Raw genomic sequence first — 70766 nt, 5'->3', positions numbered from 1 at the left:
AAGAGAAAGCCTCCAATGGATCGCGGTGCCCAGTGTGTCGCGACAGCAGTGCCACGAGGTAACTTAGAGAATTCCGAGATCGCAAAAGTGCATTCCGAAATGGCCAGCTGCGCTGCACAAAGTGACAGTCTGGAGTCCGCAGCATTACCGACAACGCAGTGGATATTCGAATATTCACTACGTTCCCTCCTAAAGTATAGTGCACCCACGCACTGAAACTTTGTCTGACCTCTTTACATTATAGGAACTATGCACTGGGGTACGCGCTAGAAAACACAAGCCATTGAGCAAAGCAAGAAACAATGCTCGCGAGCGTGTTGCCAGCATTTTTGGACTTGTTTCACAATATTAAAAGCCTAATTTCGCATCACACAAACGTGTTCTCCAAGATAACACGCAGCTTCGAAGGAAAAGCTGCCGCAATTGAAGTATTATTTTACTGCAGCCATATAGAGCGCAAACGCAGCTCGCCAAAACCTCATATGTGCCGGCCGCTCCTCGCTTCTGCGCTGCCTGTAGCAGACGACGCGCCTGGCAGGGAGCAAGACTCGACTACACCGCCGTTAGTTCCAGTGACCGCCGCTTGGGACACTCTCCTCTGCTGGGCGGTATGGGGAGCTGTGAAACTGAGTTGGTTCTAGTAACTGTGTGTGTGTGTGTGTGTGTGTGTGTGTGCGTGCGTGTGTGTGTGTGTGTTGTGTGTGTGTGTGCGTGTGCGTCTGTGTGTGTGTGTGTGTGTGTGTGTGTGTGTGTGAGTGTGTGTGTGTGTGTCTGTGGAGGCACGCTCAGCCGACGATTTCTGACGGTGCCCCGGGCGTTCTCAGTGCTGCTGCATTCTCCACGAAGGCAGCCCACATCATGCCCCTCAGTAGGGTTTTTGGGTTTAAAAGCGTGAATGTTTATACTCAAGTACGTCACTCAAGTACGTCAAGTACCTCTATGCTCTTCAGTGTTCTGACGCGTTGCCTGCTCGCGCGTGCCGCTTTGATGCGCAACACAGTCGCGTCCAGTGTGACCTGCAATGCAACAGTGGCTACCGCGTGGCCGAGAAGTAACTGGAAGCCGTAGCGTTTTGAACGCCACAGAGTGTCGTTGTCTGTAAAGATGCAGCGGATTGTATTGCCTCTTTGAAAAGTGTGACTGCATAAATTTCATTATTCGCCTTTTGTTTCTGTTTTGGTTTGTGTTTCCTTTCCCAATCCTGCTTGGATTCCAGGATGAGGAAGGCTAGGACTTGAGCTGAAAAATAAAAGTCATCTCTCTCTCTCTCTCCAGGATGAGTCTGCAGTATGGTATAGCCACGGCGAAGGCCGGGTATTCACTGTCAAGGGTTCGTGTCCGACAGAAATACTCTAAGACAGCAATACTTCCTAAGCAGCAATGATGGTTCACGTGCCCACACAAATAAGATGGTATGTTGGCCGCTGTCGCGTTGCACACAGTGGAAAGATTGGTTTTTGAGGAAAGGAAATGGCGCAGGAATTGTCTCACTTCTCGTTGGACACCCCAACCACGCCGTAAAGGAAAAAAGAGGTGCAGTTGTGGAGGGTTCCGGAATAACTTCGACCACCTGGCCATTTAGGTTACATTTTGGTTGTCGCAGGAACGATATATCTTGTATGTTAAACCGTTCGCAATATGGTGGCCAAGAAGGGAAAAATTAAAAAAGAGCCTGCCAGGACTCGAACCTGGAATCTTCTGATCCGAAGCCAGACGCGTTATCCGTTGCGCCACAGGCCCACAGAGACCTCCGGGTTCATCTATTTTATTTATTAATACAGGGGAAGAGTGTAACCAAAGATTAACTACCACGTTCCTTTTTTTGTCAGTGTGTTATTCTATATGTTCGTTTGTTGTTGTTTTATAAACGTTGGAAATAAACGCTGGAATAACTTTTCCTGACCTTCAGTAAACATTTAAACTTTGAAACGTTTAACCACGCAGTTAACAAGACGTTGCAGCCTGGGGCTACAAAGCGACACGATATACAACAGAGCACAATTAATACGTGCTACTTAAAAATTCCCCTTGAAACGGACAGCATCGACTCCAAGATTAAACAGCCTACCGTGAAGGGTGCCATAATTGATCACGGCGGATGGGTGACATTTAGAGTTTTCTCGTGACAATTCGGGACTGTACATGCGCTCTATGGCAATCACAATCTCTAAGGCATAAGTAAAGCAGGGCGAATGAAGAAGCCCGAAGTAGAAACGAAGAAGGGACGCCTTCGGGCACCTTCATTCGCGCTGCTGAACTTACGTCAGAATGGACCATCTATCCCAGCAAAAAGTTCTACTTGAATACCGTCTCATGAAACAGAAAAGTTCTGCTAATAGGAAAACCTCACTACGTGCCAAACAGAAATATTCCGAGATACGTCAAACCTTAGAAATAATGCAACGTTCCTTTATCGCTATGGTTTTACATTATACTAACATTAGTTTTATTCGAAGCTTTACCTGCCCAGCCATCGATGTCGACTGCAGTCGATTTTGGAGACTGTAAAGCAAATTGAACCTTTCAAGGAAATCATAACTTTTTACCACACATATAAAAACACGTCGTATACTATAACGCAAACCTTGTTTCAAAAAAGAAAAAGTTGTTTTTCTTTGTCAGCATATAACTCTGGCCACCACTCTTCTAACTTCGAAAATCTGCACACAATGTGCCTCACACACACACACACACATATAGAATCATAATCTACGCGTCGCCAAATTTGCGTCATCATTTTAAATGACGTTAAGTAATAATGGACTCGTAAAAGGTGTTAAAAAAAAGTCATTTAGCATAGAAGTCTGGCCACTATGCACTTTTAAAGCTCGAAAATCTAGACACAATGTGCGTATTACATAAACTCAAAATTATAACGTACGCGTTGCCAATTTTAAGTCATCATTTTTATTGCCGTGAAGTAATATGTGGTTCTTAAAGAATATTGTTTTGAAATAAATTACTAATTTACTTTCGAAATCTGGCCACAGTGTTTTTCACGAGAGTCTGGCAACAATATGCTATTTTTCAAATAAACGTAATATTGCTTCTTTTGCCACAATAATTTTTTTGTAAAATTTTTGAAGTATATTCAACGCATGATGCGCATTCGGAGCTGTTTTTAGTTGGAAGCAGAATGCATGGATTCGAAAATGCGCTCATAGACTACCCGGGTGCAGAGCTGTTTAGCGCTGGTTTGTCTCAGTGACTGTCACTTTTGCTGGGACAATAGCACTTAACACCGTGCTCTCAATGAAAGAGGGGAAAAGAGGCATTTTTCTCAATACAGTGTGGTTTCGCCGAGTGCGTGTAGATGAAGTTGAAACCTATTGTTAGACTGATATTAAAAAACAGCTCCGTGCAGCTGCATAGGACGGTGGCTCTTCTGCGAAACACTAACAAAGCAAAATGTTCACTTTGTCAGCTTTTATTTCATGACCAGAAGCTTGTGTTCAGAAGTATTTGATGGTGATATTCCCATATTACCAGGAAATACTTCACTTTCAAGCTGCTGGGGATTTGACTCTTACTGGCACACTGGAATGTGCTCCCCTGAAGTGAAAATAGAAACTAAATATTTATGCCCTCATGGAAAGACGTGTTTATTTTTATTAAATTAGTTTCTACCTATTTCTCTCTATACCCCTGTCAAGCGGGCAAGTTAAGTGCACTTACGGGGAGTGCGCTTTGGCATCCCGAGTGACACTTTGGGCTAAGCGGTGCTAAACGGGAAAGCAAAGTGCACTCATAGTAAAAAAATAATTGCTACAGAAAATGAGCGGAATTTCTGAACAGGCCGATGGAAAAGAAAAAGGACTAATAATATTTGATTGCTTAACGTGATAGTGGAAATAAAGCAAGGCTCAACAGTTTTTAACGATGAAAAAAAATTTAAATAGCAGAAAAGCCAAGACCAGCCAAGGCTATCCAGAATTTCGACAACAAACAAGATGGCGGCGGGCAGCGATGTTGCATGCAAGGAGGATATATAAAACTTGCTGGAGTGGAGGGGGCGCTTGTCAAGTGAAGCCGGCCGCCGCCATCTTGCCAGTGGCAGAAAGCGCGCTTGACGCCGGCTCGCGCTGCTGCTTTGGCGCGCTGTTTGAGTGCAAGCTGACGCGACGGGCATGCAAACACCAACGGTTTGATAATGGTTGCCTCTTGCGTTGCCTACGGATGTGCAAACAGGCTGAAGAAGGGTTGTGGCCTCACATTCCACCTGTAAGTACACGAAAACGTGTTCAATTGAGCCCTACGCGCGCGTTGTCGAGCGGCGCAAACTGATGTGGTAGATGTGTGGAACAAATAATAGTGCCTAAATTACTGGCAGGTTTCCAAAAGATCCCGAGCTGCGGAGCCTGTGGGAGCGGGCCGTTCGCCGTGAAAGATGGCATGCAAAAGATGGAGATCGCCTGTGCTCCGTACGCTTCGCGCCCGAGTGCTTTGACCGCACCGGACAGACGACGCGGCTGCGCGCGGGAAGTGTGCCTTCTGTGTTTCCTGCTTTTCCGCAGCACCTACAGAAGCCAGTGAGTATTACTGGAGAATGTTAAACCATGACACGCTAGGCAGAATTATTCGCCTTTCTCACGTGAGAAGTGTTCGTGGCATTAATACGGCTGCCGAAGTCGAGATTCGACGAAGGTTCTTGTCGGATAGTGGATGGAAGCAAATGGAAGGAAACGTCTGAGCTTCTTGTCGCTAGTGGTTTTTTTTAGTATCGTGCTGAAAAATTGTGTTCGTGGAAAAAAGGAGTGCCGTGCGCGCTATTTTTTTGCTTCGTTGTTGAAAAGAAGTTATTGTGATTGCGTGGTAACAGTTATTGTGATTGCGTGGTAATATGGAAGCGCCCTTCACCCTTCTGTAAAATCGTCTTATGAAGCACTAAGTTCATGGTAAGAAATGAAACCCATTTGCTTTCGCAGCTACACTTTTCTCTTACTTGAGAGTGAACAAAAATATGTGGTGCCCATTTCAGGTAAAAAGGAAGCGTTCAGAGCGCAAGCATCAAGACTGCGAAATGCCTGAAGTTGGAGAGCCATCAAATGCGTTTTCGCCGAGCAAACAATGGTACAAGGACAAAGTCAGTGCCTCTGAAGAAGAGATAACACAGTTGAAGAAGAAAATTAAGATGTTGCAGCAAACGAAGCGAAGGCTTGCGAAGAGAAATGAGACAGCACAAGAAATCATAAAAGAAATCAGAGAACGAAAACTCCTGTCCGAGGAAGGCTCGCACGTGTTTGCATCTGCCTTTTCAAGTGACATTCAACAACTTCTGTGCAGGGCAAGCAACGAACAAAAGGGCAAGTACCCACCTGAGCTCCGTGCGTTCGCGCTGACATTACATTTTTATTCTCCAGCCGCATACGAGTATGTCTGATCCAAATTCAATGGTGCCCTTCCGTCACAGCGAACACTTCGGGATTGGTATCGATCAGTCAGACCAGTTCTGTCAAGGGTGGTTATCTTCAATCACCAGTAGGTTGCCTCTCACCATTATTTTTACTGTGCGTCTCATTATTAAGCTTTTTTTCCTTAATATTTGTTCAGGTTAACTGCTTTCTACATGCCAGTTGGCTGCTGATGGATGAAAAATAAACGTTTACAACCCCAACCGCTTGCTTTCATTGTTTTGTAAGCGCGAGCAACTTCATAGGCAGCGCGAAGAAGCACGAGCGCGGTTGCGCACTGCTGCTTTTTGCCACTGGCAAGATGGCCGCCAAGGCTTCACTCTCCCGCATAGGCGCGTATAGGCGGCTTCCACTCCAGCAAGTTTTATATATCCTCCTTGGTTGCATCTGATCACGTTTACTTGTTTTGTTGCTTCGGTTGTAGCTATAACCAACGAACTTTTTTCTGAAAACAGTTTATAACACGTAAAATAAAGTTGTAAGTACTTTTTATGCATTATAAATTTTGTACCATTGGAACCGCTGGCGTCGAGGCTACGCACTCGGCCAGCAAAGTATGGTCCGTGAACGCACTCCTGGTGGAGCGCACTTTCCGCGAGTGACACTCCACTTGCGTCGTTTAGATGCGGCAAAGTGTACTTACAGCAAAGTACACTTTCCGTAAGTGCACTTAACTTGCCCGCTTGACAGGGGTATTATTACTTACGCTCCGCGTCGCTACTGTGACTCCTCCTTCTATGGCGGCTATCGCAACTGGTCTTGCGGCCAGCAGCAGCAAAACCAGGTTGTTTTAACCATTGGTTCCACCTGCGTGTGTGTGTATGCGTGATCGTGTGTGCGCTCGTGTGTGTGTGTTTACCGTCCCTAAGCAACTCAGGCTATGAGGGACGCCGTAGTGAAGGGCTCCGGAAATTTCGACCACCTGGGGTTCTTTAACGTGCAATGATATCGCTCAGCGCACGGGCATCTAGAATTTCTCCTCCAAAGAAATTCAACCGCCGCGGCCGGGATCGAACCCGCGTCTTTCGGGTCAGCAGCCGAGCACCATAACCACTGAGCCACCGCGGCGGCGTATGTGTGTGTGTGCAACGTTACTAGAACCAAGTCACTTTCACAGCGGTGCCCAGAGAGCTGTCCCAAGTGGCGGTCGCGCGAACTAGTGGCGCTGCGATCGAGTCTTGCTCCCTCGTACCCTCGTCGCCGCTCTGTGCGGCTCGCTGCCCTGCTGCGCCCTTTTTAAGGTGCACTCGCGACAGCCGCTTTGTGTTGTCCGCTTCTCAGTTAATTTTAAGGCGAAAGCCTTTAATGCCTCATACTGTCGTTTGCAGCCGTGTCGGCAGATGTGTCCGTGTTTCGGCGTCACTACTTAAAAAGCTGTGTCGAGGCTGAGCATCGAACCAGGGCCTTTGGCATTTGAAGTCATTAACTACTCATTTGGCATTTGAACCAGTCATTAACTCATGGCTAGTTAGTCATGATTGTTTAATGACTAACTAGTGATGATTAACCAGTCATGACTGGTTAGTCATTCGTTAGTCATTAATCACTCATCAGTAGTTAGTCATGATTGGTTAGTCGTGACTAGCTAGTCATTAACCAGATATGTCTAGTTCATCATTAACCAATGATGACTAGTTAGTCATCAACTAATAAGTCAAACTAGCTAGTCATTAACTAGTGATCAATTAACTAGTCATGACTATTTAGTCATTAAGCAATCATGACTAGTTAGTCATCAACAAATTAGTCATGACTTAAATAGCCATGACTAATTAGTCATTAACCGATCATGACTAGTTAGTCATCAACCAATTAATGATGACTACCTAGTTCATTGACCAGTCATCAATTAACTAGTCATGGCTAGTTAGTCATTAACCAATCATGTCTAGTTAGTCATTAACTAATAAGTCAAATTAGCTAGTCATTAACCAGTCATCAATTAACTAGTTAGTCATTAACCAATCATGACTAGTTAGTCATCAACTAATTAGTCATGACCTAAATAGTCCTGACCTATTAGTCATTAACCAATCATGACTAGTTAGTCATCAACTAATTAGTCATGACTAGCTAGTCATTCACCAGTCATCAATTAACTATTCATGGCTAGTTAGTCATTAACCAATCATGGCTAGTTAGTCATTAACCAATCATGACTAGTTAGTCATTAACTAATCATGACAAGTTAGTCAATAATCAATCATGACTAGTAAGTCAATAACCAATCATGACTAGTAAGTCATGACTAGCTAGCCACTAACCACTCATGGTTAGTCATGACTGGTTAGTCATTACTAACCATGACTAATTACTGATTAGTCATGACTGGTTAGTCATTAAGCAGTCATGATAAATTAGTCATTAAGTAGTCATGACTAGTTATATTGGTCAATGAATGGTTAGTCATGAGTAGTCAGTCATTAAGCAGACATGACTAGTTATTATTGCTTAATGACTGCTTAGTCATGACTAGTCATGACTGGTTTGTCATTGCTGGTTAGTCACGACTAGCTAGTCATTAACCAGACATGACTAGTTCATCATTAACGAATCATGACTAGTTAGTCATCAACTAATTAGTCATGACTAGCTAGTCATTAACCAGCCATCAATTAACTAGTCATGGCTAGTTAGTCATTAACCAATCATGACTAGTTAGTAACCAATCATGACTAGTAAGGCATGGGTCATGACCCAATTAGTCATGGCTAGCCAAACCAAGTCACCCCATTGCCTCCTCGCAAAATAACGTTGGTTCTGCCGCCTCGTGTGTGCCAACAGCCGTGAGGCCAAAGTTGCGTGGAAAGGCTTTCGTCTCGCGCACTTTAGATCCTCAAAGCGGCGCCTGAATTTTTTGTTTGTATGTTGTAACATCGGGCCTCTTCATGCTGACCTGTTTTGCACCGGGGTGCAATAGCGGGTATCGCAACGATGACACGACGGACAGTCATTTCTTCGGGCCACCGATATACAGCTGAGCCACCACCGCTGCCACGTGCAGACAGAAGAGAGTTGAAAGCAATACATGGTAAATGAAAGGAAAAAGATTGTTGCTAGCTCCGGCATCTGCCATCGCTGCTGAAAGCACCTCAGCTGGTTCAACAGAAATAAAGGATAGCAGGCAGTGTGTAAGAGTGAAATGAAAGAGGTGAGAGGATTGTAGAAAGGACAGGGGAAGAGGTACAATGGTAATAAAACTATTTACATATTAACGTAACAGCAACAGAGATAGAAAAGACGCGCGTCGCAGTAACCGCGTCCGCCGAAGCCAACGTTTCTAGTAAAGACAGTTGGCCAACTGCGCCGGCGAGCCAGGGAGCAGAGCGGCCCCACGCGATCACCGTCTAGGCGGTGGCGCTGCGGTCGCTTTAGGATGAGCGCGTCGTCTGCTACTCCCAGCTCAATGTTTTTATATAATATTATCAACATAAACCACGAGGAGGCAAGCGGTACGTCATGTTTCTCTAAACCGCGGAAAGAAGGGCTTCCAGTTTTTCCCGATATTTACAGCCAGAGGCTCAACCTCGAGCATCCTGCCCTGACGTACCCCAGACGTAGAGCGCACGCGGACTTCGCAATTCGTAGATGAGCGCGGCTAGAAGCAGCCGCCCCCTGCGCAGACGATGCGAGGCGCGAGCTAACAGTAATCATTCGCGCAGCAAACTGTGACCAAGCGGAGCCAATGGGCGCCGCGGCGGTGAAGAGAAATCGTGGCCTCTGAGATCAAGCGCGGTGTTAAAGTACCGATGCTTGAGCTGGTTACGGAGGCACGGAGGCCATGGAAGAACAAACGCGGTACTCCTACCAGCTGAAAGATGGCGCTCGTATCTCTTTGAGATGAAATCGGCGACAGAAAGGGGCCGCATACCCGGAGCATGTTTTCCAACTGTCTTCATCTAGAAACGTTGGCCGAAGCGGAGACGCTGGTTGCTGGCCCTGCTGCGCCCTTTGTAAAGCGCGCTTGCGACAGCCGCTTTGTGTCGTCTGCTTCTTAGTTAATTTTTGTTTGTATTTTTTTGACATCGGACTTGTTCATGCCGACCTGCTTTTCACCGGGGTGCAATAGCGGGTATCGCAACGATGACTCAACGGACCGTCATTGCTTCGGGCCGCCAAAAGACCACATCGAGTTTAAAAGATGGGAGCGTGCACTTCACAGAAAGGATCGCAAACTGACTTCGAAATGCAAAGTTTGTGATCTCCATTTCGAAGAAGAAGACCTTCTAAAGGACTATCCCCATGTAGTGCAAGGTACGGAAGTGCTTTTGGAGACAGGGAAATGGATGCTGGCACCAGGCTCTCTTCCGAAGCTGTTTCCTTTATTCCAGGCGCATATTTCAAAGCCAAAATGCACTACGCCGAAGAGAAAGCCTCCAATGGATCGCGGTGCCCAGTGTGTCGCGACAGCAGTGCCACGAGGTAACTTAGAGAATTCCGAGATCGCAAAAGTGCATTCCGAAATGCCCAGCTGCGCTGCACAAAGTGACAGTCTGGAGTCCGCAGCGTTACCGACAACGCAGTGGATATTCGAATATTCACTACGTTCCCTCCTAAAGTAGAGTGCACCCACGCACTGAAACTTTGTCTGACCTCTTTACATTTTAGGAACTATGCACTCGGGTACGCGCTAGAAAACACAAGCCATTGAGCAGAGCAAGAAACAAGGCTCGCGAGCGTGTTGCCAGCATTTTTGGACTTTTTTCACAATATTAAAAGCCTAATTTCGCATCACACAAACGTGTTCTCCAAGATAACACGCAACTTCGAAGGAAAAGCTGCCGCAATTGAAGTATTATTTTACTGCAGCCATGTAGAGCGCAAACGCAGCTCGCCAAAACCTCATAAGTGCCGGCCGCTCCTCGCTTCAGCGCTGCCTGTAGCCGACGACGCGCCCGGCAGGGAGCAAGGCTCGACTACACCGCCGTTAGTTCTCGTGACCGCCGCTTGGGACACTCTCCTCCGCTGGGCGGTATGGGGAGCTGTGAAACTGAGTTGGTTCTAGTAACTGTGTGTGTGTGTGTGTGCGTGCTTGCGTGCGTGCGTGTGTGTATGTTGTGTGTGTGTGTGTGTGTGCGTCTGTGTGTGTGTGTGTGTGTGTGTGTGTGTGTGAGTGTGTGTGTGTGTGTGTGTGTGTGTGTGTGTGTGTGTGTGTGTGTGGAGGCACGCTCAGCCGACAATTTCTGACGGTGCCCCGGGCGTTCTCAGTGCTGCTGCATTCTCCACGAAGGCTGCCCACATCATGCCCCTCAGTAGGGTTTTTGGGTTTAAAAGCGTGAATGTTTACACTCAAGTACGTCACTCAAGTACGTCAAGTACCTCTATGCTCTTCAGTGTTCTGATGCGTTGCCTGCTCGCGCGTGCCACTTTGATGCGCAACACAGTCGCGTCCAGTGTGACCTGGAATGCAACAGTGGCTACCGCGTGGCCGAGAAGTAACTGGAAGCCGTAGCGTTTTGAACGCCAGAGAGTGTCGTTGTCTGTAAAGATGCAGCGGATTTTATTGCCTCTTTGAAAAGTGTGACTGCATAAATTTCATTATTTGCCTTTTGTTTCTGTTTTGGTTTGTGTTTCCTTTCCCAATCCTGCTTGGATTCCAGGATGAGGAAGGCTCGGACTTGAGCTGAAAAATAAAAGTCATCTCTCTCTCTCTCTCCAGGATGAGTCTGCAGTATGGTATAGCCACGGCGAAGGCCGGGTATTCACTGTCAAGGGTTCGTGTCCGACAGAAATACTGTAAGACAGCAATACTTCCAAAGCAGCAATGATGGTTCACGTGCCCACACAAATAAGATGGTATGTTGGCCGCTGTCGCGTTGCACACAGTGGAAAGATTGGTTTTTGAGGAAAGGAAATGGCGCAGGAATTGTCTCACTTCTCGTTGGACAACCCAACCACGCCGTAAAGGAAAAAAAGAGGTACAGTTGTGGAGGGTTCCGGAATAACTTCGACCACCTGGCCATCTAGGTTACATTTTGGTTGTCGCAGGAACGATATATCTTGTATGTTAAACCGTTCGCAATATGGTGGCCAAGAAGGGAAAAATTAAAAAAGAGCCTGCCAGGACTCGAACCTGGAATCTTCTGATCCGAAGTCAGACGCGTTATCCGTTGCGCCACAGGCCCACAGAGACCTCCGGGTTCATCTATTTTATTTATTAATTCAGGGGAAGAGTGTAACCAAAGATTAACTACCACGTTCCTTTTTTTTGTCAGTGTGTTGTTCTATATGTTCGTTTGTTGTTGTTTTATAAACGTTGGAAATAAACGCTGGAATAACTTTTCCTGACCTTCAGTAAACATTTAAACTTTGAAACGTTTAACCACGCAGTTAATAAGACGTTGCAGCCTGGGGCTACAAAGCGACACGAAATACAACAGAGCACAATTAATACGTGCTACATAAAAATTCCCCTTGAAACGGACAGCATCGACTCCAAGATTAAACAGCCTACCGTGAAGGGTGCCATAATTGATCACGGCGGATGGGTGACATTTAGAGTTTTCTCGTGACAATTCGGGACTGTACATGCGCTCTATGGCAATCACAATCTCTAAGGCATAAGTAAAGCAGGGCGAATGAAGAAGCTCGAAGTAGAAACGAAGAAGGGACGCCTTCGGGCACCTTCATTCGCGCTGCCGAACTTACGTCAGAATGGACCATCTATCCCAGCAAAAAGTTCTACTTGAATACCGTCTCATGAAACAGAAAAGTTCTGCTAATAGGAAAACCTCACTAGGTGCCAAACACAGAAATATTCCGAGATACGTCAAACCTTAGAAATAATGCAACGTTCTTTTATCGCTATGGTTTTACATTATACTAACATTAGTTTTATTCGAAGCTTTACCTGCCCAGGCATCGATGTCGACTGCAGTCGATTTTGGAGACTGTAAAGCAAATTGAACCTTTCAAGGAAATCATAACTTTTTACCACACATATAAAAACACGTCGTATACTATAACGCAAACCTTGTTTCAAAAAAGAAAAAGTTGTTTTTCTTTGTCAGCATATAACTCTGGCCACCACTCTTCTAACTTCGAAAATCTGCACACAATGTGCCTCACACACACACACACATATAGAATCATAATCTACGCGTCGCCAAATTTGCGTCATCATTTTAATGACGTTAAGTAATAATGGACTCGTAAAAGGTGTTAAAAAAAAGTCATTTAGCATAGAAGTCTGGCCACTATGCACTTTTAAAGCTCGAAAATCTAGACACAATGTGCGTATTACATAAACTCAAAATTATAACGTACGCGTTGCCAATTTTAAGTCATCATTTTTATTGCCGTGAAGTAATATGTGGTTCTTAAAGAATATTGTTTTGAAATAAATTACTAATTTACTTTCGAAATCTGGCCACAGTGTTTTTCACGAGAGTCTGGCAACAATATGCTATTTTTCAAATAAACGTAATATTGCTTCTTTTGCCACAATAATTTTTTTGTAAAATTTTTGAAGTATATTCAACGCATGATGCGCATTCGGAGCTGTTTTTAGTTGGAAGCAGAATGCATGGATTCGAAAATGCGCTCATAGACTACCCGGGTGCAGAGCTGTTTAGCGCTGGTTTGTCTCAGTGACTGTCACTTTTGCTGGGACAATAGCACTTAACACCGTGCTCTCAATGAAAGAGGGGAAAAGAGGCATTTTTCTCAATACAGTGTGGTTTCGCCGAGTGCGTGTAGATGAAGTTGAAACCTATTGTTAGACTGATATTAAAAAACAGCTCCGTGCAGCTGCATAGGACGGTGGCTCTTCTGCGAAACACTAACAAAGCAAAATGTTCACTTTGTCAGCTTTTATTTCATGACCAGAAGCTTGTGTTCAGAAGTATTTGATGGTGATATTCCCATATTACCAGGAAATACTTCACTTTCAAGCTGCTGGGGATTTGACACTTACTGGCACAATGGAATGTGCTCCCCTGAAGTGAAAATAGAAACTAAATATTCATGCCCTCATAGAAAGACGTGTTTATTTTTATTAAATTAATTTCTACCTATTTCTCTCTATACCCCTGTCAAGCGGGCAAGTTAAGTGCACTTACGGGGAGTGCGCTTTGGCATCCCGAGTGACACTTTGGGCTACGCGGTGCTAAACGGGAAAGCAAAGTGCACTCATAGTAAAAAAATAATTGCTACAGAAAATGAGCGGAATTTCTGAACAGGCCGATGGAAAAGAAAAAGGACTAATAATATTTGATTGCTTAACGTGATAGTGCAAATAAAGCGAGGCTCAACAGTTTTTAACGATGAAAAAAAAATTTAAATAGCAGAAAAGCCAAGACCAGCCAAGGCTATCCAGAATTTCGACAACAAACAAGATGGCGGCGGGCAGCGATGTTGCATCTCTTCACGTTTACTTGTTTTGTTGCTTCGGTTGTAGCTATAACCAACGAACTTTTTTCTGAAAACAGTTTATAACGCGTAAAATAAAGTTGTAAGTACTTTTTATGCATTATAAATTTTGTACCATTGGAACCGCTGGCGTCGAGGCTACGCACCCTGCCAGCAAAGTATGGTCAGGGCTGTGGCATGTTGCAAGTTGCGCGTCCGCGCCGAGGGTGGCGCCACGGTCGAAACGTTTGCAGCGATCCTGGTATCGGCGGTAACCGCGGCTGCAGTTAAGCCTAATAAAGGTGAAATTTTTCGACCACTATCAAGAATAAAATCATGCTTATGAACTAAATTACAACCAACCATAGGTATTAAAAATAAGATATCAAAGAAATTAGTTGCGAAGATGACGCGGGTAACGCGGCAGCAGACGACAAGCAGACGACGCCCGGTCAGCCGCGCAAGCGAAAACGGCGACGTCGGCGACATTCGCACTGCAGCAGCGTCATTGGCGTCATGTCGAGTCACACAGTGAGCTTTTCTTGGAGTCTTTATGCTAAGAACTAGCACTGCAGCATATTATGTTGTCCCTAGCCCAACACACTGTGATTTCTTCTACACGAGTCAAAGGTTGAAAATTTTCGCTGCCTTTCTCTGCGTGTGTTTATTCATAGCCACAGACTGATGCGTTTCAATACATGTCAGATGTTTTACTTGCCTGCTATTTAATTTACCTAAATCTCTTACAAAGTCACGTACAAACCTATATTCAGTCATGTGGCATTTTATTATTGTACCTACCTTGATACCTTTTTTTATCCCCTATATATTCTCTGTGCGCTCATCTCTTCTAGGTTTACATAATAGCGTTTTTTTATTTTGATTTTTAGGACGCCTGTTGAAATGATACATCAATGTCACTTATGCCTAAAATCATTCTTGAACATCGATTGTCACTGCTGATGTTCTTTTAATAAATTGTTCTTTGTACAAAACCATTTACGCTTTTCGTTCTCGAGCGAGCGCAGCTGCTAGGCAGTCGCGCCGCTCGCCTTCATGCACCATTCGACATCAACAGACACGTCGAAATACAAACGCGAGTGAGTAGATTCCGTAAGTACTTAGGAAATCAAGCGTAAATGCAGCGCGGTATCAGTTAATCACCAGTATTTACAAAGCTTGGATAGAGCTAGCGGCCGCCAGCACCAGGAACGCGCGAGTACAGTGCACTGTAGCGCGAGCAACCGGCCACAACCAGCCGCCTAAACGCGCGCCGCCATATTGGATTTTTGATGCGTTTACCGCCTCTCCCAGGTGCCGCCACCATCGCCTTCTCAAAAAAACGTCCCCATTGGCTCTATGAGAGTGTCACTCCCTTGGTATGGTCCGTGAACGCACTCCTGGTGGAGCGCACTTTCCGCGAGTGACACTCCACTTGCGTCGTTTAGATGCGGCAAAGTGTACTTACAGCAAAGTACACTTTCCGTAAGTGCACTTAACTTGCCCGCTTGACAGGGGTATTACTTACGCTCCGCGTCGCTACTGTGACTCCTCCTTCTATGGCGACTATCGCAACTGGTCTTGCGGCCAGCAGCAGCAAAACCACGTTGTTTTAACCATTGGTTCCACCTGCGTGTGTGTGTGTGCGTGATCGTGTGTGCGCTCGTGTGTGTGTGTTTACCGTCCCTAAGCAACTCAGGCTATGAGGGACGCCGTAGTGAAGGGCTCCGGAAATTTCGACCACCTGGGGTTCTTTAACGTGCAATGATATCGCTCAGCGCACGGGCATCTAGAATTTCTCCTCCAAAGAAATTCAACCGCCGCGGCCGGGATCGAACCCGCGTCTTTCGGGTCAGCAGCTGAGCACCATAACCACTGAGCCACCGCGGCGGCGTATGTGTGTGTGTGCAACGTTACTAGAACCAAGTCAGTTTCACAGCGGTGCCCAGAGAGCTGTCCCAAGTGGTGGTCGCGCGAACTAGTGGCGCTGCGATCGAGTCTTGCTCCCTCGTACCCTCGTCGCCGCTCTGTGCGGCTCGCTGCCCTGCTGCGCCCTTTTTAAGGTGCACTCGCGACAGCCGCTTTGTGTTGTCCGCTTCTCAGTTAATTTTAAGGCGAAAGCCTTTAATGCCTCATACTGTCGTTTGCAGCCGTGTCGGCAGATGTGTCCGTGTTTCGGCGTCACTACTTAAAAAGCTGTGTCGAGGCTGAGCATCGAACCAGGGCCTTTGGCATTTGAAGTCATTAACTACTCATTTGGCATTTGAACCAGTCATTAACTCATGACTAGTTAGTCATGATTGTTTAATGACTAACTAGTGATGATTAACCAGTCATTACTGGTTAGTCATTCGTTAGTCATTAATCACTCATCAGTAGTTAGTCATGATTGGTTAGTCGTGACTAGCTAGTCATTAACCAGACATGTCTAGTTCATCATTAACCAATGATGACTAGTTAGTCATCAACTATTAAGTCAAACAAGCTAGTCATTAACTAGTGATCAATTAACTAGTCATGACTAGTTAGTCATTAAGCAATCATGACTAGTTAGTCATCAACAAATTAGTCATGACTTAAATAGCCATGACTAATTAGTCATTAACCGATCATGACTAGTTAGTCATCAACCAATTAGTGATGACTACCTAGTTCATTGACCCGTCATCAATTAACTAGTCATGGCTAGTTAGTCATTAACCAATCATGACTAGTTAGTCATTAACTAATAAGTCAAATTAGCTAGTCATTAACCAGTCATCAATTAACTAGTCATGACTAGTTAGTCATTAACTAATTAGTCATGACCTAAATAGTCCTGACCTATTAGCCATTAACCAATCATGACTAGTTAGTCATCAACTAATTAGTCATGACTAGCTAGTCATTGACCAGTCATCAATTAACTATTCATGGCTAGTTAGTCATTAACCAATCATGACTAGTTAGTCATTAACTAATCATGGCAAGTTAGTCAATAATCAATCATGACTAGTAAGTCAATAACCAATCATGACTAGTAAGTCATGACTAGCTAGACACTAACAACTCATGGTTAGTCATGACTGGTTAGCCATTACTAACCATGACTAATTACTGATTAGTCATGACTGGTTAGTCATTAAGCAGTCATGATAAATTAGTCATTAAGTAGTCATGACTAGTTATGATTGGTCAATGAATGGTTAGTCATGAGTAGTCAGTCATTAAGCAGACATGACTAGTTATTATTGCTTAATGACTGCTTAGTCATGACTAGTCATGACTGGTTTGTCATTGCTGGTTAGTCACGACAAGCTAGTCATTAACCAGACATGACTAGTTCATTAACGAATCATGACTAGTTAGTCATCAACTAATTATTCATGACTAGCTAGTCATTAACCAGCCATCAATTAACTAGTCATGGCTAGTTAGTCATTAACCAATCATGACTAGTTAGTAACCAATCATGACTAGTAAGGCATGGGTCATGACCCAATTAGTCATGGCTAGCCAAACCAAGTCACCCCATTGCCTCCTCGCAAAATAACGTTGGTTCTGCCGCCTCGTGTGTGCCAACAGCCGTGCGGCCAAAGTTGCGTGGAAAGGCTTTCGTCTCGCGCACTTTAGATCCTCAAAGCGGCGCCTGAATTTTTTGTTTGTATGTTGTAACATCGGGCCTCTTCATGCTGACCTGTTTTGCACCGGGGTGCAATAGCGGGTATCGCAACGATGACACGACGGACAGTCATTTCTTCGGGCCACCGATATACAGCTGAGCCACCACCGCTGCCACGTGCAGACAGAAGAGAGTTGAAAGCAATACATGGTAAATGAAAGGAAAAAGATTGTTGCTAGCTCCGGCATCTGCCATCGCTGCTGAAAGCACCTCAGCTGGTTCAACAGAAATAAAGGATAGCAGGCAGTGTGTAAGAGTGAAATGAAAGAGGTGAGAGGATTGTAGAAAGCACAGGGGAAGAGGTACAATGGTAATAAAACTATTTACATATTAACGTGTACAGCAACAGAGATAGAAAAGACGCGCGTCGCAGTAACCGCGTCCGCCGAAGCCAACGTTTCTAGTAAAGACAGTTGGCCAACTGCGCCGGCGAGCCAGGGAGCAGAGCGGCCCCACGCGATCACCGTCTAGGCGGTGGCGCTGCGGTCGCTTTAGGATGAGCGCGTCGTCTGCTACTCCCAGCTCAACGTTTTTATATAATATTATCAACATAAACCACGAGGAGGCAAGCGGTACGTCATGTTTCTCTAAACCGCGGAAAGAAGGGCTTCCAGTTTTTCCTGATATTTACAGCCAGAGGCTCAACCTCGAGCATCCTGCCCTGACGGACCCCAGACGTAGAGCGCACGCGGACTTCGCAATTCGTAGATGAGCGCGGCTAGAAGCAGCCGCCCCCTGCGCAGACGATGCGAGGCGCGAGCTAACAGTAATCATTCGCGCAGCAAACTGTGACCAAGCGGAGCCAATGGGCGCCGCGGCGGTGAAGAGAAATCGTGGCCTCTGAGATCAAGCGCGGTGTTAAAGTACCGATGCTTGTGCTGGTTACGGAGGCACGGAGGCCATGGAAGAACAAACGCGGTACTCCTACCAGCCGAAAGATGGCGCTCGTATCTCTTTGAGATGAAATCGGCGACAGAAAGGGGCCGCATACCCGGAGCATGTTTTCCAACTGTCTTTATCTAGAAACGTTGGCCGAAGCGGAGACGCTGGTTGCTGGCCCTGCTGCGCCCTTTGTAAAGCGCGCTTGCGACAGCCGCTTTGTGTCGTCTGCTTCTTAGTTAATTTTTGTTTGTATTTTTTTGACATCGGACTTGTTCATGCCGACCTGCTTTTCACCGGGGTGCAATAGCGGGTATCGCAACGATGACTCAACGGACCGTCATTGCTTCGGGCCGCCAAAAGACCACATCGAGTTTAAAAGATGGGAGCGTGCACTTCACAGAAAGGATCGCAAACTGACTTCGAAATGCAAAGTTTGTGATCTCCATTTCGAAGAAGAAGACCTTCTAAAGGACTATCCCCATGTAGTGCAAGGTACGGAAGTGCTTTTGGAGACAGGGAAATGGATGCTGGCACCAGGCTCTCTTCCGAAGCTGTTTCCTTTATTCCAGGCGCATATTTCAAAGGCAAAATGCACTACGCCGAAGAGAAAGCCTCCAATGGATCGCGGTGCCCAGTGTGTCGCGACAGCAGTGCCACGAGGTAACTTAGAGAATTCCGAGATCGCAAAAGTGCATTCCGAAATGCCCAGCTGCGCTGCACAAAGTGACAGTCTGAAGTCCGCAGCGTTACCGACAACGCAGTGGATATTCGAATATTCACTACGTTCCCTCCTAAAGTAGAGTGCACCCACGCACTGAAACTTTGTCTGACCTCTTTACATTATAGGAACTATGCACTCGGGTACGCGCTAGAAAACACAAGCCATTGAGCCATAGAGTTTCTTACTATTACGCATTGAGCAGAGCAAGAAACAAGGCTCGCGAGCGTGTTGCCAGCATTTTTGGACTTTTTTCACAATATTAAAAGCCTAATTTCGCATCACACAAACGTGTTCTCCAAGATAACACGCAACTTCGAAGGAAAAGCTGCCGCAATTGAAGTATTATTTTACTGCAGCCATGTAGAGCGCAAACGCAGCTCGCCAAAACCTCATAAGTGCCGGCCGCTCCTCGCTTCAGCGCTGCCTGTAGCCGACGACGCGCCCGGCAGGGAGCAAGGCTCGACTACACCGCCGTTAGTTCTCGTGACCGCCGCTTGGGACACTCTCCTCCGCTGGGCGGTATGGGGAGCTGTGAAACTGAGTTGGTTCTAGTAACTGTGTGTGTGTGTGTGTGTGTGCGTGCTTGCGTGCGTGCGTGTGTGTATGTTGTGTGTGTGTGTGTGTGTGTGTGTGCGTCTGTGTGTGTGTGAGTGTGTGTGTGTGTGTGTGTGTGTGTGTGTGTGTGTGTGTGTGTGTGTGTGTGTGTGTGTGGAGGCACGCTCAGCCGACAATTTCTGACGGTGCCCCGGGCGTTCTCAGTGCTGCTGCATTCTCCACGAAGGCTGCCCACATCATGCCCCTCAGTAGGGTTTTTGGGTTTAAAAGCGTGAATGTTTACACTCAAGTACGTCACTCAAGTACGTCAAGTACCTCTATGCTCTTCAGTGTTCTGATGCGTTGCCTGCTCGCGCGTGCCGCTTTGATGCGCAACACAGTCGCGTCCAGTGTGACCTGGAATGCAACAGTGGCTACCGCGTGGCCGAGAAGTAACTGGAAGCCGTAGCGTTTTGAACGCCAGAGAGTGTCGTTGTCTGTAAAGATGCAGCGGATTTTATTGCCTCTTTGAAAAGTGTGACTGCATAAATTTCATTATTTGCCTTTTGTTTCTGTTTTGGTTTGTGTTTCCTTTCCCAATCCTGCTTGGATTCCAGGATGAGGAAGGCTCGGACTTGAGCTGAAAAATAAAAGTCATCTCTCTCTCTCTCTCCAGGATGAGTCTGCAGTATGGTATAGCCACGGCGAAGGCCGGGTATTCACTGTCAAGGGTTCGTGTCCGACAGAAATAATGTAAGACAGCAATACTTCCAAAGCAGCAATGATGGTTCACGTGCCCACACAAATAAGATGGTATGTTGGCCGCTGTCGCGTTGCACACAGTGGAAAGATTGGTTTTTGAGGAAAGGAAATGGCGCAGGAATTGTCTCACTTCTCGTTGGACAACCCAACCACGCCGTAAAGGAAAAAAAGAGGTGCAGTTGTGGAGGGTTCCGGAATAACTTCGACCACCTGGCCATCTAGGTTACATTTTGGTTGTCGCAGGAACGATATATCTTGTATGTTAAACCGTTCGCAATATGGTGGCCAAGAAGGGAAAAATTAAAAAAGAGCCTGCCAGGACTCGAACCTGGAATCTTCTGATCCGAAGTCAGACGCGTTATCCGTTGCGCCACAGGCCCACAGAGACCTCCGGGTTCATCTTTTTTATTTATTAATACAGGGGAAGAGAGTAACCAAAGATTAACTACCACGTTCCTTTTTTTTGTCAGTGTGTTGTTCTATATGTTCGTTTGTTGTTGTTTTATAAACGTTGGAAATAAACGCTGGAATAACTTTTCCTGACCTTCAGTAAACATTTAAACTTTGAAACGTTTAACCACGCAGTTAATAAGACGTTGCAGCCTGGGGCTACAAAGCGACACGAAATACAACAGAGCACAATTAATACGTGCTACATAAAAATTCCCCTTGAAACGGACAGCATCGACTCCAAGATTAAACAGCCTACCGTGAAGGGTGCCATAATTGATCACGGCGGATGGGTGACATTTAGAGTTTTCTCGTGACAATTCGGGACTGTACATGCGCTCTATGGCAATGACAATCTCTAAGGCATAAGTAAAGCAGGGCGAATGAAGAAGCTCGAAGTAGAAACGAAGAAGGGACGCCTTCGGGCACCTTCATTCGCGCTGCCGAACTTACGTCAGAATGGACCATCTATCCCAGCAAAAAGTTCTACTTGAATACCGTCTCATGAAACAGAAAAGTTCTGCTAATAGGAAAACCTCACTAGGTGCCAAACACAGAAATATTCCGAGATACGTCAAACCTTAGAAATAATGCAACGTTCTTTTATCGCTATGGTTTTACATTATACTAACATTAGTTTTATTCGAAGCTTTACCTGCCCAGGCATCGATGTCGACTGCAGTCGATTTTGGAGACTGTAAAGCAAATTAAACCTTTCAAGCAAATCATAACTTTTTACCACACATATAAAAACACGTCGTATACTATAACGCAAACCTTGTTTCAAAAAAGAAAAAGTTGTTTTTCTTTGTCAGCATATAACTCTGGCCACCACTCTTCTAACTTCGAAAATCTGCACACAATGTGCCTCACACACACACACACATATAGAATCATAATCTACGCGTCGCCAAATTTGCGTCATCATTTTAAATGACGTTAAGTAATAATGGACTCGTAAAAGGTGTTAAAAAAAAGTCATTTAGCATAGAAGTCTGGCCACTATGCACTTTTAAAGCTCGAAAATCTAGACACAATGTGCGTATTACATAAACTCAAAATTATAACGTACGCGTTGCCAATTTTAAGTCATCATTTTTATTGCCGTGAAGTAATATGTGGTTCTTAAAGAATATTGTTTTGAAATAAATTACTAATTTACTTTCGAAATCTGGCCACAGTGTTTTTCACGAGAGTCTGGCAACAATATGCTATTTTTCAAATAAACGTAATATTGCGTCTTTTGCCACAATAATTTTTTTGTAAAATTTTTGAAGTATATTCAACGCATGATGCGCATTCGGAGCTGTTTTTAGTTGGAAGCAGAATGCATGGATTCGAAAATGCGCTCATAGACTACCCGGGTGCAGAGCTGTTTAGCGCTGGTTTGTCTCAGTGACTGTCACTTTTGCTGGGACAATAGCACTTAACACCGTGCTCTCAATGAAAGAGGGGAAAAGAGGCATTTTTCTCAATACAGTGTGGTTTCGCCGAGTGCGTGTAGATGAAGTTGAAACCTATTGTTAGACTGATATTAAAAAACAGCTCCGTGCAGCTGCATAGGACGGTGGCTCTTCTGCGAAACACTAACAAAGCAAAATGTTCACTTTGTCAGCTTTTATTTCATGACCAGAAGCTTGTGTTCAGAAGTATTTGATGGTGATATTCCCATATTACCGGGAAATACTTCACTTTCAAGCTGCTGGGGATTTGACTCTTACTGGCACAATGGAATGTGCTCCCCTGAAGTGAAAATAGAAACTAAATATTCATGCCCTCATAGAAAGACGTGTTTATTTTTATTAAATTAATTTCTACCTATTTCTCTCTATACCCCTGTCAAGCGGGCAAGTTAAGTGCACTTACGGGGAGTGCGCTTTGGCATCCCGAGTGACACTTTGGGCTACGCGGTGCTAAACGGGAAAGCAAAGTGCACTCATAGTAAAAAAATAATTGCTACAGAAAATGAGCGGAATTTCTGAACAGGCCGATGGAAAAGAAAAAGGACTAATAATATTTGATTGCTTAACGTGATAGTGCAAATAAAGCGAGGCTCAACAGTTTTTAACGATGAAAAAAAAATTTAAATAGCAGAAAAGCCAAGACCAGCCAAGGCTATCCAGAATTTCGACAACAAACAAGATGGCGGCGGGCAGCGATGTTGCATCTCTTCACGTTTACTTGTTTTGTTGCTTCGGTTGTAGCTATAACCAACGAACTTTTTTCTGAAAACAGTTTATAACGCGTAAAATAAAGTTGTAAGTACTTTTTATGCATTATAAATTTTGTACCATTGGAACCGCTGGCGTCGAGGCTACGCACCCTGCCAGCAAAGTATGGTCAGGGCTGTGGCATGTTGCAAGTTGCGCGTCCGCGCCGAGGGTGGCGCCACGGTCGAAACGTTTGCAGCGATCCTGGTATCGGCGGTAACCGCGGCTGCAGTTAAGCCTAATAAAGGTGAAATTTTTCGACCACTATCAAGAATAAAATCATGCTTATGAACTAAATTACAACCAACCATAGGTATTAAAAATAAGATATCAAAGAAATTAGTTGCGAAGATGACGCGGGTAACGCGGCAGCAGACGACAAGCAGACGACGCCCGGTCAGCCGCGCAAGCGAAAACGGCGACGTCGGCGACATTCGCACTGCAGCAGCGTCATTGGCGTCATGTCGAGTCACACAGTGAGCTTTTCTTGGAGTCTTTATGCTAAGAACTAGCACTGCAGCATATTATGTTGTCCCTAGCCCAACACACTGTGATTTCTTCTACACGAGTCAAAGGTTGAAAATTTTCGCTGCCTTTCTCTGCGTGTGTTTATTCATAGCCACAGACTGATGCGTTTCAATACATGTCAGATGTTTTACTTGCCTGCTATTTAATTTACCTAAATCTCTTACAAAGTCACGTACAAACCTATATTCAGTCATGTGGCATTTTATTATTGTACCTACCTTGATACCTTTTTTTATCCCCTATATATTCTCTGTGCGCTCATCTCTTCTAGGTTTACATAATAGCGTTTCTTTATTTTGATTTTTAGGACGCCTGTTGAAATGATACATCAATGTCACTTATGCCTAAAATCATTCTTGAACATCGATTGTCACTGCTGATGTTCTTTTAATAAATTGTTCTTTGTACAAAACCATTTACGCTTTTCGTTCTCGAGCGAGCGCAGCTGCTAGGCAGTCGCGCCGCTCGCCTTCATGCACCATTCGACATCAACAGACACATCGAAATACAAACGCGAGTGAGTAGATTCCGTAAGTACTTAGGAAATCAAGCGTAAATGCAGCGCGGTATCAGTTAATCACCAGTATTTACAAAGCTTGGATAGAGCTAGCGGCCGCCAGCACCAGGAACGCGCGAGTACAGTGCACTGTAGCGCGAGCAACCGGCCACAACCAGCCGCCTAAACGCGCGCCGCCATATTGGATTTTTGATGCGTTTACCGCCTCTCCCAGGTGCCGCCACCATCGCCTTCTCAAAAAAACGTCCCCATTGGCTCTATGAGAGTGTCACTCCCTTGGTATGGTCCGTGAACGCACTCCTGGTGGAGCGCACTTTCCGCGAGTGACACTCCACTTGCGTCGTTTAGATGCGGCAAAGTGTACTTACAGCAAAGTACACTTTCCGTAAGTGCACTTAACTTGCCCGCTTGACAGGGGTATTACTTACGCTCCGCGTCGCTACTGTGACTCCTCCTTCTATGGCGGCTATCGCAACTGGTCTTGCGGCCAGCAGCAGCAAAACCAGGTTGTTTTAACCATTGGTTCCACCTGCGTGTGTGTGTGTGCGTGATCGTGTGTGCGCTCGTGTGTGTGTGTTTACCGTCCCTAAGCAACTCAGGCTATGAGGGACGCCGTAGTGAAGGGCTCCGGAAATTTCGACCACCTGGGGTTCTTTAACGTGCAATGATATCGCTCAGCGCACGGGCATCTAGAATTTCTCCTCCAAAGAAATTCAACCGCCGCGGCCGGGATCGAACCCGCGTCTTTCGGGTCAGCAGCCGAGCACCATAACCACTGAGCCACCGCGGCGGCGTATGTGTGTGTGTGCAACGTTACTAGAACCAAGTCAGTTTCACAGCGGTGCCCAGAGAGCTGTCCCAAGTGGTGGTCGCGCGAACTAGTGGCGCTGCGATCGAGTCTTGCTCCCTCGTACCCTCGTCGCCGCTCTGTGCGGCTCGCTGCCCTGCTGCGCCCTTTTTAAGGTGCACTCGCGACAGCCGCTTTGTGTTGTCCGCTTCTCAGTTAATTTTAAGGCGAAAGCCTTTAATGCCTCATACTGTCGTTTGCAGCCGTGTCGGCAGATGTGTCCGTGTTTCGGCGTCACTACTTAAAAAGCTGTGTCGAGGCTGAGCATCGAACCAGGGCCTTTGGCATTTGAAGTCATTAACTACTCATTTGGCATTTGAACCAGTCATTAACTCATGACTAGTTAGTCATGATTGTTTAATGACTAACTAGTGATGATTAACCAGTCATTACTGGTTAGTCATTCGTTAGTCATTAATCACTCATCAGTAGTTAGTCATGATTGGTTAGTCGTGACTAGCTAGTCATTAACCAGACATGTCTAGTTCATCATTAACCAATGATGACTAGTTAGTCATCAACTATTAAGTCAAACAAGCTAGTCATTAACTAGTGATCAATTAACTAGTCATGACTAGTTAGTCATTAAGCAATCATGACTAGTTAGTCATCAACAAATTAGTCATGACTTAAATAGCCATGACTAATTAGTCATTAACCGATCATGACTAGTTAGTCATCAACCAATTAGTGATGACTACCTAGTTCATTGACCAGTCATCAATTAACTAGTCATGGCTAGTTAGTCATTAACCAATCATGACTAGTTAGTCATTAACTAATAAGTCAAATTAGCTAGTCATTAACCAGTCATCAATTAACTAGTCATGACTAGTTAGTCATTAACTAATTAGTCATGACCTAAATAGTCCTGACCTATTAGCCATTAACCAATCATGACTAGTTAGTCATCAACTAATTAGTCATGACTAGCTAGTCATTGACCAGTCATCAATTAACTATTCATGGCTAGTTAGTCATTAACCAATCATGGCTAGTTAGTCATTAACCAATCATGACTAGTTAGTCATTAACTAATCATGGCAAGTTAGTCAATAATCAATCATGACTAGTAAGTCAATAACCAATCATGACTAGTAAGTCATGACTAGCTAGACACTAACAACTCATGGTTAGTCATGACTGGTTAGCCATTACTAACCATGACTAATTACTGATTAGTCATGACTGGTTAGTCATTAAGCAGTCATGATAAATTAGTCATTAAGTAGTCATGACTAGTTATGATTGGTCAATGAATGGTTAGTCATGAGTAGTCAGTCATTAAGCAGACATGACTAGTTATTATTGCTTAATGACTGCTTAGTCATGACTAGTCATGACTGGTTTGTCATTGCTGGTTAGTCACGACAAGCTAGTCATTAACCAGACATGACTAGTTCATTAACGAATCATGACTAGTTAGTCATCAACTAATTATTCATGACTAGCTAGTCATTAACCAGCCATCAATTAACTAGTCATGGCTAGTTAGTCATTAACCAATCATGACTAGTTAGTAACCAATCATGACTAGTAAGGCATGGGTCATGACCCAATTAGTCATGGCTAGCCAAACCAAGTCACCCCATTGCCTCCTCGCAAAATAACGTTGGTTCTGCCGCCTCGTGTGTGCCAACAGCCGTGCGGCCAAAGTTGCGTGGAAAGGCTTTCGTCTCGCGCACTTTAGATCCTCAAAGCGGCGCCTGAATTTTTTGTTTGTATGTTGTAACATCGGGCCTCTTCATGCTGACCTGTTTTGCACCGGGGTGCAATAGCGGGTATCGCAACGATGACACGACGGACAGTCATTTCTTCGGGCCACCGATATACAGCTGAGCCACCACCGCTGCCACGTGCAGACAGAAGAGAGTTGAAAGCAATACATGGTAAATGAAAGGAAAAAGATTGTTGCTAGCTCCGGCATCTGCCATCGTTGCTGAAAGCACCTCAGCTGGTTCAACAGAAATAAAGGATAGCAGGCAGTGTGTAGGAGTGAAATGAAAGATTTGAGAGGATTGTAGAAAGGACAGGGGAAGAGGTACAATGGTAATAAAACTATTTACATATTAACGTAACAGCAACAGAGATAGAAAAGACGCGCGTCGCAGTAACCGCGTCCGCCGAAGCCAACGTTTCTAGTGAAGACAGTTGGGAAACTGCGCCGGCGAGCCAGGGAGCAGAGCGGCCCCACGCGATCACCGTCTAGGCGGTGGCGCTGCGGTCGCTTTAGGATGAGCGCGTCGTCTGCTGCTCCCAGCTCAACGTTTTTATATAATATTATCAACATAAACTACGAGGAGGCAAGCGGTACGTCATGTTTCTCTAAACTGCGGAAAGAAGGGCTTCCAGTTTTTTCCGATATTTACAGCCAGAGGCTCAACCTCGAGCATCCTGCCCTGACGTACCCCAGACGTAGAGCGCACGCGGACTTCGCAATTCGTAGATGAGCGCGGCTAGAAGCAGCCGCCCCCTGCGCAGACGATGCCAGGCGCGAGCTAACAGTAATCATTCGCGCAGCAAACTGTGACCAAGCGGAGCCAATGGGCGCCGCGGCGGTGAAGAGAAATCGTGGCCTCTGAGATCAAGCGCGGTGTTAAAGTACCGATGCTTGAGCTGGTTACGGAGGCAGGGAGGCCATGGAAGAACAAACGCGGTACTCCTACCAGCCGAAAGATGGCGCTCGTATCTCTTTGAGATGAAATCGGCGACAGAAAGGGGCCGCATACCCGGAGCATGTTTTCCAACTCTCTTTATCTAGAAACGTTGGCCGAAGCGGAGACGCTGGTTGCTGGCCCTGCTGCGCCCTTTGTAAAGCGCGCTTGCGACAGCCGCTTTGTGTCGTCTGCTTCTTAGTTAATTTTTGTTTGTATTTTGTGACATCGGACCTGTTCATGCCGACCTGCTTTTCACCGGGGTGCAATAGCGGGTATCGCAACGATGACTCAACGGACCGTCATTGCTTCGGGCCGCCAAAAGACCACATCGAGTTTAAAAGATGGGAGCGTGCACTTCACAGAAAGGATCGCAAACTGACCTCGAAATGCAAAGTTTGTGATCTCCATTTCGAAGAAGACCTTCTAAAGGACTATCCCCATGTAGTGCAAGGTACGGAAGTGCTTTTGGAGACAGGGAAATGGATGCTGGCACCAGGCTCTCTTCCGAAGCTGTTTCCTTTATTCCAGGCGCATATTTCAAAGCCAAAATGCACTACGCCGAAGAGAAAGCCTCCAATGGATCGCGGTGCCCAGTGTGTCGCGACAGCAGTGCCACGAGGTAACTTAGAGAATTCCGAGATCGCAAAAGTGCATTCCGAAATGCCCAGCTGCGCTGCACAAAGTGACAGTCTGGAGTCCGCAGCGTTACCGACAACGCAGTGGATATTCGAATATTCACTACGTTCCCTCCTAAAGTAGAGTGCACCCACGCACTGAAACTTTGTCTGACCTCTTTACATGATAGGAACTATGCACTCGGGTACGCGCTAGAAAACACAAGCTATTGAGCAAAGCAAGAAACAAGGCTCGCGAGCGTTTTGCCAGCATTTTTGGACTTTTTTCACAATATTAAAAGCCTAATTTCGCATCACACAAACGTGTTCTCCAAGATAACACGCAACTTCGAAGGAAAAGCTGCCGCAATTGAAGTATTATTTTACTGCAGCCATGTAGAGCGCAAACGCAGCTCGCCAAAACCTCATAAGTGCCGGCCGCTCCTCGCTTCAGCGCTGCCTGTAGCCGACGACGCGCCCGGCAGGGAGCAAGGCTCGACTACACCGACGTTAGTTCTCGTGACCGCCGCTTGGGACACTCTCCTCCGCTGGGCGGTATGGGGAGCTGTGAAACTGAGTTGGTTCTAGTAACTGTGTGTGTGTGTGCGTGCGTGCGTGCGTGTGTGTGTGTTGTGTGTGTGTGCGTCTGTGTGTGTGTGTGAGTGTGAGGGTGTGTGTGTGTGTGTGTGTGTGTGTGTGTGTGTGTGTGTGTGTGTGTGTGTGTGTGTGTGTGTGTGTGTGGAGGCACGCTCAGCCGACGATTTCTGACGGTGCCCCGGGCGTTCTCAGTGCTGCTGCATTCTCCACGAAGGCTGCCCACATCATGCCCCTCAGTAGGGTTTTTGGGTTTAAAAGCGTGAATGTTTACACTGAAGTACGTCACTCAAGTACGTCAAGTACCTCTATGCTCTTCAGTGTTCTGACGCGTTGCCTGCTCGCGCGTGCCGCTTTGATGCGCAACACAGTCGCGTCCAGTGTGACCTGCAATGCAACAGTGGCTACCGCGTGGCCGAGAAGTAACTGGAAGCCGTAGCGTTTTGAACGCCACAGAGTGTCGTTGTCTATAAAGATGCAGCGGATTTTATTGCCTCTTTGAAAAGTGTGACTGCATAAATTTCATTATTTGCCTTTTGTTTCTGTTTTGGTTTGTGTTTCCTTTCCCAATCCTGCTTGGATTCCAGGATGAGGAAGGCTCGAACTTGAGCTGAAAAATAAAAGTCATCTCTCCCTCTCTCTCCAGGATGAGTCTGCAGTATGGTATAGCCACGGCGAAGGCCGGGTATTCACTGTCAAGGGTTCGTGTCCGACAGAAATACTCTAAGATGGCAATACTTCCAAAGCAGCAATGATGGTTCACATGCCCACACAAATAAGATGGTATGTTGGCCGCTGTCGCGTTGCACACAGTGGAAAGATTGGTTTTTGAGGAAAGGAAATGGCGCAGGACTTGTCTCACTTCTCGTTGGACACCCCAACCACGCCGTAAGGGAAAAAAGAGGTGCCGTTGTGGAGGGTTCCGGAATAACTTCGACCACCTGGCCATCTAGGTTACAGTTTGGTTGTCGCAGGAACGATATATCTTGTATATTAAACCATTCGCAATATGGTGGCCAAGAAGGGAAAAATTGAAAAAGGGCCTGCCAGGACTCGAACCTGGAATCTTCTCATCCGAAGTCAGACGCGTTATCCGTTGCGCCACAGGCCCACAGAGACCTCCGGGTTCATCTATTTTATTTATTAATACAGGGGAAGAGTGTAACCAAAGATTAACTACCACGTTCCTTTTTTTTTGTCAGTGTGTTGTTCTATATGTTCGTTTGTTCTATATGTTCGTTTGTTGTTGTTTTATAAACGTTGGAAATAAACGCTGGAATAACTTTTCCTGACCTTCAGTAAACATTTAAAGTTTGAAACGTTTAACCACGCAGTTAATAAGATGTTGCAGCCTGGGGCTACAAAGCGACACGAAATACAACAGAGCACAATTAATACGTGCTACTTAAAAATTCCCCTTGAAACGGACAGCATCGACTCCAAGATTAAACAGCCTACCGTGAAGGGTGCCATAATTGATCACGGCGGATGGGTGACATTTAGAGTTTTCTCGTGACAATTCGGGACTGTGCATGCGCTCTATGGCAATCACAATCTCTAAGGCATAAGTAAAGCAGGGCGAATGAAGAAGCCCGAAGTAGAAACGAAGAAGGGACGCCTTCGGGCACCTTTATTCGCGCTGCCGAACTTACGTCAGAATGGACCATCTATCCCAGCAAAAAGTTCTACTTGAATACCGTCTCATGAAACAGAAAAGTTCTGCTAATAGGAAAACCTCACTACGTGCCAAACAGAAATATTCCGAGATACGTCAAACCTTAGAAATAATGCAACGTTCCTTTATCGCTATGGTTTTACATTATACTAACATTAGTTTTATTCGAAGCTTTACCTGCCCAGCCATCGATGTCGACTGCAGTCGATTTTGGAGACTGTAAAGCAAATTGAACCTTTCAAGGAAATCATAACTTTTTACCACACATATAAAAACACGTCGTATACTATACCGTGAGTGAGTGAAGAAACTTTATTTCCGCCAGAAGAAGACCCGTGCCCCTCCGGGTCCGCACGCAGGCGTCCGGGGAGGGGCAGCGTCGCAGCTGGAAGACTAGCAACGGTATAGTCGCGCAGCTTCTGCTGCCAGGCGGGTAGCGTATCGTTGTATGCTAAGGTCGGCACTTCTGAGTATGGTCTCCCATTCCTCTGCATTATTGATTCTGCCATATCCTGGGGCACTGGGGCATCTCCATAGTATGTGTTCGAGTGTAGCGGTATGCCCGCAGAACTCGCACACCTCCGCATCCTCCCTCGTGTCACCTCCTGTCCAGCTCCTCCAGAGCGGGGATGCGAAGTTTCTAGCTTGGAGTCTTCTCCAGTCATAGGCCTCAGCCGAGCTAAGCGATCTATCCGGAGGAGGATAGATCCTTTTGTTCTTTTTCTGAATGTCTGTGATGCTATTAAAGGTATTGGTTTCCTCTTTAGTGCTGAATTCGTATGAGGTGTCCACGGCTCCCCGAGGTAAAGAGGAGCGGGCGAGCCTGTGGGCGGCCTCGTTTCCAACCAGACCCGAGTGGGCTGGGGTCCAGATAATTAGAATATTGTGGGCTGGGATAAAGTCTTTTAGATATTTAGCCGCCATTTCGTGGATGCGTCCCTTGCTGTAATTTCTAATTGCGGCTTTGCAGTCGCTTACTACGTATTTGGTACCTGGCTGAGTTAGAGCGATCGCTATTGCAACCTCCTCCGCCACAAGGGGTTTTAAGTCAAGGTGTCTTACAACGCGTAACGTTCTGCCTGAGTCCCCGACGGCTACGGAGACGGTGTCTCCTAGCGTGCCTACCGCGGCATCAGTGTAGGCCACGGTTCCCTGTGGCATCTTGCCTAGCTTAGCAGTCAGCTGTGCGACCCTGCTTTTCCTTCTGCCTTTGTCGTGGATGGGATGCATGTTTCTAGGTATGGGAGCGATAATAAGATGCTCTCTTATTTCTCTTCCCAGATCTGTTCTGGTGTTCACTGTGCTATCTACGGTTGCCCATTTCGCTAGCTGTAGGTATTTCCTTCCTGCGGGTGTGGATGTTAGCCTTTCGATTTGCGATGTTCTAACCGCTTTAGTCAGTTCTCTCCAATTGTTATGCAGGCCCATTTTCTCCAGTATATCATTGGACGTGGAAATGGGCAGCCCTAGCGCTCGTTTGACACATTTTCTGATGATTGTGTCTAATGCCTTTTCTTCGGTTTTGTTTATTTTCAGGAATGGGATTGCGTAGCATATCCTGCTAACGATGAAGGCCTGCGTGAGTCTTAGTTTGCTGGACTCTGAGAGTCCTTCCCCCCTTCTAGATACCTTTCTGAAGGCTCTGACGACAAGTTCAGCTTGCGCTTTGAGCTTGTCTAGCGTACTTTTGTTTTTCCCTTTTCTGTTAATATACATGCCTAGGATTCTTATTTCCTCGACAATTGGTATCGTTCTATTTTCAAGTGTAACCTCGATTGCCGGTATCCTTTGACTGCGCTTGCTCATTGCTACAAATAGCTCAGACTTTTGCGGAGAGCAGCTGAGACCCACGCATTTCGCATGCTCGTTAATGATATCCGCTGCCTTCTGTAGCTTTTCTTTCATTTCTGATTCGCCTCCTTTGTTTAGCCAGACATTTACATCATCTGCGTAGAGGCTGATGTTTAAGCCTTCTATCTCTCTAAGCTTGCGGGGAAGGGCCCTCATTACCAGATTAAAGAGAAATGGGGAGAGGACAGCCCCTTGTGGGGTTCCTCTGCATCCCATGGGGAACTCATCGGATGTGATGCCCTGAAAGGTAATGATAGCAGTCCTGTCCCTTAGGAACGATCGGATGTAGTTATAGGTGTTTTTTCCTACAGCTATCTTATTTAGCCCATGAAGGATGGCGTCATGGCTGACATTGTCAAAGGCTTTCTTAAGATCTATACCTAAGATCGCCTTCAGGTTGCCGAGGTCCAGCTGATCTACTATATCTCCATAGAGTCTTAGCATTGTATCTTGGGTGGTGAGCCCAGGCCTAAATCCGACCATTTCATCTGGCCAGAGGCCGTTATCCTCCATGTATTTGGTCAGTCTGGTCAGGATGACCTTCTCAAGCAGTTTCCCTACACATGATGTTAGTGAGATCGGCCTGAGGTTCTCCAAGCTCGGAGGTTTGCCCTGCTTGTGTATAAGCGTGATCTTGGCCTTCTTCCACTCCTCGGGGACAGCGCCTGCTTTCCACACTTGGTTGAGATACCTAGTGAGGCTATTTATCGATTCTTCATCCAGATTTCTCAACATTCTGTTTTCTACTCTGTCGAGCCCCGGGGCTGACCTTCGTTTTAGCTTCAGCAGTTCCATTCTGACCTCGGCTCTTAATATGGGGGCATCCAACTCCTCATTGGGTTGTCCCTTATAGTCGTCATATTTAGCGGCCCCATGGGGAGCAATATACAGTGACTTGAGCGTGTCAATAAGTTGCTCATCTGTGCCATTAAACTTATTCCTAGCTTTTATTTGCTCAGTTCTCATAGCCGTCTTAGATTTATTTGGGTCTATAAGAAATTTGAGCAACTGCCATGTACTAGATTTTCCCATGCTTTTCTCCATTTCCTCGCATCTATTATCCCATCTCTGAGATTCCAACTGTCGAGCATACCTTTCTAATTCTACATTGTGTCTAGCTATTTCCCTCCTTAGGTTTCTGTTCCACCTTTGGCGCTTCAGCTGGTTATTTAGCTGTTCCTTCCTTTTGTACATGCTGAAGAGCCTGCTGTCCATTCTATCTTGGGAGTCATCTACCTGAACCTCCTCAGTTGCCCTTTCTACATGCTCAAGCAGCGTTGCCGTCCAGTTCTGGATACAGGTTATGTCACTATGCTCATGTTCTTCTCTGATAGCTCTGAATTTATACCAATCCGTAAGCGATCGCTATTGCAACCTCCTCCGCCACAAGGGGTTTTAAGTCAAGGAAAAAGTTGTTTTTCTTTGTCAGCATATAACTCTGGCCACCACTCTTCTAACTTCGAAAATCTGCACACAATGGGCCTCACACACACACACACACACATATAGAATCATAATCTACGCGTCGCCAAATTTGCGTCATCATTTTAAATGACGTTAAGTAATAATGGACTCCTAAAAGGTGTTAAAAAAAAGTCATTTAGCATAGAAGTCTGGCCACTATGCACTTTTAAAGCTCGAAAATCTAGACACAATGTGCGTGTTGCATAAACTCAAAATTATAACGTACGCGTTGCCAATTTTAAGTCATCATTTTTATTGCCGTGAAGTAATATTTGGTTCTTAAAGAATATTGTTTTGAAATAAATTACTAATTTACTTTCGAAATCTGGCCACAGTGTTTTTCACGAGAGTCTGGCAACAATATGCTATTTTTCAAATAAACGTAATATTGCTTCTTTTGCCACAATAATTTTTTTTGTAAAATTTATGAAGTATATTCAACGCATGATGCGCATTCGGAGCTGTTTTTAGTTGGAAGCAGTATGCATGGATTCGAAAATGCGCTCATAGACAACCCGGGTGCAGAGCTGTTTAGCGCTGGTTTGTCTCAGTGACTGTCACTTTTGCTGGGACAGTAGCACTTAACACCGTGCTCTCAATGAAAGAGGGGAAAGAGGCATTTTTCTCAATACAGTGTGGTTTCGCCGAGTGCGTGTAGATGAAGTTGAAACCTATTGTTAGACTGATATTAAAAAACAGCTCCGTGCAGCTGCATAGGACGGCGGCTCTTCTGCGAAACACTAACAAAGCAAAATGTTCACTTTGTCAGCTTTTATTTCATGACCAGAAGCTTGTGTTCAGAAGTATTTGATGGTGATATTCCCATATTACCAGGAAATACTTCACTTTCAAGCTGCTGGGGATTTGACTCTTACTGGCACACTGGAATGTGCTCGTCTGAAGTGAAAATAGAAACTAAATATTTATGCCCTCATGGAAAGACGTGTTTATTTTTATTAAATTAATTTCTACCTATTTCTCTCTATACCCCTGTCAAGCGGGCAAGTTAAGTGCACTTACGGGGAGTGCGCTTTGGCATCCCGAGTGACACTTTGGGCTACGCGGTGCTAAACGGGAAAGCAAAGTGCACTCATAGTAAAAAAATAATTGCTACAGAAAATGAGCGGAATTTCTGAACAGGCGGAAAAGAAAAAGGACTAATAATATTTGATTGCTTAACGTGATGGTGCAAATAAAGCGAGGCTCAACAGTTTTTAACGATGAAAAAAAAATTTAAATAGCAGAAAAGCCAAGACCAGCCAAGGCTATCCAGAATTTCGACAACAAACAAGATGGCGGCGGGCAGCGATGTTGCATCTGATCACGTTTACTTGTTTTGTTGCTTCGGTTGCAGCTATAACCAACGAACTTTTTTCTGAAAACAGTTTATAACACGTAAAATAAAGTTGTAAGTACTTTTTATGCAGTATAAATTTTCTACCATTGGAACCGCTGGCGTCTAGGCTACGCACTCGGCCAGCAAAGTATGGTCCGTGAACGCACTCCTGGCGGAGCGCACTTTCCGCGAGTGACACTCCACTTGCGTCGTTTAGATGCGGCAAAGTGTACGTACAGCAAAGTACACTTTCCGTAAGGGCACTTAACTTGCCCGCTTGACAGGGGTATTACTTACGCTCCGCGTCGCTACTGTGACTCCTCCTTCTATGGCGGCTATCGCAACTGGTCCCTCGGCCAGCAGCAGCAAAACCAGGTTGTTTTAACCATTGGTTCCACCTGCGTGTGTGTGTGCGCGTGATCGTGTGTGCGCTCGTGTGTGTGTGTTTACCGTCCCTAAGCAACTCAGGCTATGAGGGATGCCGTAGTGAAGGGCTCCGGAAATTTCGACCACCTGTGGTTCTTTAACGTGCAATGATATCGCTCAGCGCACGGGCATCTAGATTTTCTCCTCCAAAGAAATTCAACTGCCGCGGCCGGGATCGAACCCGCGTCTTTCGGGGCAGCAGCCGAGCACCATAACCACTGAGCCACCGCGGCGGCGTATGTGTGTGTGTGCAACGTTACTAGAACCAAGTCAGTTTCACAGCGGTTGGTTGGTTGGCCTCGAGTAGAATGGCACATACCCACTACGGGGGAGTGGCCAAGACACAGGCGGTGAACTGTTGGAATGATTAGGAGCTTTAGAGGAAAAGGAGAATTAATAGGGTATAGGCTGACAGATTGGACGACGCAACGAAAGGGGGTGCCCAGAGAGCTGTCCCAAGTGGCGGTCGCGCGAACTAGTGGCGCTGCGATCGAGTCTTGCTTAAAGGGTCAGTCTACTGAATTTTATCGACCATATTTTCTTTGCGGCAACCGATAGCTCTTTACTCAAATTACCGTTTAGCCAGCTGTGGTGCCAAGGAGTGCGGTAGAACATTTTAAAATAGAATTTATTAATGTGGGAACACATCTGTATGAGATGGTAGTCGCATCTGGCAACCATCTGGATTTCCGCCGCGCTATAGCCGCGCGGCGACAAACATGGCGGCGCCCGTCGAAGCCGGACCTCTCGCTTCGGACTGAATTCTCGTTTCGGACTGAATTCTCGTGTGTGTGTGTGTGTGTGTGCGTGTGCGTGTGCGTGTGTGTGTGTGTGTGTGTGTGTGTGTGTGTGTGTGTGTGTGTGTGTGTGTGTGTGTGTGTGTGTGTGGAGGCACGCTCAGCCGACGATTTCTGACGGTGCCCCGGGCGTTCTCAGTGCTGCTGCATTCTCCACGAAGGCTGCCCACATCATGCCCCTCAGTAGGGTTTTTGGGTTTAAAAGCGTGAATATTTACACTGAAGTACGTCACTCAAGTACGTCAAGTACCTCTATGCTCTTCAGTGTTCTGACGCGTTGGCTGCTCGGGCGTGCCGCTTTGATGCGCAACACAGTCGCGTCCAGTGTGACCTGCAATGCAACAGTGGCTACCGCGTGGCCGAGAAGTAACTGGAAGCCGTAGCGTTTTGAACGCCACAGAGTGTCGTTGTCTGTAAAGATGCAGCGGATTTTATTGCCTCTTTGAAAAGTGTGACTGCATAAATTTCATTATTTGCCTTTTGTTTCTGTTTTGGTTTGTGTTTCCTTTCCCAATCCTGCTTGGATTCCAGGATGAGGAAGGCTCGAAATTGAGCTGAAAAATAAAAGTCATCTCTCCCTCTCTCTCCAGGATGAGTCTGCAGTATGGTATAGCCACGGCGAAGGCCGTGTATTCACTGTCAAGGGTTCGTGTCCGACAGAAATACTCTAAGACAGCAATACTTCCAAAGCAGCAATGATGGTTCACGTGCCCACACAAATAAGATGGTATGTTGGCCGCTGTCGCGTTGCACACAGTGGAAAGATTGGTTTTTGAGGAAAGGAAATGGCGCAGGAATTGTCTCACTTCTCTTTGGACACCCCAACCACGCTGTAAAGGAAAAAAGAGGTGCAGTTGTGGAGAGTTCCGGAATAGCTTCGACCACCTGGTCATCTAGGTTACATTTTGGTTGTCGCAGGAACGATATATCTTGTATGTTAAACCGTTCGCAATACGGTGGCCAAGAAGGGAAAAATTAAAAAAGAGCCTGCCAGGACTCTAACCTGGAATCTTCTGATCCGAAGTCAGACGCGTTATCCGTTGCGCCACAGGCCCACAGAGACCTCCGGGTTCATCTATTTTATTTATTAATACAGGGGAAGAGTGTAACCAAAGATTAACTACCACGTTCCTTTTTTTTGTCTGTGTGTTGTTCTATATGTTCGTTTGTTCTATATGTTCGTTTGTTGTTGTTTTATAAACGTTGGAAATAAACGCTGGAATAACTTTTCCTGACCTTCAGTAAACATTTAAACTTTGAAACGTTTAACCGCGCAGTTAATAAGATGTTGCAGCCTGGGGCTACAAAGCGACACGAAATACAACAGAGCACAATTAATACGTGCTACTTAAAAATTCCCCTTGAAACGGACAGCATCGACTCCAAGATTAAACAGCCTACCGTGAAGGGTGCCATAATTGATCACGGCGGATGGGTGACATTTAGAGTTTTCTCGTGACAATTCGGGACTGTACATGCGCTCTATGGCAATCACAATCTCTAAGGCATAAGTAAAGCAGGGCGAATGAAGAAGCCCGAAGTAGAAACGAAGAAGGGACGCCTTCGGGCACCTTCATTCGCGCTGCCGAACTTACGTCAGAATGGACCATCTATCCGAGCAAAAAGTTCTACTTGAATACCGTCTCATGAAACAGAAAAGTTCTGCTAATAGGAAAACCTCACTACGTGCCAAACAGAAATATTCCGAGATACGTCAAACCTTAGAAATAATGCAACGTTCCTTTATCGCTATGGTTTTACATTATACTAACATTAGTTTTATTCGAAGCTTTACCTGCCCAGCCATCGATGTCGACTGCAGTCGATTTTGGAGACTGTAAAGCAAATTGAACCTTTCAAGGAAATCATAACTTTTTACCACACATATAAAAACACGTCGTATACTATAACGCAAACCTTGTTTCAAAAAAGAAAAAGTTGTTTTTCTTTGTCAGCATATAACTCTGGCCACCACTATTCTAACTTCGAAAATCTGCACACAATGTGCCTCACACACACACACACACATAAAGAATCATAATCTACGCGTCGCCAAATTTGCGTCATCATTTTAAATGACGTTAAGTAATAATGGACTCCTAAAAAGTGTTAAAAAAAAGTCATTTACCATAGAAGTCTGGCCACTATGCACTTTTAAAGCTCGAAAATCTAGACACAATGTGCGTATTACATAAACTCAAAATTATAACGTACGCGTTGCCAATTTTAAGTCATCATTTTTATTGCCGTGAAGTAATATGTGGTTCTTAAAGAATATTGTTTTGAAATAAATTACTAATTTACTTTCGAAATCTGGCCACAGTGTTTTTCACGAGAGTCTGGCAACAATATGCTATTTTTCAAATAAACGTAATATTGCTTCTTTTGCCACAATAATTTTTTTGTAAAATTTTTGAAGTATATTCAACGCATGATGCGCATTCGGAGCTGTTTTTAGTTGGAAGCAGAATGCATGGATTCGAAAATGCGCTCATAGACTACCCGGGTGCAGAGCTGTTTAGTGCTGGTTTGTCTCAGTGACTGTCACTTTTGCTGGGACAATAGCACTTAACACCGTGCTCTCAATGAAAGAGGGGAAAAGAGGCATTTTTCTCAATACAGTGTGGTTTCGCCGAGTGCGTGTAGATGAAGTTGAAACCTATTGTTAGACTGATATTAAAAAACAGCTCCGTGCAGCTGCATAGGACGGTGGCTCTTCTGCGAAACACTAACAAAGCAAAATGTTCACTTTGTCAGCTTTTATTTCATGACCAGAAGCTTGTGTTCAGAAGTATTTGATGGTGATATTCCCATATTACCAGGAAATACTTCACTTTCAAGCTGCTGGGGATTTGACTCTTACTGGCACACTGGAATGTGCTCGTCTGAAGTGAAAATAGAAACTAAATATTTATGCCCTCATGGAAAGACGTGTTTATTTTTATTAAATTAATTTCTACCTATTTCTCTCTATACCCCTGTCAAGCGGGCAAGTTAAGTGCACTTACGGGGAGTGCGCTTTGGCATCCCGAGTGACACTTTGGGCTACGCGGTGCTAAACGGGAAAGCAAAGTGCACTCATAGTAAAAAAATAATTGCTACAGAAAATGAGCGGAATTTCTGAACAGGCCGATGGAAAAGAAAAAGGACTAATAATATTTGATTCCTTAACGTGATAGTGCAAATAAAGCGAGGCTCAACAGTTTATAACGATGAAAAAAAATTTAAATAGCAGAAAAGCCAAGACCAGCCAAGGCTATCCAGAATTTCGACAACAAACAAGATGGCGGCGGGCAGCGATGTTGCATCTGATCACGTTTACTTGTTTTGTTGCTTCGGTTGTACCTATAACCAACGAACGTTTTTCTGAAAACAGTTTATAACATGTAAAATAAAGTTGTAAGTACTTTTTATGCATTATAAATTTTGTACCATTGGAACCGCTGGCGTCGAGGCTACGCACTCGGCCAGCAAAGTATGGTCTGTAAACGCACTCCTGGCGGAGCGCACTTTCCGCGAGTGACACTCCACTCGCGTCGTTTAGATGCGGCAAAGTGTACTTACAGCAAAGTACACTTTCCGTAAGTGCACTTAACTTGCCCGCTTGACAGGGGTATTACGCTCCGCGTCGCTACTGTGACTCCTCGTTCTATGGCGGCTATCGCAACTGGTCCCTCGGCCAGCAGCAGCAAAACCAGGTTGTTTTAACCATTGGTTCCACCTGCGTGTGTGTGTGTGTGCGTGATCGTGTGTGCGCTCGTGTGTGTGTGTTTACCGTCCCTAAGCAACTCAGGCTATGAGGGACGCCGTAGTGAAGGGCTCCGGAAATTTCGAACCTGGGGTCCTTTAACGTGCAATGATATCGCTCAGCGCACGGGCATCTAGAATTTCTCCTCCAAAGAAATTCAACCGGAGCGGCCGGGATCGAACCCGCGTCTTTCGGGTCAGCAGCCGAGCACCATAACCACTGAGCCACCGCGGCGGCGTATGTGTGTGTGTGCAACGTTACTAGAACCAAGTCAGTTTCACAGCGGTGCCCAGAGAGCTGTCCCAAGTGGCGGTCGCGCGAACTAGTGGCGCTGCGATCGAGTCTTGCTCCCTCGTACCCTCGTCGCCGCTCTGTGCGGCTCGCTGCCCTGCTGCGCCCTTTTTAAGGTGCACTCGCGACAACCGCTTTGTGTTGTCCGCTTCTCAGTTAATTTTAAGGCGAAAGCCTTTAATGCCTCATACTGTCGTTTGCAGCCGTGTCGGCAGATGTGTCCGTGTTTCGGCGTCACTACTAAAAAAGCTGTGTCGAGGCTGAGCATCGAACCAGGGCCCTTGGCATTTGAAGTCATTAACTATTCATTTGGCATTTGAACCAGTCATTAACTCATGACTAGTTAGTCATGATTGTTTAATGACTAACTAGTGATGATTAACTCAAGACTAGTTAGTCATGATTGTTTAATGACTAACTAGTGATGATTAACCAGTCATGACTGGTTAGTCATTCGTTAGTCATTAATCACTCATCAGTAGTTAGTCATGATTGGTTAGTTGTGACTAGCTAGTCATTAACCAGACATGTCTAGTTCATCATTAACCAATGATGACTAGTTAGTCATCAACTAATAAGTGAAACTAGCTAGTCATTAAGTAGTGATCAATTAACTAGTCATGACTAGTTAGTCATTAAGCAATCATGACTGGTTAGTCATCAACTAATTAGTCATGACTTAAATAGCCTTGACTAATTAGTCATTAACCGGTCATGACTAGTTAGTCATCAACCAATTAGTGATGACTACCTAGTTCATTGACCAGTCATCAATTAACTAGTCATGGCTAGTTAGTCATTAACCAATCATAACTAGTTAGTCATTAACTAATAAGTCAAATTAGCTAGTCATTAACCAGTCATCAATTAACTAGTCATGACTAGTTAGTCATTAACCAATCATGACTAGTTAGTCACCAACTAATTAGTCATGGCCTAAATAGTCCTGACCTATTAGTCATTAACCAATCATGACTAGTTAGTCATCAACTAATTAGTCATGACTAGCTACTCATTGACCAGTCATGAATTAACAATTCATGGCTAGTTAGTCATTAACCAATCATGGCTGGTTAGTCATTAACCAATCATGACTAGTTAGTCATTAACTAATCATGACAAGTTAGTCAATAATCAATCATGACTAGTAAGTCAATAACCCATCATGACTAGTAAGTCATGACTAGCTAGCCACTAACCACTCATGGTTAGTCATGACTGGTTAGTGATTACTAACCATGACTAATTACTGATTAGTCATGACTGGTTAGTCACTAAGCAGTCATGATAAATTAGTCATTAAGTAGTCATGACTAGTTATGATTGGTCAATGAATGGTTAGTCATGAGTAGTCAGTAATTAAGCAGACATGACTAGTTATTATTGCTTAATGACTGCTTAGTCATGACTAGTCATGACTGGTTTGTCATTGCTGGTTAGTTACGACTAGGTAGTCATTAACCAGACATGACTAGTTCATCATTAACGAATCATGACTAGTTAGTCATCAACTAATTAGTCATGACTAGCTAGTCATTAACCAGCCATCAATTGACTAGTCATGGCCAGTTAGTCATTAACCAATCATGACTAGTTAGTAACCAATCATGACTAGTAAGGCATGGGTCATGACCCAATTAGTCATGGCTAGCCAAACCAAGTCACCCCATTGCCTCCTCGCAAAATAACGTTGGTTCTGCCGCCTCGTGTGTGCAGACAGCCGTGCGGCCAAAGTTGCGTGGAAAGGCTTTCGTCTCGCGCACTTTAGATCCTCAAAGCGGCGCCTGAATTTTTTGTTTGTATGTTGTAACATCGGGCCTCTTCATGCTGACCTGTTTTGCACCGGGGTGCAATAGCGGGTATCGCAACGATGACACGACGGACAGTCATTTCTTCGGGCCACCGATATACAGCTGAGCCACCACCGCTGCCACGTGCAGACAGAAGAGAGTTGAAAGCAATACATGGTAAATGAAAGGAAAAAGATTGTTGCTAGCTCCGGCATCTGCCATCGCTGCTGAAAGCACCTCAGATGGTTCAACAGAAATAAAGGATAGCAGGCAGTGTGTAGGAGTGAAATGAAAGAGGTGCGAGGATTGTAGAAAGGACAGGGGGAGAGGTACAATGGTAATAAAACTATTTACATATTAACGTAACAGCAACAGAGATAGAAAAGACGAGCGTCGCAGTAACCGCGTCCGCCGAAGCCAACGTTTCTAGTAAAGACAGTTGGCAAACTGCGCCGGCGAGCCAGGGAGCAGAGCGGCCCCACGCGATCACCGTCTAGGCGGTGGCGCTGCGGTCGCTTTAGGATGAGCGCGTCGTCTGCTACTCCCAGCTCAACGTTTTTATATAATATTATCAACATAAACTACGAGGAGGCAAGCGGTACGTCATGTTTCTCTAAACCGCGGAAAGAAGGGCTTCCAGTTTTTTCCGATATTTACAGCCAGAGGCTCAACCTCGAGCATCCTGCCCTGACGTACCCCAGACGTAGAGCGCACGCGGACTTCGCAATTCGTAGATGAGCGCGGCTAGAAGCAGCCGCCCCCTGCGCAGACGATGCGAGGCGCGAGCTAACAGTAATCATTCGGGCAGCAAACTGTGACCAAGCGGAGCCAATGGGCGCCGCGGCGGTGAAGAGAAATCGTGGCCTCTGAGATCAAGCGCGGTGTTAAAGTGGCGATGCTTGAGCTGGTTACGGAGGCACGGAGGCCATGGAAGAACAAACGCGGTACTCCTACCAGCCGAAAGATGGCGCTCGTATCTCTTTGAGATGAAATCGGCGACAGAAAGGGGCCGCATACCAGGAGCATGTTTTCCAACTGTCTTTATCTAGAAACGTTGGCCGAAGCGGAGACGCTGGTTTCTGCCCTGCTGCGCCCTTTGTAAAGCGCGCTTGCGACAGCCGCTTTGTGTCGTCTGCTTCTTAGTTAATTTTTGTATTTTTGTTTGTATTTTGTGACATCGGACCTGTTCATGCCGACCTGCTTTTCACCGGGGTGCAATAGCGGGTATCGCAACGATGACTCAACGGACCGTCATTGCTTCGGGCCGCCAAAAGACCACATCGAGTTTAAAAGATGGAAGCGTGCACTTCACAGAAAGGATCGCAAACTGACTTCGAAATGCAAAGTTTGTGATCTCCATTTCGAAGAAGGAGACCTTCTAAAGGACTATCCCCATGTAGTGCAAGGTACGGAAGTGCTTTTGGAGACAGGGAAATGGATGCTGGCACCAGGCTCTCTTCCGAAGCTGTTTCCTTTATTCCAGGCGCATATTTCAAAGCCAAAATGCACTACGCCGAAGAGAAAGCCTCCAATGGATCGCGGTGCCCAGTGTGTCGCAACAGCAGTGCCACGAGGTAACTTAGAGAATTCCGAGATCGCAAAAGTGCATTCCGAAATGCCCAGCTGCGCTCCACAAAGTGACAGTCTGGAGTCCGCAGCATTACCGACAACGCAGTGGATATTCGAATATTCACTACGTTCCCTCCTAAAGTAGAGTGCACCCACGCACTGAAACTTTGTCTGACCTCTTTACATTATAGGAACTAGGCACTCGGATACGCGCTAGAAAACACAAGCCATTGAGCAAAGCAAGAAACAATGCTCGCGAGCGTGTTGCCAGAATTTTTGGACTTTTTTCACAATATTAAAAGCCTAATTTCGCATCACACAAACGTGTTCTCCAAGATAACACGCAGCTTCGAAGGAAAAGCTGCCGCAATTGAAGTACTGCAGCCATGTAGAGCGCAAACGCAGCTCGCCAAAACCTCATAAGTGCCGGCCGCTCCTCGCTTCAGCGCTGCCTGTAGCCGACGACGCGCCCGGCAGGGAGCAAGGCTCGACTACACCGCCGTTAGTTCTCGTGACCGCCGCTTGGGACACTCTCCTCCGCTGGGCGGTATGGGGAGCTGTGAAACTGAGTTGGTTCTAGTAACTGTGTGTGTGTGTGCATGCGTGCGTGCGTGTGTGTGTGTTGTGTATGTGGGTGTGCGTGTGCGTCTGTGTGTGTGTGTGAGTGTGAGTGTGTGTGTGTGTGTGTGTGTGTGTGTGTGTGTGTGCGTCTGTGTGTGTGTGTGTGTGTGTGTGTGTGTGTGTGTGTGTGTGTGTGTGTGTGTGTGTGTGTGTGTGTGGAGGCACGCTCCGCCGACGATTTCTGACGGTGCCCCGGGCGTTCTCAGTGCTGCTGCATTCTCCAGGAAGGCTGCCCACATCATGCCCCTCAGTAGGGTTTTTGGGTTTAAAAGCGTGAATGTTTACACTCAAGTACGTCAAGTACCTCTATGCTCTTCAGTGTTCTGACGCGTTGCCTGCTCGCGTGTGCCGCTTTGATGCGCAACACAGTCGCGTCCAGTGTGACCTGCAATGCAACAGTGGCTACCGCGTGGCCGAGAAGTAACTGGAAGCCGTAGCGTTTTGAACGCCACAGAGTGTCGTTGTCTGTAAAGATGCAGCGGATTTTATTGCCTCTTTGAAAAGTGTGACTGCATAAATTTCATTATTTGCCTTTTGTTTCTGTTTTGGTTTGTGTTTCCTTTCCCAATCCTGCTTGGATTCCAGGATGAGGAAGGCTCGGACTTGAGCTGAAAAATAAAAGTCATCTCTCTCTCTCTCTCTCTCCAGGATGAGTCTGCAGTATGGTATAGCCACGGCGAAGGCCGGGTATTCACTGTCAAGGGTTCGTGTCCGACAGAAATACTCTAAGACAGCAATACTTCCAAAGCAGCAATGATGGTTGACGTGCCCACACAAATAAGATGGTATGTTGGCCGCTGTCGCGTTGCACACAGTGGAAAGATTGGTTTTTGAGGAAAGGAAATGGCGCAGGAATTGTCTCACTTCTCGTTGGACACCCCAACCACGCCGTAAAGGAAAAAAGAGGTGCAGTTGTGGAGAGTTCCGGAATAACTTCGACCACCTGGCCATCTAGGTTACATTTTGGTTGTCGCAGGAACGATATATCTTGTATGTTAAACCGTTCGCAATATGGTGGCCAAGAAGGGAAAAATTAAAAAAGAGCCTGCCAGGACTCGAACCTGGAATCTTCTGATCCGAAGTCAGACGCGTTATCCGTTGCGCCACAGGCCCAAAGAGACCTCCGGGTTCATCTATTTTATTTATTAATACAGGGGAAGAGTGTAACCAAAGATTAACTACCACGTTCCTTTTTTTTGTCAGTGTGTTGTTCTATATGTTCGTTTGTTGTTGTTTTATAAACGTTGGAAATAAACGCTGGATTAACCTTTCCTGACCTTCAGTAAACATTTAAACTTTGAAACGTTTAACCACGCAGTTAGTAAGACGTTGCAGCCTGGGCTACAAACCGACACGAAATACAACAGAGCACAATTAATACGTGCTACATAAAAATTCCCCTTGAAACGGACAGCATCGACTCCAAGATTAAACAGCCTACCGTGAAGGGTGCCTTAATTGATCACGGCGGATGGGTGACATTTAGAGTTTTCTCGTGACAGTTCGGGACTGTACATGCGCTCTATGGCAATCACAATCTCTAAGGCATAAGTAAAGCAGGGCGAATGAAGAAGCTCGAAGGAGAAACGAAGAAGGGACGCCTTCGGGCACCTTCATTCGCGCTGCCGAACTTATGTCAGAATGGACCATCTATCCCAGCAAAAAGTTCTACTTGAATACCGTCTCATGAAACAGAAAAGTTCTGCTAATAGGAAAACCTCACTACGTGCCAAACAGAAATATTCCGAGATACGTCAAACCTTAGAAATAATGCAACATTCATTATCGCTATGGTTTTACATTATACTAACATTAGTTTTATTCGAAGCTTTACCTGCCCAGCCATCGATGTCGACTGCAGTCGATTTTGGAGACTGTAAAGCAAATTGAACCTTTCAAGGAAATCATAACTTTTTACCACACATATAAAAACACGTCGTATACTATAACGCAAACCTTGTTTCAAAAAAGAAAAAGTTGTTTTTCTTTGTCAGCATATAACTCTGGCCACCACTCTTCTAACTTCGAAAATCTGCACACAATGTGCCTCACACACACACACACATATAGAATCATAATCTACGCGTCGCCAAATTTGCGTCATCATTTTAAAGGACGTTAAGTAATAATGGACTCCTAAAAGGTGTTAAAAAAAAGTCATTCAGCATAGAAGTCTGGCCACTATGCACTTTTAAAGTTCGAAAATCTAGACACAATGTGCGTATTGCATAAACTCAAAATTATAACGTAAGCGTTGCCAATTTTAAGTCATCATTTTTATTGCCGTGAAGTAATATTTGGTTCTTAAAGAATATTGTTTTGAAATAAATTACTAATTTACTTTCGAAATCTGGCCACATTGTTTTTCACGAGAGTCTGGCAACAATATGCTATTTTTCAAATAAACGTAATATTGCTTCTTTTGCCACAATAATTTTTTAGTAAAATTTTTGAAGTATATTCAACGCATGATGCGCATTCGGAGCTGTTTTTAGTTGGAAGCAGTATGCATGGATTCTAAAATGCGCTCATAGACTACCCGGGTGCAGAGCTGTTTAGCGCTGGTTTGTCTCAGTGACTGTCACTTTTGCTGGGACAATAGCACTTAACACCGTGCTCTCAATGAAAGAGGGGAAAAGAGGCATTTTTCTCAATACAGTGTGGTTTCACCGAGTGCGTGTAGATGAAGTTGAACCTATTGTTAGACTGATATTAAAAAACAGCTCCGTGCAGCTGCATAGGACGGTGGCTCTTCTGCGAAACACTAACAAAGCGAAATGTTCACTTTGTCAGCTTTTATTTCATGACCAGAAGCTTGTGTTCAGAAGTATTTGATGGTGATATTCCCATATTACCAGGAAATACTTCACTTTCAAGCTGCTGGGGATTTGACTCTTACTGGCACACTGGAATGTGCTCGTCTGAAGTGAAAATAGAAACTAAATATTTATGCCCTCATGGAAAGACGTGTTTATATTTATTAAATTAATTTCTACCTAAGATACCCCTGTCAAGCGGGCAAGTTAAGTGCACTTACGGGGAGTGCGCTTTGGCATCCCGAGTGACACTTTGGGCTACGCGGTGCTAAACGGGAAAGCAAAGTGCACTCATAGTAAAAAATTAATTGCTACAGAAAATGAGCGGAATTTCTGAACAGGCCGATGGAAAAGAAAAAGGACTAATAATATTTGATTGCTTAACGTGAAAGTGCAAATAAAGCGAGGCTCAACAGTTTTTAACGATGAAAAAAAAAAAATTTAAATAGCAGAAAAGCCAAGACCAGCCAAGGCTATCCAGAATTTCGACAACAAACAAGATGGCGGCGGGCAGCGATGTTGCATCTGATCACGTTTACTTGTTTTGTTGCTTCGGTTGTAGCTATAACCAACGAACTTTTTTCTGAAAAACGTTTATAACACGTAAAATAAAGTTGTAAGTACTTTTTATGCATTATAAATTTTGTACCATTGGAACCGCTGGCGTCGAGGCTACGCACTCGGCCAGCAAAGTATGGTCCGTGAACGCACTCCTGGCGGAGCGCACTTTCCGCGAGTGACACTCCACTTGCGTCGTTTAGATGCGGCAAAGTGTACTTACAGCAAAGTACACTTTCCGTAAGTGCACTTAACTTGCCCGCTTGACAGGGGTATTACTTACGCTCCGCGTCGCTACTGTGACTCCTCCTTCTATGGCGGCTATCGCAACTGGTCTTGCGGCCAGCAGCAGCAAAACCAGGTTGTTTTAACCATTGGTTCCACCTGCGTGTGTGTGTGTGCGTGATCGTGTGTGCGCTCGTGTGTGTGTGTTTACCGTCCCTAAGCAACTCAGGCTATGAGGGACGCCGTAGTGAAGGGCTCCGGAAATTTCGACCACCTGGGGTTCTTTAACGTGCAATGATATCGCTCAGCGCACGGGCATCTAGAATTTCTCCTCCAAAGAAATTCAACCGCCGCGGCGGGGGTCGAACCCGCGTCTTTCGGGTCAGCAGCCGAGCACCATAACCACTGAGCCACCGCGGCGGCGTATGTGTGTGTGTGCAACGTTACTAGAACCAAGTCAGTTTCACAGCGGTGCCCAGAGAGCTGTCCCAAGTGGCGGTCGCGCGAACTAGTGGCGCTGCGATCGAGTCTTGCTCCCTCGTACCCTCGTCGCCGCTCTGTGCGGCTCGCTGCCCTGCTGCGCCCTTTTTAAGGTGCACTCGCGACAGCCGCTTTGTGTTGTCCGCTTCTCAGTTAATTTTAAGGCGAAAGCCTTTAATGCCTCATACTGTCGTTTGCAGCCGTGTCGGCAGATGTGTCCGTGTTTCGGCGTCACTACTTAAAAAGCTGTGTCGAGGCTGAGCATCGAACCAGGGCCTTTGGCATTTGAAGTCATTAACTACTCATTTGGCATTTGAACCAGTGATTAACTCATGACTAGTTATTCATGATTGTTTAAAGGGAAGCTGAAGAGATTTTCGAATTCATTAAGATGCTCACGTATGGATGTGGGAACCTTAAAAATCATGCGGGTGAAATTTTTTTGCAGATTAATCACTTAGGAGCGACGTAATCGCCGTTTAAAATTGCGCGGTAGCTCCGCCCCCCGCTGTCCGCCGAGCGCTGCTGATGACCCTGACGATGCGAGCCGAAACCGGAAACCGTGGGGTGGTGACGTAAACAATGGTGTTCCGTCGCCACGCAGCCTCCGCGACCGTGCTTGTTTCTGCGTGCGTGCCATCGTAAGCTGCTTCGATCTGCCGTGTGTTCCTGTATTTGTGCTTTTTTATGTTTGTGGTGACGTACAGAAACGTGGGCAGCATCGAGTGAAGCGGTGGACCATCATGCCGGCGTTCTGCGCAGCCTTCGGCTGCACTAACACCGGCGGCAGCGACGATGTGGTCTTTCATAATTTCCCGCAAAATAAGAAGCTTTCCGCGAGGTGGGTCGCTGCTGTGAAGCGAAGGGATTTCAAACCCTCAAAGACTACAGTGCTATGCTCTGACCACTTTCGTGATGAAGATTATAACCATAGCCTGTCGATAATGCGTTCATTGGGCCTGTCAACAAAGTCAGCTGGACTGAAACCCGGCGAAATACCGTCTGTCTTCGCGCACAGGAGCTCGTCACCGCCACCGAGGCCAGCTTTCGCGAAAAGGAGGAAGCTCGAGGTAAGAATTTGTGTATTAACTCTATGAGAATTTGACTGCGCGAACTGGTGTTCTGTGTAGTGTATGGCGCGTAATTTCGTGGATGCAAGACTTCCGCTATAGTAGTGAGATGAACGGCGCTGGAATGAGAATGTCAGGACGGCAGCAAACTGCAGCTTACAAAATAAGTGCTTAGCTGTTATGCTTGCAAGCATGCATCATGCATCTCGTACAGCATTACTCATATCAGAACTCGGCCCTAAATTTTTTGGCTGAGTAAAAATCGTTAAACTGCTATTAATACTGCAAGAGGTGGAGCGACGCGAAGTGCGCCTCACAACCAGAGACTGCGCGCCGCGCGTGAGCAGAGAACTTCGTTCGGTAAGCGAGCACGTGAAAAGACGTTATATGCAGACTCTTTACTCAATTATGTTGGAACTCAGATATTCTAGGATTCATGCGTAGCCCTCAGTGGCGAGAACATAGGGAGTAGTACGCGGCACATTTTTCTTCGTGATCGGAGCGCCGAGAAAACTGTTTGCACATGTTTCTGGTATACGGGCGCGCGGCGTTTCGTTTTGAATTTGGTTTCGCCTGGGGCCTGGCTGATAGCAGCCTCGTCAGCGCCCAATGTGCGCAGTCATGGCGCTTGCAGTCCGGCCCCAAAGCGCACACTTTTTTTTGAGCGATCTACGTCGGACGCGGCCGCTGATTCTGTGTTAGCTCTTGAAGTTGCCTGTCAGGGTTTTTAAAGTAATCTTTTTTGCTTGGCTATAGTATTTGCAGGAGGTGCTCCAAATCTGCAAATACAACATAATATGAAATACAACATAATATGAAAATAAAAATTTAATTAAGATATGCATTTTAGTGAGCTAATGGAAGCCTTCTGCCTATTACTAGTGTCTGCCGTATCCCCCAATATAGCCCCAGGTATAAAATTAATACAAGGTTAGTTACCCATTTTTTAAAATAAATTTTGGACCTCCTAAAGGAACACCTGGTATATAATAAATGATCTCACTTCGCACGGAGCTCGCCAATCAACAAAATGGTTTATGAAATAAACCAGCAGATTTTACTCATACTGAAGCACACTTTTGTTCTGTTTGGAACAATAACATCATGTGGCTTATGCCTTTCAGTTTCTTGCTGAACTGCTGCAAGATCAAGACTGCGCACCAGACGATAGTGCAAATGAAGAGTGCATGGAAAATGACATCACACCTGGAGGCTGCACACCACCAGGCAGTCAAGAATCCACACCAAACGGCAATACAAATCAGGACTGTGCAACAAGTCGAATGCCACTGGCAGATGCTGCTGAGGACCCTGCCATCGAACTTTTCTAAAAGTGATGACAAGGCTGACAAGTCTGTTCAAGTTCTAATGCAACCAATACCAGTAAAGTGTTCTGCCAGGAATACGTTTATAATAACACATGTAGTCGTAAAAATTGCTGAGTGCAGCATGGCTTCATACATTAATAATAATATTATATAATTGTGCGCCACGTGTGCTACAGCCAGCCTTGCGATTCGGCCTGCTTGGTTGCAGCACGAGGCCATCGAGAACAGCGCGATCAAGGCGGCCGCGAACGGATGGAGATATTCCTACAAGGGCTTGCAGTATGAAGCAACTCGCCTAAACAAGGATTTCAATTTACTGCCAGATCCCATCTTGGCACGCAGAACGGAAGGCGCACGTTTGTCACCTCGACGAGTTCTGCCGCAAAGCGCCGCGAACTTCTGTCTTTCGCCTGTGTTATGAACCGAGCCGGCACGCAGCGACCATGAAGCGATGCCAGCATAAAATTTGCGTGCAAAAAGAGCCTGATAACTTCTTGCGCTTGTTAATGGTCTGTGTGGATTACAAGCAGATTTGCGGACACCGACAAGCGGCAAGACAAGAATGCCGACGATCGCATCCCGCTTACATTGCATTAGGAAAATTTCGTGGAGCAGTGCTATACTACATTTGCTCGCTTCAAAATTAATTTATTGTATCTCTGAATGAAGTTTGGCTAGAAAAGTATGCTTACCAATGGACATTTCCAACACGTGGAGATGCTGACGCTTCGCTTTCGTTCAAGCCAAAAGCACCGCTTGCGCCAGCATCGTTGCTTCCTTGGAGCGGTTTGCTCTTTGCGATTGGTTCGTACATGTAGGGGATGACGCCAAGATCCTCCTGGTAATCTTCGATGTGTTCCATCGTGATATAAGCATCAAACCAACAACCGGAACACCGAGCGCCGCGCTTCATGTACTGCATCGGCGGCGACCGAGCCGGGCTCACCGAGCCAACGCCAGTGTTTACGTCACGAGGCGCCCAGCCAATCACAGGCGGCAACGAGGCGCGCGAGCTGGCTCGAGGCTGCTGCGGCACTTTTCGCCAAAATAAAATAGGTTTGCGCTTTCTTTTGCCTAATTTCGATGAGAAATTCGAATTCCGAGGGTGGAAAACTGTAAAGTGTATCTCTTCACTCAATTTTTTGGGGAAACCTTTCAGCATCCCTTTAATGACTAACTAGTGATGATTAACCAGTCATGACTGGTTAGTCATTCGTTAGTCATTAATCACTCATCAGTAGTTAGTCATGATTGGTTAGTCGTGACTAGCTAGTCATTAACCAGACATGTCTAGTTCATCATTAACCAATGATGACTAGTTAGTCATCAACTAATAAGTCAAACTAGCTAGTCATTAACTAGTGATCAATTAACTAGTCATGACTAGTTAGTCATTAAGCAATCATGACTGGTTAGTCATCAACTAATTAGTCATGACTTAAACAGCCATGACTAATTAGTCATTAACCGATCATGACTAGTTAGTCATCAACCAATTAGTGATGACTACCTAGTTCATTGACCAGTCATCAATTAACTAGTCATGGCTAGTTAGTCATTAACCAATCATGACTAGTTAGTCATTAACTAATAAGTCAAATTAGCTAGTCATTAACCAGTCATCAATTAACTAGTCATGACTAGTTAGTCATTAACCAATCATGACTAGTTAGTCATCAACTAATTAGTCATGACCTAAATAGTCCTGACCTATTAGTCATTAACCAATCATGACTAGTTAGTCATCAACTAATTAGTCATGACTAGCTAGTCATTGACCAGTCATCAATTAACTATTCATGGCTAGTTAGTCATTAACCAATCATGGCTAGTTAGTCATTAAACAATCATGTCTAGTTAGTCATTAACTAATCATGAGAAGTTAGTCAATAATCAATCATGACTAGTAAGTCAATAACCAATCATGACTAGTAAGTCATGACTAGCTAGCCACTAACCACTCATGGTTAGTCATGACTGGTTAGTCATTACTAACCATGACAAGCAGTCATGATAAATTAGTCATTAAGTAGTCATGACTAGTTATGATTGGTCAATGAATGGTTAGTCATGAGTAGTCAGTCATTAAGCAGACATGACTAGTTATTATTGCTTAATGACTGCTTAGTCATGACTAGTCATGACTGGTTTGTCATTGCTGGTTAGTCACGACTAGCTAGTCATTAACCAGACATGACTAGTTCATCATTAACGAATCATGACTAGTTAGTCATCAACTAATTAGTCATGACTAGCTAGTCATTAACCAGCCATCAATTAACTAGTCATCGCTAGTTAGTCATTAGCCAATCATGACTAGTTAGTAACCAATCATGACTAGTAAGGCATGGGTCATGACCCAATTAGTCATAGCTAGCCAAACCAAGTCACCCCATTGCCTCCTCGCAAAATAACGTTGGTTCTGCCGCCTCGTGTGTGCCAACAGCCGTGCGGCCAAAGTTGCGTGGAAAGGCTTTCGTCTCGCGCACTTTAGATCCTCAAAGCGGCGCCTGAATTTTTTGTTTGTATGTTGTAACATCGGGCCTCTTCATGCTGACCTGTTTTGCACCGGGGTGCAATAGCGGGTATCTCAACGATGACACGACGGACAGTCATTTCTTCGGGCCACCGATATACAGCTGAGCCACCACCGCTGCCACGTGCAGACAGAAGAGAGTTGAAAGCAATACATGGTAAATGAAAGGAAAAAGATTGTTGCTAGCTCCGGCATCTGCCATCGCTGCTGAAAGCACCTCAGCTGGTTCAACAGAAATAAAGGATAGCAGGCAGTGTGTAGGAGTGAAATGAAAGAGGTGAGAGGATTGTAGAAATGACAGGGGAAGAGGTACAATGGTAATAAAACTATTTACATATTAACGTAACAGCAACACAGATAGAAAAGACGCGCGTCGCAAGTAACCGCGTCCGCCGAAGCCAACGTTTCTAGTAAAGACAGTTGGCAAACTGCGCCGGCGAGCCAGGGAGCAGAGCGGCCCCACGCGATCACCGTCTAGGCGGTGGCGCTGCGGTCGCTTTAGGATGAGCGCGTCGTCTGCTACTCCCAGCTCAACGTTTTTATATAATATTATCAACATAAACTACGAGGAGGCAAGCGGTACGTCATGTTTCTCTAAACCGCGGAAAGAAGGGCTTCCAGTTTTTTCCGATATTTACAGCCAGAGGCTCAACCTCGAGCATCCTGCCCTGACGTACCCCAGACATAGAGCGCACGCGGACTTCGCAATTCGTAGATGAGCGCGGCTAGAAGCAGCCGCCCCCTGCGCAGACGATGCGAGGCGCGAGCTAACAGTAATCATTCGCGCAGCAAACTGTGACCAAGCGGAGCCAATGGGCGCCGCGGCGGCGAAGAGAAATCGTGGCCTCTGAGATCAAGCGCAGTGTTAAAGTACCGATGCTTGAGCTGGTTACGGAGGCACGGAGGCCATGGAAGAACAAACGCGGTACTCCTACCAGCCGAGAGATGGCGAAAGATGAAATCGGCGACAGAAAGGGGCCGCATACCCGGAGCATGTTTTCCAACTGTCTTTATCTAGAAACGTTGGCCGAAGCGGAGACGCTGGTTGCTGGCCCTGCTCTGCCCTTTGTAAAGCGCGCTTGCGACAGCCGCTTTGTGTCGTCTGCTTCTTAGTTAATTTTTGTTTGTATTTTGTGACATCGGACCTGTTCATGCCGACCTGCTTTTCACCGGGGCGCAATAGTGGGTATCGCAACGATGACTCAACGGACCGTCATTGCTTCGGGCCGCCAAAAGACCACATCGAGTTTAAAAGATGGGAGCGTGCACTTCACAGAAAGGATCGCAAACTGACTTCGAAATGCAAAGTTTGTGATCTCCATTTCGAAGAAGACCTTCTAAAGGACTATCCCCATGTAGTGCAAGGTACGGAAGTGCTTTTGGAGACAGGGAAATGGATGCTGGCACCAGGCTCTCTTCCGAAGCTGTTTCCTTTATTCCAGGCGCATATTTCAAAGCCAAAATGCACTACGCCGAAGAGAAAGCCTCCAATGGATCGCGGTGCCCAGTGTGTCGCGACAGCAGTGCCACGAGGTAACTTATGCTGAATTCCAATGGCAGATCGAGACCGCTCCGTCGGATCGCGTACGGAGCGCGTCGGAGCGCGTAGATTTGCCACCTCCCAGTTTGCGATTGGAATGCCAGTGATCCCTCGGGAGCGCGACGCCAGCGCCGCAGCGGCGTCCGCGGAAACTAGGCGCGCCGCCGGAGCGGACGCCCTGCCACATGGAGGAAGGAAAGAACTAAGGAGAGGCCCTGACGTCACTGTTTGTGAAGCCGCCCCGCAACCGGAAGTTGGCTCGGCTCTCCTCACTATCTTTTTCTCCACCAAGCTACGGGGAGGGGATCGCGCGCGGCTCGCAAGCGCTTCGTAAAAGAAAGGTATCAAAAAAACCGCGCCGCTCGCCGCTACACTCCTACACCTCCCTTCCCGCAAACACGCACCTAGACACAGACCGACGCACAGGTGCGCTGAACCTTCTCCGACGCCAGGTGAAGGAAGACGACATTGCGCGTCGCTTATAGCTCAGCTCACCATCCTTCTCGGGCTACCGTACACCCGCCGTGTGGCCTTCGAAATGCAGCTCAGCATCGCCGAGAGCGGCTTCATGTTTCTGCGCTGTTTGGTGAGGTGCGAAAGTTCGCTGATCAAAACAATCAACGCTTCTTCGCGTGTCGAAGCGCGGTTCCGGAGTGCCACGAGATTCATTTCAATGCATCGATCGCTCCGCTTAACGACACCAAGTTTGACGAACAAAATATCAAATGAGCGGTTATTTGCTGCATTTAAAAGCAATCTTAGATGCGTGCGTAACGTCACGACGCCAGGCATGTAGGCTTTAACACGCAAGGCCGAACACACCGTGCCGAAAGCCCGTCCACCGCCACCGAGAAACACTCGGGCCCCTAGCAACAACGACGCTAACGACGCCGTACGCCGTTGCTAGTGGCCCGAGTTTTCTTAGCAACAACGACAACGTTGCTAGTGGCCCGACTTTTTAAGCTTAAATTTTGACGTCACTTCCGCCACATTCTTGTCAATGCATTAGGAATACGAAGGGCCTCTCCTTAGTTTTCCTTCCTCCATGCCCTGCCAGCTTCGTGTTCGAGTGCGACAGGAGTTGCGCGAGGCGCGATCTCCGCGTTGACAGACGCCGTCTCGGCGAAACAAAAAGGAGGTAGTACGAAGGCCGTAATGTAAAACCAAAACCAAAGCGTATGTACAGGATGGTCCACCCTCCGTGAACACGCGAGTATGCGGCCGCGGTCTTCGGAGAGCCGGTGAGCCTGTCCCTACCGTTCACGAAAGAAGTGGCGGACGACGCGCAGGCAAGTCGCTCGCTGCTCGATTTTCCAGCCTTGCGACTGCGAGACGCAAGCCGCTGAACCAATCAGCGAGACAGTCGAGCTTTCGGCAACGACGGCGCCCGCGGACACGCCGAGCGACGAACTGCGCTGCCCCCCGGCCAACGTTTCTCCCTGGCTGCCGTAGTCGTCGCTAAGCCTAACTGTTTTTCATCGATGCCGCAGCTGAGGGCGCTTCGGAATTGGCCAGCGCTGTAGTAAAGGTGCTACTCGCGTCACCGTTTTACTGTGTTCCTCGTCTCATAATAAAATAAAGACATGATCGATTTCTGCGACGCCTCCAACAGCGGAGCTAGCAGACAGCAGGCCAGCCGCACTGGGCATCAGGAAGAAATTTGCTTGTATCGCAGTTATCACTTCTACCAGCAACTCGGTATTGGCCAACGATCCTCAAAAATGATTCATTTTTCACATTCCTCTACTCCAGGGCTTGTTATGAACGCGAACAAAGAATATTAGCGCATTTTTCTGACGCCGGCGGCAGGCATATACAGGCCGGCAGCTTCACACTCGCTGTCCGTTTCAGACGAATCTTCACTGCTGGACTCTGAGCTTTCAGTGCCCGAGTCGGAACTGTCACTTCCATTAAGCAAAATTAGTGCCGCACGGCTCGAAGCAAGATCATTGCCGTCCACTGTTGAGTGGAAAGTGCCCGTCTGTCCCGGCTCGCCCGGCTCACCACGTAGCGACGACAGGAACGAAGCGGCTGCTGCCGGTCGCGACAGGAAGTAGACGCGGCGGAAAAGAAAACGTCACGCGAGGTTCCGGTCAAATCCGCCGATTTCGGCAGATCAAGAATCGCTGCTCCACGGAGCGATACGGGATTTACGCCTGATCCCGATCTGCCATTGGAACATACAACTCGCGCTCCCATTTTACCATTGGAATACGACTGATCCAAACCGAGCAGAAAAACTTGATCCCGATCTGCCATTGGAATTCACCATTAGAGAATTCCGAGATCGCAAAAGCGCATTCCGAAATGCCCAGCTGCGCTGCACAAAGTGACAGTCTGGAGTCCGCAGCATTACCGACAACGCAGTGGATATTCGAATATTCACTACGTTCTCTCCTAAAGTAGAGTGCACCCACGCACTGAAACTTTGTCTGACCTCTTTACATTATAGGAACTATGCACTCGGGTACGCGCTAGAAAACACAAGCCATTGAGCAAAGCAAGAAACAATGCTCGCGAGCGTGTTGCCAGCATTTTTGGACTTTTTTCACAATATTAAAAGCCTAATTTCGCATCACACAAACGTGTTCTCCAAGATAACACGCAGCTTCGAAGGAAAAGCTGCCGCAATTGAAGTATTATTTTACTGCAGCCATGTAGAGCGCAAACGCAGCTCGCCAAAACCTCATAAGTGCCGGCCGCTCCTCGCTTCAGCGCTGCCTGTAGCCGAAGACGCGCCCGGCAGGGAGCAAGGCTCGACTACACCGCCGTTAGTTCTCGTGACCGCCGCTTGGGACACTCTCCTCCGCTGGGCGGTATGGGGAGCTGTGAACTGAGTTGGTTCTAGTAACTGTGTGTGTGTGTGCGTGCGTGCGTGTGTGTGTGTTGTGTGTGTGTGTGCGTGTGCGTCTGTGTGTGTGTGTGTGTGTGTGTGTGTGTGTGTGTGTGTGTGTGTGTGTGTGTGTGTGTGTGTGTGTGTGTGAGTGTGTGTGTGTGTGTGTGTGTCTGTGGAGGCACGCTCAGCCGACAATTTCTGACGGTGCCCCGGGCGTTCTCAGTGCTGCTGCATTCTCCACGAAGGCTGCCCACATCATGCCCCTCAGTAGGGTTTTTGGGTTTAAAAGCGTGAATGTTTACACTCAAGTACGTCACTCAAGTACGTCAAGTACCTCTATGCTCTTCAGTGTTCTGACGCGTTGCCTGCTCGCGCGTGCCGCTTTGATGCGCAACACAGTCGCGTCCAGTGTGACCTGCAATGCAACAGTGGCTACCGCGTGGCCGAGAAGTAACTGGAAGCCGTAGCGTTTTGAACGCCACAGAGTGTCGTTGTCTGTAAAGATGCAGCGGATTGTATTGCCTCTTTGAAAAGTGTGACTGCATAAATTTCATTATTTGCCTTTTGTTTCTGTTTTGGTTTGTGTTTCCTTTCCCAATCCTGCTTGGATTCCAGGATGAGGAAGGCTCGGACTTGAGCTGAAAAATAAAAGTCATCTCTCTCTCTCCAGGATGAGTCTGCAGTATGGTATAGCCACGGCGAAGGCCGGGTATTCACTGTCAAGGGTTCGTGTCCGACAGAAATACTCTAAGACAGCAATACTTCCAAAGCAGCAATGATGGTTCACGTGCCCACACAAATAAGATGGTATGTTGGCCGCTGTCGCGTTGCACACAGTGGAAAGATTGGTTTTTGAGGAAAGGAAATGGCGCAGGAATTGTCTCACTTCTCGTTGGACAACCCAACCACGCCGTAAAGGAAAAAAGAGGTGCAGTTGTGGAGGGTTCCGGAATAACTTCGACCACCTGGCCATCTAGGATACATTTTGGTTGTCGCAGGAACGATATATCTTGTATGTTAAACCGTTCGCAATATGGTGGCCAAGAAGGGAAAAATTAAAAAAGAGCCTGCCAGGACTCGAACCTGGAATCTTCTGATCCGAAGTCAGACGCGTTATCCGTTGCGCCACAGGCCCACAGAGACCTCCGGGTTCATCTATTTTATTTATTAATACAGGGGAAGAGTGTAACCAAAGATTAACTACCACGTTCCTTTTTTTTTGTCAGTGTGTTGTTCTATATGTTCGTTTGTTGTTGTTTTATAAACGTTGGAAATAAACGCTGGAATAACTTTTCCTGACCTTCAGTAAACATTTAAACTTTGAAACGTTTAACCACGCAGTTAATAAGACGTTGCAGCCTGGGGCTACAAAGCGACACGAAATACAACAGAGCACAATTAATACGTGCTACTTAAAAATTCCCCTTGAAACGGACAGCATCGACTCCAAGATTAAACAGCCTACCGTGAAGGGTGCCATAATTGATCACGGCGGATGGGTGACATTTAGAGTTTTCTCGTGACAATTCGGGACTGTACATGCGCTCTATGGCAATCACAATCTCTAAGGCATAAGTAAAGCAGGGCGAATGAAGAAGCCCGAAGTAGAAACGAAGAAGGGACGCCTTCGGGCACCTTAATTCGCGCTGCCGAACTTACGTCAGAATGGACCATCTATCCCAGCAAAAAGTTCTACTTGAATACCGTCTCATGAAACAGAAAAGTTCTGCTAATAGGAAAACCTCACTATGTGCCAAATACAGAAATATTCCGAGATACGTCAAAGCTTAGAAATAATGGCAACGTTCCTTTATCGCTATGGTTTTACATTATACTAACATTAGTTTTATTCGAAGCTTTACCTGCCCAGCCATCGATGTCGACTGCAGTCGATTTTGGAGACTGTAAAGCAAATTGAACCTTTCGAGGAAATCATAACTTTTTACCACACATATAAAAACACGTCGTATACTATAACGCAAACCTTGTTTCAAAAAAGAAAAAGTTGTTTTTCTTTGTCAGCATATAACCCTGGCCACCACTCTTCTAACTTCGAAAATCTGCACACAATGTGCCTCACACACACACACACATATAGAATCATAATCTACGCGTCGCCAAATTTGCGTCATCATTTTAAATGACGTTAAGTAATAATGGACTCGTAAAAGGTGTTAAAAAAAAAGTCATTTAGCATAGAAGTCTGGCCACTATGCACTTTTAAAGCTCGAAAATCTAGACACAATGTGCGTATTACATAAACTCAAAATTATAACGTAACCGTTGCCAATTTTAAGTCACCATTTTTATTGCCGTGAAGTAATATGTGGTTCTTAAAGAATATTGTTTTGAAATAAATTACTAATTTACTTTCGAAATCTGGCCGCAGTGTTTTTCACGAGAGTCTGGCAACAATATGCTATTTTTCAAATAAACGTAATATTGCTTCTTTTGCCACAATAATTTTTTTGTAAAATTTTTGAAGTATATTCAACGCATGATGCGCATTCGGAGCTGTTTTTAGTTGGAAGCAGTATGCATGGATTCGAAAATGCGCTCATAGACTACCCGGGTGCAGAGCTGTTTAGCGCTGGTTTGTCTCAGTGACTGTCACTTTTGCTGGGACAATAGCACTTAACACCGTGCTCTCAATGAAAGAGGGTAAAAGAGGCATTTTTCTCAATACAGTGTGGTTTCGCCGAGTGCGTGTAGATGAAGTTGAAACCTATTGTTAGACTGATATTAAAAAACAGCTCCGTGCAGCTGCATAGGACGGTGGCTCTTCTGCGAAACACTAACAAAGCAAAATGTTCACTTTGTCAGCTTTTAATTCATGACCAGAAGCTTGTGTTCAGAAGTATTTGATGGTGATATTCCCATATTACCAGGAAATACTTCACTTTCAAGCTGCTGGGGATTTGACTCTTACTGGCACACTGGAATGTGCTCCCCTGAAGTGAAAATAGAAACTAAATATTTATGCCCTCATGGAAAGACGTGTTTATTTTTATTAAATTAGTTTCTACCTATTTCTCCCTATACCCCTGTCAAGCGGGCAAGTTAAGTGCACTTACGGGGAGTGCGCTTTGGCATCCCGAGTGACACTTTGGGCTACGCGGTGCTAAACGGGAAAGCAAAGTGCACTCATAGTAAAAAAATAATTGCTACAGAAAATGAGCGGAATTTCTGAACAGGCCGATGGAAAAGAAAAAGGACTAATAATATTTGATTGCTTAACGTGATAGTGGAAATAAAGCAAGGCTCAACAGTTTTTAACGATGAAAAAAAAATTTAAATAGCAGAAAAGCCAAGACCAGCCAAGGCTATCCAGAATTTCGACAACAAACAAGATGGCGGCGGGCAGCGATGTTGCATCTGATCACGTTTACTTGTTTTGTTGCTTCGGTTGTAGCTATAACCAACGAACTTTTTCTGAAAACAGTTTATAACACGTAAAATAAAGTTGTAAGTACTTTTTATGCATTATAAATTTTGTACCATTGGAACCGCTGGCGTCGAGGCTACGCACTCGGCCAGCAAAGTATGGTCCGTGAACGCACTCCTGGTGGAGCGCACTTTCCGCGAGTGACACTCCACTTGCGTCGTTTAGATGCGGCAAAGTGTACTTACAGCAAAGTACGCTTTCCGTAAGTGCACTTAACTTGCCCGCTTGACAGGGGTATTACTTACGCTCCGCGTCGCTACTGTGACTCCTCCTTCTATGGCGGCTATCGCAACTGGTCTTGCGGCCAGCAGCAGCAAAACCAGGTTGTTTTAACCATTGGTTCCACCTGCGTGTGTGTGTGTGTGTGCGTGATCGTGTGTGCGCTCGTGTGTGTGTGTTTACCGTCCCTAAGCAACTCAGGCTATGAGGGACGCCGTAGTGAAGGGCTCCGGAAATTTCGACCACTTGGGGTTCTTTAACGTGCAATGATATCGCTCAGCGCACGGGCATCTAGAATTTCTCCTCCAAAGAAATTCAACCGCCGCGGCCGGGATCGAACCCGCGTCTTTCGGGTCAGCAGCCGAGCACCATAACCACTGAGCCACCGCGGCGGCGTATGTCTGTGTGTGCAACGTTACTAGAACCAAGTCAGTTTCACAGCGGTGCCCAGAGAGCTGTCCCAAGTGGCGGTCGCGCGAACTAGTGGCGCTGCGATCGAGTCTTGCTCCCTCGTACCCTCGTCGCCGCTCTGTGCGGCTCGCTGCCCTGCTGCGCCCTTTTTAAGGTGCACTCGCGACAGCCGCTTTGTGTTGTCCGCTTCTCAGTTAATTTTAAGGCGAAAGCCTTTAATGCCTCATACTGTCGTTTGCAGCCGTGTCGGCAGATGTGTCCGTGTTTCGGCGTCACTACTTAAAAAGCTTTGTCGAGGCTGAGCATCGAACCAGGGCCTTTGGCATTTGAAGTCATTAACTACTCATTTGGCATTTGAACCAGTCATTAACTCATGGCTAGTTAGTCATGATTGTTTAATGACTAACTAGTGATGATTAACCAGTCATGACTGGTTAGTCATTCGTTAGTCATTAATCACTCATCAGTAGTTAGTCATGATTGGTTAGTCGTGACTAGCTAGTCATTAACCAGACATGTCTAGTTCATCATTAACCAATGATGACTAGTTAGTCATCAACTAATAAGTCAAACTAGCTAGTCATTAACTAGTGATCAATTAACTAGTCATGACTATTTAGTCATTAAGCAATCATGACTAGTTAGTCATCAACAAATTAGTCATGACTTAAATAGCCATGACTAATTAGTCATTAACCGATCATGACTAGTTAGTCATCAACCAATTAGTGATGACTACCTAGTTCATTGACCAGTCATCAATTAACTAGTCATGGCTAGTTAGTCATTAACCAATCATGTCTAGTTAGTCATTAACTAATAAGTCAAATTAGCTAGTCATTAACCAGTCATCAATTAACTAGTCATGACTAGTTAGTCATTAACCATGACTAGTTAGTCATCAACTAATTAGTGATGACCTAAATAGTCCTGACCTATTAGTCATTAACCAATCATGACTAGTTAGTCATCAACTAATTAGTCATGACTAGCTAGTCATTCACCAGTCATCAGTTAACTATTCATGGCTAGTTAGTCATTAACCAATCATGGCTAGTTAGTCATTAACCAATCATGACTAATTAGTCATTAACTAATCATGACAAGTTAGTCAATAATCAATCATGACTAGTAAGTCAATAACCAATCATGACTAGTAAGTCATGACTAGCTAGCCACTAACCACTCATGGTTAGTCATGACTGGTTAGTCATTACTAACCATGACTAATTACTGATTAGTCATGACTGGTTAGTCATTAAGCAGTCATGATAAATTAGTCATTAAGTAGTCATGACTACTTATATTGGTCAATGAATGGTTAGTCATGAGTAGTCAGTCATTAAGCAGACATGGCTAGTTATTATTGCTTAATGACTGCTTAGTCATGACTAGTCATGACTGGTTTGTCATTGCTGGTTAGTCACGACTAGCTAGTCATTAACCAGACATGACTAGTTCATCATTAAGGAATCATGACTAGTTAGTCATCAACTAATTAGTCATGACTAGCTAGTCATTAACCAGCCATCAATTAACTTGTCATGGCTAGTTAGTCATTAACCAATCATGACTAGTTAGTAACCAATCATGACTAGTAAGGCATGGGTTATGACCCAGTTAGTCATGGCTAGCCAAACCAAGTCACCCCATTGCCTCCTCGCAAAATAACGATGGTTCTGCCGCCTCGTGTGTGCCAACAGCCGTGCGGCCAAAGTTGCGTGGAAAGGCTTTCGTCTCGCGCACTTTAGATCCTCAAAGCGGCGCCTGAATTTTTTGTTTGTATGTTGTAACATCGGGCCTCTTCATGCTGACCTGTTTTGCACTGGGGTGCAATAGCGGGTATCGCAACGATGACACGACGGACAGTCATTTCTTCGGGCCACCGATATACAGCTGAGCCACCACCGCTGCCACGTGCAGACAGAAGAGAGCTGAAAGCAATACATGGTAAATGAAAGGAAAAAGATTGTTGCTAGCTCCGGCATCTGCCATCGCTGCTGAAAGCACCTCAGCTGGTTCAACAGAAATAAAGGATAGCAGGCAGTGTGTAGGAGTGAAATGAAAGAGGTGAGAGGATTGTAGAAAGGACAGGGGAAGAGGTACAATGGTAATAAAACTATTTACATATTAACGTAACAGCAACAGAGATAGAAAAGACGCGCGTCGCAGTAACCGCGTCCGCCGAAGCCAACGTTTCTAGTAAAGACAGTTGGCAAACTGCGCCGGCGAGCCAGGGAGCAGAGCGGCCCCACGCGATCACCGTCTAGGCGGTGGCGCTGCGGTCGCTTTAGGATGAGCGCGTCGTCTGCTACTCCCAGCTCAACGTTTTTATATAATATTATCAACATAAACTACGAGGAGGCAAGCGGTACGTCATGTTTCTCTAAACCGCGGAAAGAACGGCTTCCAGTTTTTCCCGATATTTACAGCCAGAGGCTCAACCTCGAGCATCCTGCCCTGACGTACCCCAGACGTAGAGCGCACGCGGACTTCGCAATTCGTAGATGAGCGCGGCTAGAAGCAGCCGCCCCCTGCGCAGACGATGCGAGGCGCGAGCTAACAGTAATCATTCGCGCAGCAAACTGTGACCAAGCGGAGCCAATGGGCGCCGCGGCGGTGAAGAGAAATCGTGGCCTCTGAGATCAAGCGCGGTGTTAAAGTACCGATGCTTGAGCTGGTTACGGAGGCACGGAGGCCATGGAAGAACAAACGCGGTACTCCTGCCAGCCGAAAGATGGCGCTCGTATCTCTTTGAGATGAAATCGGCGACAGAAAGGGGCCGCATACCCGGAGCATGTTTTCCAACTGGCGAAGCGGAGACGCTGGTTGCTGGCCCTGCTGCGCCCTTTGTAAAGCGCGCTTGCGACAGCCGCTTTGTGTCGTCTGCTTCTTAGTTAATTTTTGTTTGTATTTTTTTGACATCGGACTTGTTCATGCCGACCTGCTTTTCACCGGGGTGCAATAGCGGGTATCGCAACGATGACTCAACGGACCGTCATTGCTTCGGGCCGCCAAAAGACCACATCGAGTTTAAAAGATGGGAGCGTGCACTTCACAGAAAGGATCGCAAACTGACTTCGAAATGCAAAGTTTGTGATCTCCATTTCGAAGAAGAAGACCTTCTAAAGGACTATCCCCATGTAGTGCAAGGTACGGAAGTGCTTTTGGAGACAGGGAAATGGATGCTGGCACCAGGCTCTCTTCCGAAGCTGTTTCCTTTATTCCAGGCGCATATTTCAAAGGCAAAATGCACTACGCCGAAGAGAAAGCCTCCAATGGATCGCGGTGCCCAGTGTGTCGCGACAGCAGTGCCACGAGGTAACTTAGAGAATTCCGAGATCGCAAAAGTGCATTCCGAAATGCCCAGCTGCGCTGCACATAGTGACAGTCTGGAGTCCGCAGCGTTACCGACAACGCAGTGGATATTCGAATATTCACTACGTTCCCTCCTAAAGTAGAGTGCACCCACGCACTGAAACTTTGTCTGACCTCTTTACATTATAGGAACTATGCACTCGGGTACGCGCTAGAAAACACAAGCCATTGAGCAAAGCAAGAAACAAGGCTCGCGAGCGTGTTGCCAGCATTTTTGGACTTTTTTCACAATATTAAAAGCCTAATTTCGCATCACACAAACGTGTTCTCCAAGATAACACGCAACTTCGAAGGAAAAGCTGCCGCAATTGAAGTATTATTTTACTGCAGCCATGTAGAGCGCAAACGCAGCTCGCCAAAACCTCATAAGTGCCGGCCGCTCCTCGCTTCAGCGCTGCCTGTAGCCGACGACGCGCCCGGCAGGGAGCAAGGCTCGACTACACCGCCGTTAGTTCTCGTGACCGCCGCTTGGGACACTCTCCTCCGCTGGGCGGTATGGGGAGCTGTGAAACTGAGTTGGTTCTAGTAACTGTGTGTGTGTGTGTGTGTGCGTGCGTGCGTGCGTGTGTGTATGTTGTGTGTGTGTGTGTGCGTGTGCGTCTGTGTGTGTGTGTGTGTGTGTGTGTGAGTGTGTGTGTGTGTGTGTGTGTGTGTGTGTGTGTGTGTGTGTGTGTGTGTGTGTGTGTGTGTGTGGAGGCACGCTCAGCCGACAATTTCTGACGGTGCCCCGGGCGTTCTCAGTGCTGCTGCATTCTCCACGAAGGCTGCCCACATCATGCCCCTCAGTAGGATTTTTGGGTTTAAAAGCGTGAATGTTTACACTCAAGTACGTCACTCAAGTACGTCAAGTACCTCTATGCTCTTCAGTGTTCTGACGCGTTGCCTGCTCGCGCGTGCCGCTTTGATGCGCAACACAGTCGCGGCCAGTGTGACCTGGAATGCAACAGTGGCTACCGCGTGGCCGAGAAGTAACTGGAAGCCGTAGCGTTTTGAGCGCCAGAGAGTGTCGTTGTCTGTAAAGATGCAGCGGATTTTATTGCCTCTTTGAAAAGTGTGACTGCATAAATTTCATTATTTCCCTTTTGTTTCTGTTTTGGTTTGTGTTTCCTTTCCCAATCCTGCTTGGATTCCAGGATGAGGAAGGCTCGGACTTGAGCTGAAAAATAAAAGTCATCTCTCTCTCTCTCTCCAGGATGAGTCTGCAGTATGGTATAGCCACGGCGAAGGCCGGGTATTCACTGTCAAGGGTTCGTGTCCGACAGAAATACTCTAAGACAGCAATACTTCCAAAGCAGCAATGATGGTTCACGTGCCCACACAAATAAGATGGTATGTTGGCCGCTGTCGCGTTGCACACAGTGGAAAGATTGGTTTTTGAGGAAAGGAAATGGCGCAGGAATTGTCTCACTTCTCGTTGGACAACCCAACCACGCCGTAAGGAAAAAAGAGGTGCAGTTGTGGAGGGTTCCGGAATAACTTCGACCACCTGGCCATCTAGGTTACATTTTGGTTGTCGCAGGAACGATATATCTTGTATGTTAAACCGTTCGCAATATGGTGGCCAAGAAGGGAAAAATTAAAAAAGAGCCTGCCAGGACTCGAACCTGGAATCTTCTGATCCGAAGTCAGACGCGTTATCCGTTGCGCCACAGGCGCAAAGAGACCTCCGGGTTCATCTATTTTATTTATTAATACAGGGGAAGAGTGTAACCAAAGATTAACTACCACGTTCCTTTTTTTTGTCAGTGTGTTGTTCTATATGTTCGTTTGTTGTTGTTTTATAAACGTTGGAAATAAACGCTGGAATAACTTTTCCTGACCTTCAGTAAACATTTAAACTTTGAAACGTTTAACCACGCAGTTAATAAGACGTTGCAGCCTGGGGCTACAAAGCGACACGAAATACAACAGAGCACAATTAATACGTGCTACTTAAAAATTCCCCTTGAAACGGACAGCATCGACTCCAAGATTAAACAGCCTACCGTGAAGGGTGCCATAATTGATCACGGCGGATGGGTGACATTTAGAGTTTTCTCGTGACAATTCGGGACTGTACATGCGCTCTATGGCAATCACAATCTCTAAGGCATAAGTAAAGCAGGGCGAATGAAGAAGCTCGAAGGAGAAACGAAGAAGGGACGCCTTCGGGCACCTTCATTCGCGCTGCCGAACTTACGTCAGAATCGACCATCTATCCCAGCAAAAAGTTCTACTTGAATACCGTCTCATGAAACAGAAAAGTTATGCTAATAGGAAAACCTCAATACGTGCCAAACAGAAATATTCCGAGATACGTCAAACCTTAGAAATAATGCAACGTTCCTTTATCGCTATGGTTTTACATTATACTAACATTAGTTTTATTCGAAGCTTTACCTGCCCAGCCATCGATGTCGACTGCAGTCGATTTTGGAGACTGTAAAGCAAATTGAACCTTTCAAGGAAATCATAACTTTTTACCACACATATAAAAACACGTCGTATACTATAACGCAAACCTTGTTTCAAAAAAGAAAAAGTTGTTTTTCTTTGTCAGCATATAACTCTGGCCACCACTCTTCTAACTTCGAAAATCTGCACACAATGTGCCTCACACACACACACACACATATAGAATCATAATCTACGCGTCGCCAAATTTGCGTCATCATTTTAAATGACGTTAAGTAATAATGAACTCGTAAAAGGTGTTAAAAAAAGTCATTTAGCATAGAAGTCTGGCCACTATGCACTTTTAAAGCTCGAAAATCTAGACACAATGTGCGTATTACATAAACTCAAAATTATAACGTACGCGTTGCCAATTTTAAGTCATCATTTTTATTGCCGTGAAGTAATATGTGGTTCTTAAAGAATATTGTTTTGAAATAAATTACTAATTTACTTTCGAAATCTGGCCACAGTGTTTTTCACGAGAGTCTGGCAACAATATGCTATTTTTCAAATAAATGTAATATTGCTTCTTTTGCCACAATAATTTTTTTGTAAAATTTTTGAAGTATATTCAACGCATAATGCGCATTCGGAGCTGTTTTTAGTTGGAAGCAGTATGCATGGATTCGAAAATGCGCTCATAGACTACCCGGGTGCAGAGCTGTTTAGCGCTGGTTTGTCTCAGTGACTGTCACTTTTGCTGGGACAATAGCACTTAACACCGTGCTCTCAATGAAAGAGGGTAAAAGAGGCATTTTTCTCAATACAGTGTGGTTTCGCCGAGTGCGTGTAGATGAAGTTGAAACCTATTGTTAGACTGATATTAAAAAACAGCTCCGTGCAGCTGCATAGGACGGCGGCTCTTCTGCGAAACACTAACAAAGCAAAATGTTCACTTTGTCAGCTTTTATTTCATGACCAGAAGCTTGTGTTCAGAAGTATTTGATGGTGATATTCCCATATTACCAGGAAATACTTCACTTTCAAGCTGCTGGGGATTTGACTCTTACTGGCACACTGGAATGTGCTCGGCTGAAGTGAAAATAGAAACTTAATTTTTATGCCCTCATGGAAAGACGTGTTTATTTTTATTAAATTAGTTTCTACCTGCTACTGTGACTCCTCCTTCTATGGCGGCTATCGCAACTGGTCTTGCGGCCAGCAGCAGCAAAACCAGGTTGTTTTAACCATTGGTTCCACCTGCGTGTGTGTGTGTGCGTGATCGTGTGTGCGCTCGTGTGTGTGTGTTTACCGTCCCTAAGCAACTCAGGCTATGAGGGACGCCGTAGTGAAGGGCTCCGGAAATTTCGACCACCTGGGGTTCTTTAACGTGCAATGATATCGCTCAGCGCACGGGCATCTAGAATTTCTCCTCCAAAGAAATTCAACCGCCGCGGCCGGGATCGAACCCGCGTCTTTCGGGTCAGCAGCCGAGCACCATAACCACTGAGGCACCGCGGCGGCGTATGTGTGTGTGTGCAACGTTACTAGAACCAAGTCACTTTCACAGCGGTGCCCAGAGAGCTGTCCCAAGTGGCGGTCGCGCGAACTAGTGGCGCTGCGATCGAGTCTTGCTCCCTCGTACCCTCGTCTCCGCTCTGTGCGGCTCGCTGTCCTGCTGCGCCCTTTTTAAGGTGCACTCGCGACAGCCGCTTTGTGTTGTCCGCTTCTCAGTTAATTTTAAGGCGAAAGCCTTTAATGCCTCATACTGTCGTTTGCAGCCGTGTCGGCAGATGTGTCCGTGTTTCGGCGTCACTACTTAAAAAGCTGTGTCGAGGCTGAGCATCGAACCAGGGCCTTTGGCATTTGAAGTCATTAACTACTCATTTGGCATTTGAACCAGTCATTAACTCATGGCTAGTTAGTCATGATTGTTTAATGACTAACTAGTGATGATTAACCAGTCATGACTGGTTAGTCATTCGTTAGTCATTAATCACTCATCAGTAGTTAGTCATGATTGGTTAGTCGTGACTAGCTAGTCATTAACCAGACATGTCTAGTTCATCATTAACCAATGATGACTAGTTAGTCATCAACTAATAAGTCAAACTAGCTAGTCATTAACTAGTGATCAATTAACTAGTCATGACTATTTAGTCATTAAGCAATCATGACTAGTTAGTCATCAACAAATTAGTCATGACTTAAATAGCCATGACTAATTAGTCATTAACCGATCATGACTAGTTAGTCATCAACCAATTAGTGATGACTACCTAGTTCATTGACCAGTCATCAATTAACTAGTCATGGCTAGTTAGTCATTAACCAATCATGTCTAGTTAGTCATTAACTAATAAGTCAAATTAGCTAGTCATTAACCAGTCATCAATTAACTAGTCATGACTAGTTAGTCATTAACCAAACATGACTAGTTAGTCATCAACTAATTAGTTATGACCTAAATAGTCCTGACCTATTAGTCATTAACCAATCATGACTAGTTAGTCATCAACTAATTAGTCATGACTAGCTAGTCATTCACCAGTCATCAATTAACTATTCATGGCTAGTTAGTCATTAACCAATCATGGCTAGTTAGTCATTAACCAATCATGACTAGTTAGTCATTAACTAATCATGACAAGTTAGTCAATAATCAATCATGACTAGTAAGTCAATAACCAATCATGATAGTAAGTCATGACTAGCTAGCTACTAACCACTCATGGTTAGTCATGACTGGTTAGTCATTACTAACCATGACTAATTACTGATTAGTCATGACTGGTTAGTCATTAAGCAGTCATGATAAATTAGTCATTAAGTAGTCATGACTAGTTATATTGGTCAATGAATGGTTAGTCATGAGTAGTCAGTCATTAAGCAGACATGACTAGTTATTATTGCTTAATGACTGCTTAGTCATGACTAGTCATGACTGGTTTGTCATTGCTGGTTAGTCACGACTAGCTAGTCATTAACCAGACATGACTAGTTCATCATTAACGAATCATGACTAGTTAGTCATTAACCAATCATGACTAGTTAGTAACCAATCATGACTAGTAAGGCATGGGTCATGACCCAATTAGTCATGGCTAGCCAAACCAAGTCACCCCATTGCCTCCTCGCAAAATAACGTTGGTTCTGCCGCCTCGTGTGTGCCAACAGCCGTGCGGCCAAAGTTGCGTGGAAAGGCTTTCGTCTCGCGCACTTTAGATCCTCAAAGCGGCGCCT

The 70766-nt window shown here is 45.8% G+C and overlaps 2 protein-coding genes and 8 non-coding genes across 10 annotated transcripts; 2 read left to right on the top strand and 8 right to left on the bottom strand.

The window, feature by feature from the left end:
- Nucleotides 1-1667: 1667 nt before the first annotated feature.
- Nucleotides 1668-1740, bottom strand: TRNAR-UCG (transfer RNA arginine (anticodon UCG)). The gene has a single exon. It is a non-coding gene; the product is annotated as a tRNA-Arg (tRNA).
- Nucleotides 1741-3973: 2233 nt separating this feature from the next.
- LOC149350117 (THAP domain-containing protein 2-like) lies at nucleotides 3974-5778 on the top strand. The gene is made up of 3 exons (XM_089576848.1): nucleotides 3974-4221; nucleotides 4331-4529; nucleotides 4979-5778. The coding sequence occupies exons 1-3, from the start codon at nucleotides 4151-4153 to the stop codon at nucleotides 5378-5380; spliced, it is 672 nt and encodes a 223-aa protein (XP_089432974.1). The 5' UTR covers nucleotides 3974-4150; the 3' UTR covers nucleotides 5381-5778.
- Nucleotides 5779-11463: 5685 nt separating this feature from the next.
- On the bottom strand, nucleotides 11464-11536 carry TRNAR-UCG (transfer RNA arginine (anticodon UCG)). Its single transcript has one exon. It is a non-coding gene; the product is annotated as a tRNA-Arg (tRNA).
- Nucleotides 11537-20627: 9091 nt separating this feature from the next.
- Nucleotides 20628-20700, bottom strand: TRNAR-UCG (transfer RNA arginine (anticodon UCG)). The gene has a single exon. It is a non-coding gene; the product is annotated as a tRNA-Arg (tRNA).
- A 9075-nt stretch (nucleotides 20701-29775) lies between these two features.
- Nucleotides 29776-29848, bottom strand: TRNAR-UCG (transfer RNA arginine (anticodon UCG)). The gene has a single exon. It is a non-coding gene; the product is annotated as a tRNA-Arg (tRNA).
- A 7420-nt stretch (nucleotides 29849-37268) lies between these two features.
- Nucleotides 37269-37341, bottom strand: TRNAR-UCG (transfer RNA arginine (anticodon UCG)). Its single transcript has one exon. It is a non-coding gene; the product is annotated as a tRNA-Arg (tRNA).
- Nucleotides 37342-45345: 8004 nt separating this feature from the next.
- On the bottom strand, nucleotides 45346-45418 carry TRNAR-UCG (transfer RNA arginine (anticodon UCG)). The gene has a single exon. It is a non-coding gene; the product is annotated as a tRNA-Arg (tRNA).
- Nucleotides 45419-48744: 3326 nt separating this feature from the next.
- LOC149350111 (THAP domain-containing protein 1-like) lies at nucleotides 48745-51197 on the top strand. The gene is made up of 2 exons (XM_089576847.1): nucleotides 48745-49454; nucleotides 50579-51197. Exons 1-2 carry the CDS (start codon nucleotides 49128-49130, stop codon nucleotides 50783-50785), a joined length of 534 nt encoding a protein of 177 aa, XP_089432973.1. The 5' UTR covers nucleotides 48745-49127; the 3' UTR covers nucleotides 50786-51197.
- A 7559-nt stretch (nucleotides 51198-58756) lies between these two features.
- TRNAR-UCG (transfer RNA arginine (anticodon UCG)) lies at nucleotides 58757-58829 on the bottom strand. Its single transcript has one exon. It is a non-coding gene; the product is annotated as a tRNA-Arg (tRNA).
- Nucleotides 58830-66730: 7901 nt separating this feature from the next.
- On the bottom strand, nucleotides 66731-66803 carry TRNAR-UCG (transfer RNA arginine (anticodon UCG)). Its single transcript has one exon. It is a non-coding gene; the product is annotated as a tRNA-Arg (tRNA).
- Between the last annotated feature and the right edge of the window lie 3963 nt (nucleotides 66804-70766).

The sequence above is a fragment of the Amblyomma mixtum genome, chromosome 3 (genome assembly GCF_055824585.1).
Source record: "Amblyomma mixtum isolate Tamu chromosome 3, ASM5582458v1, whole genome shotgun sequence".
Taxonomy (NCBI): Eukaryota; Metazoa; Arthropoda; class Arachnida; order Ixodida; family Ixodidae; genus Amblyomma; species Amblyomma mixtum.
The sequence above is the reverse complement of the archived record's forward strand: the minus strand, read 5'-3'. Positions and strand labels throughout refer to the sequence as shown.

Excerpts from the sequence above, each read along its gene's own strand:
- LOC149350117 (XM_089576848.1), top strand. The coding sequence starts at position 4,151 with ATGGTTGCCTCTTGCGTTGCCTACGGATGTGCAAACAGGCTGAAGAAG. Across the intron at positions 4,222-4,330 it reads TGTGGCCTCACATTCCACCT|GTTTCCAAAAGATCCCGAGC; the intron begins GTAAGTACACGA and ends AATTACTGGCAG. Across the intron at positions 4,530-4,978 it reads CGCAGCACCTACAGAAGCCA|GTAAAAAGGAAGCGTTCAGA; the intron begins GTGAGTATTACT and ends TGCCCATTTCAG.
- LOC149350111 (XM_089576847.1), top strand. The coding sequence starts at position 49,128 with ATGCCGGCGTTCTGCGCAGCCTTCGGCTGCACTAACACCGGCGGCAGC. Across the intron at positions 49,455-50,578 it reads CGAAAAGGAGGAAGCTCGAG|TTTCTTGCTGAACTGCTGCA; the intron begins GTAAGAATTTGT and ends TATGCCTTTCAG.